The sequence below is a fragment of the Bos javanicus genome, chromosome 28 (assembly GCF_032452875.1).
Source record: "Bos javanicus breed banteng chromosome 28, ARS-OSU_banteng_1.0, whole genome shotgun sequence".
Lineage (NCBI taxonomy): Eukaryota > Metazoa > Chordata > Mammalia > Artiodactyla > Bovidae > Bos > Bos javanicus.
The window spans coordinates 1264764-1336852 of record NC_083895.1 but is presented as its reverse complement, the minus strand read 5'-3'; the positions used below and the strand labels follow the sequence as shown (position 1 = coordinate 1336852).

The window sequence follows — 72089 nt, the reverse complement described above, 5'->3', positions numbered from 1 at the left end:
ATTCAGGTTATTATCCACCTTTCATTAACTTTGGCTAAAATATTTTGCAAGTCAAAATAGAGAAGTTGATTCACACAAAATAATATCAATGCTAACAATGTCTGGCCATAGAAATTTAAATTGTGTCAGGAAAAATGCAATTAATGATAGCCCTTTGTATATTTGACTAGTTTTGCATCAACTTATAAATTCATTTTAGCACCATTTAATGACTATAAATATGTGGGGGAACTCTTGTCTGAACCAATGGTAACATCTTAGTGGTTTCTACATTAAATATTAATTATAAGTTCAATAGAATCTTTGACATGTTCATTCAACATTTGTATAAAAACACAAATATGTTCTGTCTTAAAATGCATCATTTGACAAATGATAAGCTTTAAAGAAACTATAGAAATAGATCTATTCATAGATACCCACTGACTGTTTAAAAAAATTTAGTGGTACATGAAAAGATCTTAGAAGCTTTAGATAGACAATAAAGACAAAGTAAATTTTTTAAAAGACGAATTCAGTTGTATGATTTCAGCTTTTGAACATACATAAATACCACATTTTCAGGTACCAAATGGATGAGAAAATACAATTGTCTTATGGAATTACATAAAGTAAAATTCAAGAAACAACTAAATAATAAATATCTGTATAACATTAAAAAGTCAAAGATTTACAACTGAGTAAAACTTCTATAAATTAAAATGAAAAGACGCACAGCTTCCTATTCATTTATTTAAAATATACTATTTGTAATTATACATTTGCTTGTTTATTTACTTCATTATCTGACTCCTTCTTTAGTCTCCAGCATCACTGAAGGTTTTGTTCACCACAGAGCATTTCCTAGGGCTTCCCTGGTGGCTTTGTTGTAAAGAACCCATCTGCCAATGCAGGAGATGTGAGTTTGATCCCTGGCTCAATAAATTCCCTTGGAGAAGGAAATGCAACCCACTCCAGTATTCTTGCCTGCAAAATCGCATGGACGGAGGAGTCTGGTGGGCTACATTCCATGGGACTCCAAAGATTTGCACATGACTTAGCAGCTAAACAACAGCAAATGCATTCTCCATAGTAAGGTTTATCCAATCAGACCTTTTAGAAGTAGGAAATAGTAAATATTTTATATGAATGAATTTATGAGACCATTTTATGTTTCTGTTATAGTTCTTTTAAAAATAAATTTTATACAAAATACATACACCAGAAAAAGCATATCTTTTTAGTAAAGAGTTAGCCATACAAAGATAAATTGGGAAATTATCTGTGCATCTGACAAGAGAACCCATGGGGTCATGTGAGCTTCCACCCCACAAAAAAACCAACCAACCAACCAAACAATAACCACTCTAAAGCATAGGAGACTTTTCTGGGCATCACTTAGAAACTGTAATGCCCTAAAAAAAAAAATTATCCCCCCTAGGGAAAATTCAATCTTAAATCCTGGGTCTACACTCTGAACTTTTAATTCTGGCCATAGGGTTCTCAGTATTTCCCATGGCAGCTCACTTCAGTCTCCCTCAGCTAACTGACTCTGCCCTGTCCTGACAAATGGGCATTATATACAACATTCCTTACATTCTTCACATCCCATGTCTAATTGTAGTGCCTTGGATGTTGATGCAATAGGGAAATGCAATTAAGGACTTCAGTGTATTTATTTATTAGGTAGAAATTGAGAAACTGAAGCTATTGTTTACATCTTTGGCAAAGTGTACTGATGGGAAATGTCTAAATCTTCAGAGATATTGAGACCTATTCTATAGTAAACATTTTTCAGAATTCTCCTTAAATGCCAATTCAACATCCAAAAGAATATATCATACATATGTACATATATATATATATATATATATATATATATATATACACACACACACATATACATATGCGAATTTTGTATAGAGGCAAAGGCAAAATATCAAAGAGACACATTTATTTTTTAGAAATGGAAAAACTGCTTGCTAAAAGTATCTCAAAGTTAGTTCAATTTGCCAAATATATCCCTATCAGTGGAACTCAAAAGCTCTCTTATAAGATGTTATGCAGTTAGAGATGGAATGCTGCATGGAAATGGTAATTTTCAAAATTCTGACTTTATTTTAGGTGTGAAGCCTCATCTTATAAGAAATCTGTCTGATAAGTTAAGTAGCTGGTAAGTTAAATCCAGTTCCTAATTATACTAGTGACTTTCCTTAAAATGAATATTTGAATCATTCTGATTGTATTTATGATCTAAGCATTCTAACAAAACTTTGAAAAATGCCAGAATCTTTAAAATGCTACTTTTACTATTAGTGAAAACGTTCTGGCTTCAACTATCATGAACTGTGATTTGCACATGAGCTGTTAAAGTTATCAGTGCTATATCTCTCAGCAGCTATAAAAATATTACCAGATTTACTTATCTTTTTAATATTTCATAAATTTGATCATACAGTTAGTCCTTTGGATTCCATGATGGGAAAAAGTTGAATATGAAGAAGAATGGAGTGGCCCAAAAGATAAGTGGACAGTACTGCCGTGAAGGAACTGAATATTACAAAGAAAAATCTAATCAAATCAAAACACCAGTATGCTTCTAAAATTATGCAGAAGCAAACATGAATGATGAAATTTTCAAACAACTTACTTGAATGGATAGTATTTAAGTGGTAGACTTATTTTTCCTATGTTTAGATAATGTGTTTTTTGAAATGAATAAAAATTATCAAAGGGAAATACAAACATTTGTCTAATTTGGTTAGGGTTAATTAGTTGAAAATAAAGAAAACAAAAGTATTAGCTGACTGAAATAAGCAGAACATTTATCTTCAGAAATGTGGGGAAGTCAGCTCAATCCAGACCAGAGAGAAAGATTTGCTTAATGATAGAATGTTTCTCTGTAAACTACAGCCTTCAGGTAAGAAAGAACAGATTGTTTACAGCAGGAAAAGTATGCTATGTCTTATCTATCTATCTTTATCCCATGTTACAATATTACATATTTTAAGTAAGCTCAAAATGTATAGTAAGAATAATACAATATACCCATTGATATGACAAATATAATGTCAATGACAATGAATGTTTACTAAATGTTTTTTCTTAACATATACCAGTGTCTGTCCGAAGGGCTTCCCCAGTGGCAGGGCTGGTAAAGAATGCACCAGAAATGCAGGAGACCTGGGTTCAATTCCTGGGTTGGGAAAATGCCCTGGAGAAGGGAACGGCTATCCACTCCAGTATTCTGGCCTGGAGAATTCCATGGGCTGTATAGTCCATGAGGTCACAAAGTGTGGGACACAACTGAGCCACTTTCACTTTCACTTTCTGTCCTAGTGAAAATTGCTCAGTCATGTCCAACTCTTTGTGTTCTAAGCTGTTACATGAGTGAACTCATCACATCTTTATAGCAGATCTCGGAGTTAATTACAGTATTGCTCATTTTATAGATGAAGAAGTTGAGGTTACATATTTTGTCTGTGATTATGCTCCAAGAGGATTTTGGAGCTGATATCTCATTCTATGTAGGTCCAGAATTTATAACCTTAATTGCTAGAATCTAGTCCTACTTGAATAGTTAAAGGACTGCTTAAATTTATAACACTATGGGGGTTTCAAGAGGAAGGAGGTGAAACTAGCATGTTTTTGAGCATCAAGTTCTGTATATGTAAGCTTATTTACATTCCACAATAGTCCTGTAAATTAAGCACTGCATGCTTATTTTAAGGAAGAAGGACAAAGTGTTAAAGGAGGTGAAGACTCCTGCATTTGAGTATCAGAGCTGTGTGCTGAACTCGGGTCTATCTCCAAATTTCTGATATTAATATTAATAATATTTCTTATATTGTTCAGAGAAGAATAGTATAATACACAATTTCTGAGCTGGTATACTTGCATTTTCTCTGGGGCCTTGATCTTGTATTTAGTAACTATGTGTTATTACCTCAGTTGTGTCTGACTCTTTGTCACTCCATGGACTATAGCCCACCAGGCTTCTCTGTCCATGGAATTCTCCAGGCAAACTTATTTATTGAAGTGGGTAGCCATTCCCTTCTCCAGGAGATCTTCCCAACCCAGGGACTGAACCCTAGTCTCCCTCATTGCAAGCAGATTTTTACCATCAGAGCCACCAGGGAAGCCCTTAGTAACTTAGAGGATGGCCAAAAATTATTCAATGTATAGTACTTTCCATATATGCTTTAAGAAATTTCATATTCAGTAATTTTTATTTAATAAAATAGCATATAAAGAGATATTATCTTTACCTCAGTTTTACAGTAAACTGAGGCACAGGAACTGTAATGAAATAACCACTTGCTGATACTGTATTTTTTATTTTTTATAGTCTCCATGTATCAAGCAGAGAAAGGCAAGCAGGAGAGAGGGAGACAGATATCTTCCCCAGATTAATGGAGAATCAGAAGTCACACAGTATTGGAATCTTGGGAGATCTTCAGACACTATCTTATCTCTTATTTTATGAGTGGGAGCCTGGGATCGTAGAGAATGAAGAACTAAACAACAGAATGAGAGAGGAAAAACTAGGTAGTTTGTCTATTCGTATAGTGTATTTACCAGATGATTAGCTGAATGTAGGTATAAGTGTTTCTATTTTAGAGAATTGAAAACATTCTTTTATATAGTCTTGCAGATTGTGTGGGTGAATTCTCTAAGAAATTAAGGGAAGAAGTGCTACATTTTGTTTATTGTATTGTGTTTGGGGGAAATTATTTTTGAATTAAAGGAGCCCATTTCTCTATATTTCCAACTTAGGCAACTATAAGATGTAAGTCAAATAGCTTCTGAAAGTAAATTTACCTTGAAAGAGGAAATAATCTTGCAAGAGAAATGCAGGCAAATAGAAAAAGCAGAGTTGTAGATACATTAACCTATAGATGTTACAAATAAAGTTTAAGAAATATAAAAGTTTCATTGAGTATTTCACATGATGGAATTATTTCCTCTTATAAATCAAAAAGGATTATGAGTCCACTTATAGAAATTATTTGTTCCTCAGTTTTATCATGAACTACCTGACTAATGGGTGATTGCTTATTTCTTTTATTATTCCTTCAAAACTATAGCACATTGTTTGCTTTCAATTTTGCTTTTTAAATTTAGTTTATATTTATTTAGCATTGACTATGTGCCAAGCACTGTAAAACCCACCCACACATCCTACACCAATTTTGTGATTTCATTTGAAACCATTTAATCAAGCAAATTCTGTAGTTACCTCTATTTTACATCCTAAATTGGCACATTGTATGTCACCCTACTTAACACTATTAAGATTGTCTCTTCTTTCATTCTTGACAAATGTAATTTCTTGTTTCCTCACAAAATAATTTAAATTATATAAAAATTGGAACTTTCTCTAATTTGCCATTGTATTCTTAGCTCTTAGAAGAATATTAGTACAGATATTCAAAAAAGTTCCATTAAATGAAAGTGATTTGAGTGGGTCTCAACATGTCCTTAAAAGGCATTGGTACCATTTTAAGTAAATATTAGGTTTCCATTTTCTCATCATTGATTCATTTCATTACCTTTGTCATTTCAGATAATTTTCTTGAACATCATCAAATCAGGGAAGATTGAAGTAATGTTACTAAATTTATTCTCTTGGGACTTTGTATGGACAAGAAATTCCAGATTCTCTGCTTTTTATTTTTTTTACTCTGTTACCTGGCTATTTGGTTGGGGACTTTGATCATGATTTCTATTACATGCAGTCAGCTAATCACCCATCCCATGTACTTCTTCCTTAACTATCTTCTTAACCCTCAGATCTCTTCTACACCTCCACTGTGACACCCAAACTCACGACTGACTTACTGATGGAGAAAAAGGTTGTTTCTTATAAAAACTACATGACACAGCTTTTCACCACACACTTCTTTGGGGGGACTGAGGTCTTCATCCTCACAGGGATGGCGTATGACCACTATGTGGCCATCTGCAAACCTCTCCACTAAGCCATCATCATGAACAGGCAAAGACATCACTCAATTCTCATAACATCATGTACAGGGGACTTCTTCATTCTCTTGGTCTCTTTCTTCTTGCAATTGTTTTACCTTTCTGTGGCCCCAGTGAAATATATCACTATTTCTGTGATGCATATCCTTTGATGAAACTAGCCTGCCCTGATACACACAAAATTGGCTTTTTTGTCATTGCCAATTCTGACTTGATGGGACTGGTGCTCTTTGTGGTTTTGATGGCCTCCTACATTTTGATTTTGTATAATGTGCACACATATTCTGCAGAAAGCTGCCATAAAGCACTTTCCACCTATAGTTTCCACATCACAGTCATGATCCTCTTTTCCCCACCTGTCTTCTTTGTTTACATTAGACCTGTCTCAACACTACCAGAAGATAAGGTGTTCGCACTCTTCTACACAATTATTGTCCCCATGTTCAACCTGCTTATCTACACACTTAAAAACATGGAGATGAAAAATTCCATAAGAAGAGTTTGGTGCAATAAAAGATTCTGGGAAGGAAGGTTAATGACTTGAAGGTCATTCGTCTTTGATGCCAGTAACTGTCTTCTCATCACTCCTTCTGTTGCTAATTCTCTCATGCTAATGGGAAAAACAGTCAGAATGTGTAAAAGCCAAGCCTTCAACAACAGCTTGCCTTCAGTGTTTCCTTTTTTATTTTCCTCTCAAAGTGTTTTCCTTGATTTCACTTTTCACTAATAATCCCCTCTGTTAAAAGAAAAAAAAGAAAAAAGAAAACATTTTACAGAGTAAAAACACATTGAAAAGTCTGGAGAAAGAGTGATACTGCTAGTATTGAAGGCTAAACCTGGGGGAGACATAGCCCTCAAAATACTCGGCCTCAAGGTGTAAAAGGTAATAATATGTTAAAAGGCCAAAGACAGTTAAAGAATTGGCCTGCTAATGCATGAGACACAGGTTCCATCCTTGGGCTAGGAAGATCCCCTGGAGAAGGAAATTGCTACCCACTCCAGTTTTTTTTTTTTTGGGAAATCCTGTGGAGAGAGGAGTCTGGTTGGCTATAGCCCATGGGGATGCAAAACAGCTGGACATGACTCAGTGACTAAACAACAACAAAAAGACAGTTATAGGAAATTAGGAACAATCACATACTGCAAACTCCTTTCAGAACTATATACCTAGCCTCATGTCCTACAACTCTAGATTTTTTTTTAAATCAAATATCTACAGATTTTTTTGTGTGTATCTGTACACCACTATTATTTTACTTAAGTGAAAAGAATATATAGATCTAAGTAGAACATAGTGTAAAGTCCAGTCTTATAGTCTACATGGCATGTCCCTCTGAAAAGCAAGTCATTGTGTGATCTGCTTCCAACGTGACATTGTAAGTACTGGGGAAAATATATGTTTTTTATATGTGTATGTATATACACACACATGAACTCCTGCTATTTTAACTGGGTTTGACATTAAGTATATATGATCAAAGAATAAATAAACCACAAGTGACTTTGCTACAAAAAAGAAAATATAAATCCCTTAGTTCCTCAAAATAGATGATTTTTCTCAAAGTAAAAGACTTTCACTTACTATTTAAATTCAAGTGTAGAATAATCCTAAAAAAATATTTGACAAAATATAGATCAGAGTCAGTGATGGGAATGTATATTCTGCTGCTGTGCTTAGGTGTATCAGAGGAAGACAACATAAAGGTGAAGATCAAAGATTTAATCCTCAATAATGACATGTATGACAATAATGAACATAATGACAGTTCAGTTCAGTTGCTCAGTCATGTCTGACTCTTTGGAACCCCATGGACTGCAGCAAGCCCACATTTCCTCCCTTTCCTGAATTGGCAGGTGGGGTCTTTACCACTAGCTCCACCTCGGAAGCCGCTATACATGTGCAATATAATACATTATTCCTCCCCTTCAAGTTATTTTCATGATGTCGAATGAATCTTATTTATTAAAGAATTAAGTAAAAAAAAATAAAATTCAATTATTTGAAAAGAGATACTTATTTGTATATATATCTAGGGATATCAAAGTGTATAGAAATTATACGGAAATTGAAAATGTGTACCCTTTGCTTTGGGCTTGCCAGATGGCTCTAATAAAGAATGTGCCTGCAATGAAGGAGTTGCAGGAGGCCTGGGTTGGATCCCTGGGTGGGGAAGATCCCCTGGAGGAGGACATGGCAATGCAATGGCAATGGAAAAACAAAAGCATACACTAGATTGAATAGATTCAGTACCAGCATTTACATTTATTTTTACAATCCTATTGACTTCATCTAAGATTACATGCAGATTCTGCAATGTTCCTGCCAATAACTTTTTCAGAAGTCTAGAGTATCCATACTTCTCAGACATTGAAAAGTGGGCAGACATCCTACTTGTTTGATACAATCCCATTTTATTTCAACATAATTATTAGCAGAACTCCTCTTTTTACACTCAAATTATCTCAATTTTAGCAATAAATCATATAGTTCCCCTTTTTATTTCCAAACTAATTTTTCAGTATATATGAAGATATTGTCATGGTAAAAGGTTATATAATTATTAATTTTGTCATTTTTAAGATGATTTCATTAAAATCACTTTAAAAACAAGTTCCAATTTTTATATAGTGATTTTCACATAAATCATATTTTTGGTGTTCAGTTCCTACCTAATTTTTGCTTTTCAAATAGTTGCAATGAATATGGGAAGTCCTCAGCTGAGTAGAAAATAAGACTTTAAATTTCTGATACTCCTTTTTTTATGAGAATGCAAGGAGTACAGCAAGGTTCTATGGACTTTCTCTCTGGGATGATCAACATGACTGTAGCTTATGTACATTTAGAGATTCTTTCCATGGAATTAAAGTATGGGGAGATTAGAATGGTAACCTCCATTTAGTGACTTATGGAAAGAGAAAAAAAAATCAAAGCAAAATGTAACTTCAACAAGGAATTGATGACTCTTGTTACTAGGGGAAGATGTTAATAAGAAACATAGATTGATAGAAGAAAGGATTTCAACTGATGCTAGTGTTTATGCTTAATTTTTCTAGAGCAAAGTCCATTGTTTATTAAACTAAAGTAAGCAAATATTACTTGAATAAGATGTGTAATGAGAAAGCAAAGTGATTTCATTTGATTTGCCTTGCAGTCAAAAATAGTTTCTAGCACCACACCTTCCTTAAGGCATTCTTCATCTCTGCATTTCTGAGAGTGTAAATCAGAGGGTTGAACATGGGAGGAATGATGATGTAGAAGAGAGCAAACACCTTTTCTTCTGGAAACGTTGTGGCCGGTCTAATGTAAATAAAGAAAGTAGGTGCAAAGCCCATGGTGGATGCATGTTGATGTATGGCAAAACCAATACAATATTGTAAAGTAAAAAATAAATAAATAAATTAAAAATTAAAAAAAAACCACAACTGTGATGTGGGAACTACAGGTGGAAAGAGCTTTGTACCAGCTTTCTGTAGGGTAAGGCTTGATGGTATATAATATCAAAATGTAGGAAAGCATCACTACCACAAAGATCACCAACCCCATCATGCCTGCATTGGCCACCACTAGGATCCCAACTCCATAGGTGTCCTTGTTGACCAGTTTCAGCAAAGGATACACGTCACAGAAATAGTGATCTATTTCATCGGGGCCACAGAAAGGTAAGTTAATGGTGAGGAGACCCTTGGGAAAGGAGTGCAGAAATGCCCCAGCACAACAAGCACTGACCATGGCACAGCGTCTGTGCCTGCTCATGATGACGGTGCAGTGCAGGGGCCTGCAGATGGCCACAAAGCAGTCAGAGGCTGTCATGGTGAGGATACAGACTTCAATCCCCCCAAAGAAATGCGTGGCAGAAAGTTGTGCCATGCAGTCTACGTATGAAATTGTGCTACTTTCTGCCAGCAAGTCAGTGACTAACTTGGGTGTCACTGTTGAGGTATAACACAGGTCTGATAGAGCAAGGTAATTAAGGAAGAAATACATGGGTTGATTATTTAGTTGACTGCATGTGATAGAAATCATTATGAGCAAGTTTCCCATCCAAATAGCTATGTAACAAAATAAGAATACTAGGAAGCACACATGTTTGATTTTCATGTTCTGGGAAAGTCCCAAGGGAATAAATTCAGTGATGTTACTGGTATATTTTATGGTCTAATGCAGTGAAGACTCAGTGAGTTTGCCTTAAAATATATATATATATATATATATATATATATATATATATATATATATATATATAACAGGTTAGCATGAGAAATATTGACTAAGCATGGTGTCAATCAGAGTGAGTGTTGGAGAAATACATTCATTTGGTAAATCAGCTTCCAACACTATACTTTTAAATAGTTAATTCTAAACCCCATATGATTAGCTTGCCATATAATACACCAGATCCAATTATTTTCTAGAGTGAAAGAGAATAGTATTAATAAGTACATTTGCTCAAGTATAAACAAACATGCACAGTCATCTTATGTATGGGATGAAAAGTGAGCTTAGGAAAGATACATTTGTTTTCCTGAAGCAGCTTGTTTGCTTAGGAGATTCACACAACCAGACTTAAAGTGAAGGGAGTAAGGTAAGTTGTGCAATTTCAAGATAGAACCCTGTCTTTATTTAAAATATTTGTAATTTTCTTGTGGAACATTATTTTTTTAAAAATATTGCACTAAATTATTATTATATTTATCAATGTGTTGCTGGCACACAGGGCAAGTGACTCATTTGACTCACTGAATAAAAGCTATAGCAAACCTAGACAGCATAAGAGATATCACTTTGCCAACATAGGTCCACATAGTCAAAGCTTCAGTTTTTCCAGTAGTCATGTATGGATGTGAGAGTTGGAGCATAGAGAAGGCTGAGTGAGGAAGAATGGAGGCTTTCAAACTGTGATGTTGGAGAAGACTCTTGAGAGTCCAAACAGCAAGGATGACAAACAAGTCAATCAATCCTAAAGGAAATCAATCCTGAACATTCATTGGAATGACTGATGCTGAAGCTGAAGTTCCAATATTTTGGCCAACTGATGTGAAGACCTGACTCTCTGAAAAAGACCCTGATGCTGGGGAAGATTGAGGGCAGAGGGAAATGGTAATGACAGAGGATGAGATGGTTGGATGGCATCATCGACTCAATGGACATGAATCTGAGCAAACTCCAGGAGACAATGAAGGACAGGGAAGCCTGGCATGCTACATGTAGTCCATGTAGCAACAAAAAGTTGGACACACTTAAGACTGAACAAGAAAAAGTCTTGATTCTGGGAAATAGACTGATATATTTACAAACATTGTGGAGAATAATAAAGAAAATACTGTATCAGGTGAACCAAAAGTGGCTGTGGCATTTCTTTTTAATTTAAATTATTAAAAGTAATAGTAATTATATGTAAAATTAAGAAACAAAGGTTGCCTAAAAGACTAATAACAGTAATAAGGAAATGAATCAAACACTCCCTTGATACAGATCAGGTTTCAATAATTTCTATAATAGAATATTTTGCAATTAGACTAATTATAATCTTTCTGCTTTGTTACCTTTTAGGTTACAATGATTTCTTCACAAATAATATATCCCCCAAAATATTTTTCAAAGTATCACATATATTATTAGTATTTCTATAATCAGAAAAATATGTAAAAGTACTTCCTTAAATAGCTTTAGTTTAGGTTGTAGATGCTTTCATTTCCAATTAATTTTCCATTATGCTTCTATAATTTATAAGCATATTTTTAGTCCAAAGTATCAAAGTAACAAAATGGGAAAATAATTAGAAAACTTAACTGGTTCCCTTTTTTCCCTCTTAAATGTTTCTCCTTGACAGCCTCCAACTTAATATCAGGGACTTCATACTCATGTTATTTAAATTATAACTTACATTTCCAAAACTCCCATGTTATTTCCAGTTTCCTTTGTTAATATTTGAGTTACTCATTTTATATATACAAGATCTTCATTTTCATATCTAAGTGATTTAAAGAGAACATTTCCTATCATAAACTACAAGGGCTAACATTGCTGCTAACACAAATTCATTATATATGACAACAAATTTTTCCTTTTTAATATGAGCATTTCTAGTGTAAATATAAATATTTCATGGTAGTGCAGGTAGAATTAGCAGGTACATACTATGAAATGGGCACTGATTATTTTCTCTTTCACTTTGTTTCTCTTCATATCATTATGTATAGATTGAGTATCCCATACACCATGATAAAAAAATAAACAAAAGTGTGCTGAAAGATTAACAGCTAAAAATGAAGCTATTACAACTCATATCAAATTGATTGTTATTGCAGGTCCTTCACAGACATAAAAGATAAGTAACGATAATAATACCTAATATTTCCTGGAAGCAGTTTTAAATATTTCACATTTATTGAACCATTAATCCTGATAAATGATCATTTTTTATCTCTCTTGCAAATAATGGAAGCCAAACAGTTAACAATTTGCATAAATACTGATAAATATTAAAGACTGTTTTTAGGTTCATTTTAATTTTTTTTCACTATCCGGATGTTGCTAATTTGGTTGTCAGGTACAAATTATGATTCTAGGGACATTTTTTTGTTGTTGTTCTTATTTCTTTCATAACCAAGTTGTCTCACATGACAAAAAGTCATGAATAAGTTAAATTTTTCCTGACAGCTTCAAAGTTTTCTCTTAACACCTGTACCAATTATTGGCTAAACTAATTCTATTTGCTCTCTGTTCATCCTGTTCTAATTCTTCCTTATTGAATTTGCTCTACCTTTACATTCCAGATCCTCTGCTGATATTAAGTTTTTCTATACTATAGCCTTCTGCTATTTCAATTAGTCAGTATATACATATTGTGCAGAGTAGCAAAGTAGGCAGAAGAGTGATGAATCTCTATACTAGTACATTCCCTTAACTTATTTTAACTGTAACCCTTTTTTTCTTTATTTTTTTTTTCTCTTCTGTCTGAAGCATAACGTCTTTTTTTTTTTTTTTTTTTTTTTTACTTTTCTCTTATATAGCCCCTATGTGACACAAATGCTATCATTTTCTCATGAATTTCTCAAACTCATACCAAAAGAAGTCTGCTTAACTTTGGCATCTTCTGAGGCATATGACAAGGGGAATGAACATATGGAATCAGGATTTTTATAGATAAAATTTAATTTAAATGATATATGCAAAATTTATTTTTTTGTATTTGAAAGATATTATTATTTACTATAGCTTGATTGAAATTTTACCAGATGATTATATCACTAGATAAATTCTTTTATCTCTGAGTAAATGGTGGCAATGTTCTGAATGCAGTCAGAATCTTAACTGCATTGCTAAGATTAATGAATTTTAACATATAATCAGCTCACATGAATCCTGGTTCTAGGACTTTCCTGCTGTCCTTATAGAAATAGGAAATGCTCTTCTGATTTTTGAAAATAAAATAAAGTGAAATCATCTCTAGCATTTATATTGAATAGTTGTTTTTTTTTTTTTCCTACACAAATGTTGTATCTCCTCTGTGGTTCTTGGAATGGAATGTACATATAAGCCTTCTGTTTGATTTCCAAAGGTGTTTAAATTAGGTGACCTGGGAGATTACATGAGTTGAGTGAACTCTGGGAGTTGGTGATGGACAGGGAGGCCTGGCATGCTGTGATTCATGGGGTCACAAAGAGTCGGACATGACTGAGAGACTGAACTAAACTGAACTGGGAGATAATAACCCCCAACCTCCCTGTCATCTTTTTTAAGGTTGAGACAGTTCCCCAAAGAAGATCTGGCCAAGTCTTGCCAGCTAATATGCCGCAGCTAATAATTGCTTATACTCTGAGGAGTTTGAGTACTAACTGAAAGCCCAATTTTGTTCAATACTGAGACTGTAAATCATGTTCTTTATGTTGAAACAAAATTTGAGGAAGCCAAAGGCCCAGATAATCAGAAATAAATTTTTATTTATTTATTTATTGATATGGACCATTTTTTAAGTCTTTATTGAATTTGTTACAATATTGCTTCTGTTTTATGTTTGGGTATTGGTCATGTGGGATCTTAACTCCCTAATCCAGGGATTGAACCCACACTTTCTGCACTGGAAGGCAAAGTCTACTGAACTGTCAGGGAAGCCCCAGAACCAAGTTTTGAAGTTTGGTTTATTATAGAATAAACGGTTTGAAAAGAGAATGAAAAACATCTTGTGTGTTGCTTGAAATCTAAAGGACCCTCCGAACGTTACTAGTTGCTGTATTGTATAATTTTAAATTTCAATTTGTTTAAAATATGTGCTTATTGCAGTAGACACTTAACTGAATTGTCATCAGACGAGGCGGTCAAAGTAATGAGGATTTGAAGAAAATTAATTTATAATACAACATATACTATTTTAAAAAGTAATAACTGTGTGCTTAAATTGAATTTAACAGAGACTCTGGTTCAAGTGAGCTGTAGCTGTCCATGAGATCTCATTATATTTATAAACCTCTATTTCCACAGAATATACAAACTTCTATTTCCATAGAATTTTTATAGTTTCCTAGTGCAAAGAAATGTCATTGACATAATTTTTTCTGTTAATTTTTTCTTCTGACATTAATACAAACACTATCTTTCTTTTCATTAGTACTTACCCACTCAATATTCTTCCTTTACTTTTAACCATTTGGCATCTTTACTGTTGAGGTTAATCTCAGCTACATTTAAAAGTCTAGTCTGGGGGCTGGCGGGCAAAGCGGGAGGCACTGCAACTCGGCCAGAGGTGGCTGCTGCAGCTGCTGCCCTCTTTCCTGCCACTGCTTCTCCAGTCCCATCAGTGGATACCCCACCAGCTACTGGGAATGGACAAGAGAGAGGAGGAGGAGGAGAAACTCCCACCGACCCACAGAGTGTGTCCCCCTGAATGGCAAGGTGTCGAGTGCTGGGAAGGAGAAGGAGCATGACTTCAGCAACTTCACCCATCATTTTAAGTTGGGACCCCAAAAGTTTGGAAATCCTGACCCTAACAGTGGAGAGACTTTTGGAACCACTTGTTACAGAGATGGAGAAGTCTTGAGGCTATTGTAAGAATAAGACTGAAAACCAGAGGAAGGGGGCTTAAGTCCAAATCCTGAGACCACCAGAGAACTCCTGACTCCAGGGAACATTAATCAATAGGAGCTCATCAAATGCCTCCATACCTACACTCAAACCAAGCACCACACAAGGGCCAAAAGTTCCAGAGAAAGACACCAGTTCAGTTCAGTTCAGTTCAGTAGCTCAGTCATATCCAACTCTTTGTGACCAGATGAATCGCAGCATGCCAGGCCTCCCTGTCCATCACCAACTCCTGGAGTTCATTCAGACTCACGTCCATTGAGTCAGTGATGCCATCCAGCCATCTCATCCTCTGTCGTCACCTTCTCCTCCTGCCCCCAATCCCTCCCAGCATCAGAGTCTTTTCCAATAAGTCAACACTTAGCATGAGGTGGCCAAGTACTGGAGTTTTAGCTTTAGCATCATTTCTTCCAAAGAAATCCCAGGGCTGATCTCCTTCAGAATGGACTGGTTGGATCTCCTTGTGGTCCAAGGGACTCTCAAGAGTCCTTTCCAACACCACAGTTCAAAAGCATCAATTCTTCGGCACTCAGCCTTCTTCACAGTCCAACTCTCACATCCATACATGACCACAGGAAAAACCATAGCCTTGACTAGACCGACCTTTGTTGGCAACATAATGTCTCTGCTTTTGAATATGCTATCTAGGTTGGTCATAACTTTCCTTCCAAGGAGTAAGTGTCTTTTCATTTCATGGCTGTAGTCACCATATGCAGTGATTTTGGAGGCCCCAAAAATAAAGCTTGACACTGTTTCCACTGTTTCCCCATCTATTTCCCATGAAGCTATGGGACCGGATGCCATGATCTTCATTTTCTGAATGTTGAGCTTTAAGCCAACTTTTTCACTCTCCACTTTCACTTTCATCAAGAGGCTTTTGAGTTCCTCTTCACTTTCTGCCATAAGGGTGTTGTCATCTGCATATCTGAGGTTATTGAGATTTCTCCCGGCAATCTTGATTCCAGCTTGTGCTTCTTCCAGTCCAGCGTTTCTCATGATGTACTCTGCATATAAGTTAAATAAGCAGGGTGACAGTATACAGCCTTGACGTACTCCTTTTCCTATTTGGAACCAGTCTGCTGTTCCATGTCCAGTTCTAACTGTTGTTTCCTGACCTGCATACAGATCTCAAGAGGCAGGTCAGGTGGTCTGGTATTCCCATCTCTTTCAGAATTTTCCACAGTTTATTGTGATCCACACAGTCAAAGGCTTTGGCAGAGTCAATAAAGCAGAAATAGATGTTTTTCTGGAACTCTCTTGCTTTTTTGATGATCCAGTGGATGTTGGAAATTTGGTCTCTGGTTCCTCTGCCTTTTCTAAAACCAGTTTGAACATCTAGAAGTTCACGTTTCACGTATTGGTGAAGCCTGGCTTGGAGAATTTTGAGCATTATTGTACTAGCATGTGAGATGACTGCAATTGTGTGGTAGTTTGAGCATTCTTTGGCATTGCGTTTCTTTGGGATTTCACTGAACACTGACCTTTTCCAGTCCTGTGGCCACTGCTGAGTTTTCCAAATTTGCTGGCATACTGAGTGCAGCACTTTCACAGCATCATCTTTCAGGATTTGAAATAGCTCATCTGGAATTCCATCACCTCCACTAGCTTTGTTTATAGCGATGGTTCCTAAGGCCAAATTGACTTCACATTCGAGGATTTCTTGCTCTAGGTGAGTGATCACACCATCGTGATTATCTGCTATCTTTTTTGTACAGTTCTTCTATGTATTCTTGCCACCTCTTCTTAATATCTTCTGCTTCTGTTAGATCCATTCCATTTCTGTCCTTTATCGAGCCCATCTTTGCATGAAATGTTCCCTTGGTATCTCTAATTTTCTTGAAGAGGTCTCTAGTCTTTCCCATTCTGTTGTTTTCCTCTATTTCTTTGCATTGGACGCTGAGGAAGGCTGTCTTATCTCTTCTTGCTATTCTTTGAAACTCTGCATTCAGATGCTTATATCTTTCCTTTTCTCCTTTGCTTTTCACTTCTCTTCTTTTCACAGCTATTTGTAAGGCCTCCCCAAACACCCATTTCCCTTTTTTGCATTTCTTTCCCATGGGGATGGTCTTGATCCCTGTCTCCTGTACAATGTCACAAACCTCAGTCCATAGTTCATCAGGCACTCCATCTATCAGATCTAGGCCCTTAAATCTATTTCTCACCTCCACTGTATAATCATAAGGGACTTGATTTAGGTCATACCTGTATGGTCTAGTGGTTTTCCCTACTTTCTTCAACTTAAGTTTGAATTTGGCAATAAGGAGTTCATGATCTGAGCCACAGTCAGCTCCCGGTCTTGTTTTTGTTGACTGTATAGAGCTTCTACATCTTTGGCTGCAAAGAATATAATCAATCTGATTTTGGTGTTGACCATCTGGTGATGTCCATGTGTAGAGTCTTCTCTTGTGTTGTTGGAAGAGGGTGTTTGCTAATACCAGTGCATTTTCTTGGCAAAACTCTATTAGTCTTTGCCCTGCTTCATTGCTTTTTCCAAGGCGAAGTTTGACTATTACTCCAGGTGTTTCTTGACTTCCTACTTTTGCATTCCAGTCCCCTATAATGAAAAGGACATCTTTTTGGGTGTTAGTTCTAAAAGGTCTTGTAGGTCTTCATAGAACCGTTCAACTTCAGCTTCTTCAGTGTTACTGGTTGGGGCATAGACTTGGATTACCTTGATATTGAATGGTTTGCCTTGGAAATGAGCAGAAATCATTCTGTAGTTTTTGAGATTGCATCCAAGTACTGCATTTTGGACTTTTTTGTTGACTATGATGGCTACTCCATTTCTTCTGAGGGATTCCTGCCCGCAGTAGTAGATATAATGGTCATCTGAGTTAAATTCACCCTTTCCAGTCCATTTTAGTTCGCTGAGTCCTAGAATGTCGACATCCAGTCTTGCCATCTCTTGTTGGACCACTTTCAATTTGCCTTGATTCATGAACCTCACATTCCAGTTTCCTATGCAATATTGCTATTTACAGCATTGGACCTTGCTTCTCTCACCAGTCACATCCACAGCTGGGTATTCTTTTTGCTTTGGCTCCATCCCTTCATTCTTTCTGGAGTTATTTCTCCACTGATCTCCTGTAGCATATTGGGCACCTACTGACCGGGGGAGTTCCTCTTTCAGTATCCTATCATTTTGCCTTTTCATACTGTTTATGGGGTTCTCAAGGCAACAGTACTGAAGAGGTTTGCCATTCCCTTCTCCAGTGGACCACATTCTGTCAGATCTCTCCACCATTCCCCGCCCATCTTGGTTTGGCCCATGTGAATGGCTTAGTTTCATTGAGAAACTAAGAGAAAGCATACCATGCAAATTCTCCAGCAACACAGGAACATAGCCCTGAGATTCAAGATACAAATTGGTATTTGTTATCAATTTTGTACCTATAGTTTTTTTTTTTTAATAATTTCTGTGACACTTTTTTCTTTTTTCTTTTTCTTTTCCTCTGTTTCTTTCTCTTCTTCTTTTAAATAACATTGTATATCTGAAATTCCAAACTCTACTCTAGATTTTTAATTTATGCTTTTTGGTATTTGTTATCAATTTTGTACCTGTATTTTCTTTATAATTTTTGCGACCTTGTTTGTTTTTGTCTGTTCGTTTTTTCTCTCTTTCTTTTCCTTCTTCTTTTCTTTATTTATTTTTAATTTTTTTAATTTTATTTTATTTTTAAACATTACATAATTGTATTAGTTTTGCCAAATATCAAAATGAATCTGCCACAGGTATACATGTGCTTCCCATCCTGAAGCCTCCTCCCTCCTCCCTCCCCATACCATCCCTCTGGATCGTCCCCGTGCACTAGCCCCAAGCATCCAGTATCGTGCATTGAACCTGGACTGGTTTCTCATTTCATACATGATATTCTACATGTTTCAATGCCATTCTCCCAAATCTTCCCACCCTCTCCCTCTCCCACAGAGTCCATAAGATTGTTCCATACATCAGTGTCTCTTTTGCTATCTCGTACACAGGGTTATTGTTACCATCTTTCTAAATTCCATATATATGCGTTAGTATACTGTATTGGTGTTTTTTCTTCTGGCTTACTTCACTCTGTATAATAGGCTCCAGTTTCATCCACTTCATTAGAACTGATTCAAATGAATTCTTTTTAATGGCTGAGTAATACTCCATTGTGTATATGTACCACAGCTTTCTTAGCCATTCATCTGCTGATGGACATCAATGTTGCTTCCATGTCCTGGCTATTATAAACAGTGCTGCAATGAACATTGGGGTACACGTGTCTCTTTCTCTTCTGGTTTCCTCAGTGTGTATGCCCAGCAGTGGGATTGCTGGATCATAAGGCAGTTCTATTTCCAGTTTTTTAAGGAATCTCCACACTCTTCTCCATAGTGGCTGTACTAGTTTGCATTCCCACCAACAGTGTAAGAGGGTTCCCTTTTCTCCACACCCTCTCCAACATTTATTTGTAGACTTTTGGATCACAGCCATTCTGACTGGTGTGAAATGGTACCTCATATTGGTTTTGATTTGCATTTCTCTGATAATGAGTGATGTTGAGCATCTTTTCATGTGTTTGTTAGCCATCTGTATGTCTTCTTTGGAGAAATGTCTATTTAGTTCTTTGGCCCATTTTTTGATTGGGTCATTTATTTTTCTGGAGTTGAGCTGTACGAGTTGCTTGTATATTTTTGAGATTAGTTGTTTGTCAGTTGCTTCATTTGCTATTATTTTCTCCCATTCTGAAAGCTGTCTTTTCACCTTGCTGATAGTTTCCTTTGATGTGCAGAAGCTTTTAAGTTTAATTAGGTCCCATTTGTTTATTTTTGCTTTTATTTCCGCTATTCTGGGAGGTGGGTCATAGAGGATCCTGCTGTGATGTATGTCAGAGAGTGTTTTGCCTATGTTCTCCTCTAGGAGTTTTATAGTTTCTGGTCTTATGTTTAGATCTTTAATCCATTTTGAGTTTATTTTTGTGTATGGTGTTAGAAAGTGTTCTAGTTTCATTCTTTTACAAGTGGTTGACCAGTTTTCCCAGCACCACTTGTTAAAGAGATTGTTTTTAATCCATTGTATATTCTTGCCTCCTTTGTCGAGGATAAGGTGTCCATATGTGCGTGGACTTATCTCTGGGCTTTCTATTTTGTTCCATTGATCTATATTTCTGTCTTTGTGCCAGTACCATACTGTCTTGATGACTGTGGCTTTGTAGTAGAGCCTGAAGTCAGGTAGGTTGATTCCTCCAGTTCCATTCTTCTTTCTCAAGATAGCTTTGGCTCTTCGAGTTTTTTTGTATTTCCATACAAATTGTGAAATTATTTGTTCTAGCTCTGTGAAGAATTCTGTTGGTAGCTTGATAGGGATTGCATTGAATCTATAAATTGCTTTGGGTAGTATACTCATTTTCACTATATTGATTCTTCCAATCCATGAACATGGTATATTTCTCCATCTATTAGTGTCCTCTTTGATTTCTTTCACCAGTGTTTTGTAGTTTTCTATATATAGGTCTTTAGTTTCTTTAGGTAGATATATTCCTAACTATTTTATTCTTTCTGTTGCAATGGTGAATGGAATTGTTTCCTTAATTTCTCTTTCTGTTTTCTCATTAGTAGTGTATAGGAATGCAAGGGATTTCTGTGTGTTGATTTTATATCCTGCAACTTTACTATAGTCATTGATTAGTTCTAGTAATTTTCTGGTGGAGTCTTTAGGGTTTTCTATGTAGAGGATCATGTCATCTGCAAATAGTGAGAGTTTTACTTCTTCTTTTCCAATTTGGATTCCTTTTATTTCTTTTTCTGCTCTGATTGCTGTGGCCAAAACTTCCAAAACTATGTTGAATAGTAATGGTGAAAGTGGGCACCCTTGTCTTGTGCCTGACTTTAGAGGAAATGATTTCAATTTTTCACCATTGAGGATAATGTTGCTGTGGGTTTGTCATATATAGCTTTTATTATGTTGAGGTATGTTCCTTCTATTCCTGCTTTCTGGAGAGTTTTTATCATAAATGGGTGTTGAATTTTGTCAAAGGCTTTCTCTGCATCTATTGAGATAATCATATGGTTTTTATTTTTCAATTTGTTAAAGTGGTGTATTACATTGATTGACTTGCGGATATTGAAGAATCCTTGCATCCCTGGGATAAAGCCCACTTGGTCATGGTGTATGATCTTTTTAATGTGTTGTTGGATTCTGATTGCTAGAATTTTGTTAAGGATTTTTGCATCTATGTTCATCAGTGATATTGGCCTGTAGTTTTCTTTTTTTGTGGGATCTTTGTCAGGTTTTGGTATTAGGGTGATGGTGGCCTCATAGAATGAGTTTGGAAGTTTACCTTCCTCTGCAATTTTCTGGAAGAGTTTGAGCAGGATAGGTGTTAGCTCTTCTCTAAATTTTTGGTAGAATTCAACTGTGAAGCCATCTGGACCCGGGCTTTTGTTTGCTGGAAGATTTTTGATTACAGTTTCAATTTCCGTGCTTGTGATGGGTCTGTTAAGATTTTCTATTTCTTCCTGGTTGAGTTTTGCAAAGTTGTACTTTTCTAAGAATTTGTCCATTTCTTCCACGTTGTCCATTTTTTGGCATATAATTGTTGATAGTAGTCTCTTATGATCCTTTGTATTTCTGTGTTGTCTGTTGTGATCTCTCCATTTTTATTTCTAATTTTATTGATTTGATTTTTCTCCCTTTGTTTCTTGATGAGTCTGGCTAATGGTTTGTCAATTTTATATATCCTTTCAAAGAACCAGCTTTTGGTTTTGATGATTTTTGCTATGGTCTCTTTTTTTTCTTTTGCATTTATTTCTGCTCTAATTTTTATGATTTCTTTCCTTCTACTAACCCTGGGGTTCTTCATTTCTTCCTTTTCTAGTTGCTTTAGGTGTAGAGTTAGGTTATTTATTTGACTTTTTTCTTGTTTCTTGAGGTGTGCCTGTATTGCTATGAACTTTCCCCTTAGGACTGCTTTTACCGTGTCCCATAGGTTTTGGGTTGTTGTGTTTTCATTTTCATTCGTTTCTATGCAAATTTTGATTTCTTTTTTGATTTCTTCTGTGATTTGTGGGTTATTCAACAGCGTGTTGTTCAGCCTCCATATGTTGGAGTTTTTAATCGTTTTTCTCCTGTAATTGACATCTAATCTTACTGCATTGCGGTCAGAAAAGATGCTTGGAATGATTTCTATTTTTTTGAATTTACCAAGGCTAGCTTTATGGCCCAGGATGTGATCTATCCTGGAGAAGGTTCCATGTGCGCTTGAGAAAAAGGTGAAATTCATTGTTTTGGGATGAAATGTCCTATAGATATCAATTAGGTCTAACTGGTCTATTGTATCATTTAAAGTTTGTGTTTCCTTGTTAATTTTCTGTTTAGTTGATCTATCCATAGGTGTGAGTGGGGTATTAAAGTCTCCCACTATTATTGTGTTATTGTTAATTTCTCCTTTCATACTTGTTAGCATTTGTCTTACATACTGCGGCGCTCCCGTGTTGGGTGCATATATATTTATAACTGTTATATCTTCTTCTTGGATTGATCCTTTGATCATTATGTAGTGACCTTCTTTGTCTCTTTTCACAGCCTTTGTTTTAAAGTCTATTTTATCTGATATGAGTATTGCTACTCCTGCTTTCTTTTGGTCCCTATTTGCATGGAAAATCTTTTTCCAGCCCTTCACTTTCGGTCTGTATGTATCCCCTGTTTTGAGGTGGGTCTCTTGTAGACAACATATGTAGGGGTCTTGTTTTTGTATCCATTCAGCCAGTCTTTTTTTTTTTGGTTGGGGCATTCAACCCATTTACGTTTAAGGTAATTACTGATAAGTATGATCCCGTTGCCATTTACTTTATTGTTTTGGGTTCGAACTTATACTGTTTTTGTGTTTCCTGTCTAGAGAATATCCTTTAGTATTTGTTGGAGAGCTGGTTTGGTGGTGCTGAATTCTCTCAGCTTTTGTTTGTCTGAAAAGTTTTTGATTTCTCCTTCATACTTGAATGAAACCCTTGCTGGGTACAATAATCTGGGCTGTAGGTTATTTTCTTTCATCATTTTAAGTATGTCTTGCCATTCCCTCCTGGCTTGAAGAGTTTCTATTGAAAGATCAGCTGTTATCCTTATGGGAATTCCCTTGTGTGTTATTTGTTGTTTTTCCCTTGCTGCTTTTAATATTTGTTCTTTGTGTTTCATCTTTGCTAATTTGATTAATATGTGTCTTGGGGTGTTTTGCCTTGGGTTTATCCTGTTTGGGACTCTCTGGGTTTCTTGGATTTGGGTGATTATTTCCTTCCCCATTTTAGGGAAGTTTGCAACTATTATCTCTTCAAGTATTTTCTCATGGTCTTTCTTTTTGTCTTCTTCTTCTGGAACCCCTATGATTCAAATGTTGTAGCATTTAATATTGTCCTGGAGGTCTCTGAGATTGTCCTCATTTCTTTTAATTTGTTTTTCTTTTATCCTCTCTGATTCATTTATTTCTACCATTCTATCTTCTAATTCCCTAATCCTATCTTCTGCCTCTGTTATTCTACTATTTGTTGCCTCCAGAGTGTTTTTAATTTCATTTATTGCATTATTCGTTATATATTGACTCTCTTTTATTTCTTCTAGGTCCTTGTTAAACCTTTCTTGCATCTTCTCAATCCTTGTCTCCAGGCTATTTATCTGTGAGTCCATTTTAAATTCAAGATTTTGGATCAATTTCACTATCATTATTCGGAATTCTTTATCCGAATGGTTTGGTGGGTTTGGTGGGCATTTATCCTGTTCCTTTATCTGCTGGGTATTCCTCTGTCTCTTCATCTTGTTTAAATTGCTGAGTTTGGGGTGTCCTTTCTGTATTCTGGCAGTTTGTGGAGTTCTCTTTATACAGCACCATTGATAAAACATCTAGGTTAAAGATGAAAAGTTTCTCTACTGTGAGGGTCACTCAGAGAGGTTCACAGCGTTTCATGGAGAAGATAAGAGGGAGGAGGGAGTTAGAGGTGACCCAAATGAGATGAGGTGGAATCAATAGTGGAGAGAGTGGGGTAGCCAGTAGTCACTTCCTTATGTGCACTCCACAACTGGACCACTCAGAGATGTTCACGGAGTTATACAGAGAAGAGAAGAAGGAGGAAGGAGACAGAGGTGGCCAGAGGGATAAAAGGGGGTAATGAAAAGGAGGGAGACAGATCCAGCCAGTAATCAGTTCCCTAAGTGTTCTCCACCATCTGGAACACACATAAACTCACAGAGTTGGGTAGAGTAGAGAGGGGTTAGGGAGGAGACACAGGCAACCTGGTGGAGAAAAAGGAGAGTCCAAAGGGAGAGAGAGCAGTCAAGCCAGTAATCTCGCTCCCTAGTGAAAAATGGGTCCTGAAGATTGGGTTCTTAAAGGTAAAAAATTGGTAACAAATACATAAAAGCAAAAATTAAAAATCTAGAGTAGAGTTTGGATATCAAAAATACGATGTTAAAGAAAATAAGAAGGAAAAGAAAGAGAGAAAAAACGAACAAAGAAAAACAAACAAGGTCGCAAAAATTATAAAGAAAATACAGGTACAAAATTGATAACTAATACCAAAAAGCAAAATTAAAAATCTAGAGTAGAGTTTGGAATTTCAAAAATACAATGTTAAAAAAAAGGAAGAAGAAACATAAAGAGAGAAAACAAACAAAAACAATGTCGCAAAAATTATAAAGAAAACACAGGTACAAATTTGATATCAAATACAAAAAAGCATAAATTAAAAATCTAGAGTAGAGTTTGGAATTTCAGATATACAATGTTATATGAAAGAAGAAGAGAATGAAACAGAAAAAAAAAAGTCACAGAAATTATAAAAAAAAAAACCTGTAGGTACAAAATTGATAACATATACCAAAAAGCTAAAATTAAAAAACTAGAGTAGAGTTTGGAATTTCAAAAATACAATGTTAAAGAAAAGAAGAAAAAAAAAGGTCAAAAATTATAAAATATATATATATGAAGTTTGCTGAAGAAGAAAAAAATAGGATCTTTTTTTTTTTTTTTTTTTTTTCAAAGTAATAGGTTATAAAAGTGAAAATTAAAGGACCAATAGAGGACTTAAAAAATTTTTTTTTAATTAAAAAAAGAAAGAAAGAATGATCGTAAAAATAGTAAAAATATATCTAGGACTTTCTCTGGTTTTGTATTGTGGGTTCAGTTCATTTTTGGCTAGTTCCTTGGTCTGACTTATATTTCTCAAGATCTATAGGCCCCTTCCTATGTAGTCCGTAGTAACCACGGGGTTTTAATCTATTCCCCGTAGCTTCCAGGGCGTTTCCCTCTGTTACAACTTCTTCTGTTTGCTGGTCTCTTCAGTGTCTGGCTTCCGCCCTGACACAAAGGGGACGGTGGGGGAAACTTTTTTTTTTTTTTTTTTAGGCTCACTTGTTCAGTCGCGCTGTGGGGAGGGAGGGAGGGATGCTGCAAACAAATAACACTGGCGTGCGCTCGCAGTGCCTCAGCCACACTGGGTCTGCCCCCGCTCACAGTGCGTGTAGCTTCCCTGCCCACACTGCTCGGGCTCTAGGTTGTTCCGCCGAGAACAATCCGAGGCCGGCCCTGGGCTGCATGTACCTCCCAGGTCCAAGCCGCTCAGGTTCAGGCACTCGGGTAGTCCTCAGAGGCGCAGACTCAGTTGGGCCTGCATTTTGTGCTCTTCCCAGGTCTGAGCAGCTCAGGTGATGAGGTGTTTGGCGAACGCCAATGCTGCGACTTATAGCCTCCCCACCACTCGGTTATCTGGGTGTAAAACCGGCACACCTTCTCAGGTGGATGTTGACTGTCCAGACCCCCAAGAAGTTTTAGTTAGCAAAGAAGCCTGCTTACAGTTTTATAGATAATGTCTCTCTGGGGCTGCGATTGCCCCCTTCCGGCTCTGGCTGCCTGTCACCGGAGGGGGAAGGTCTGCAGCCTACTATCTATGTTCAGTCCTTTGTTCCGTGCGCGGGACTGGCGGTGTCTTAGGTTGGGGCTGGCTTTTCGCGTGGTAGATATCCCACAGTCTGGTTTGCTAGCCCAAATTATTTCGCTCAGATAGTGCTCAGGGTATTCAGGCCAGATTCTTACTCTAAGCGATGCATCCCGCGCCGCACCTCCCTGCCCAGCCCCCGCTTGCTAATGGCATGTGCAGGCATCTGCGCTGCTTCTCCACTGGGGGAGTTACCATAGGGCTCGCAATCTGCGAGTTTTAATTGTTTATTTTTTCTCCCTGTTATGTTGCCCTCTGTGCTTCCAAAGCTCGGCACAGATTCGGGAGTGAGAAGGTTTCCTGGTGTTTGGAAACTTCTCTCTTTTAAGACTCCCTTCCTGGGACGGAACTCCGTCCCTCCCTCTTTTGTCTCTTTGTTTGTCTTTTATATTTTTTCCTACCTCCTTTCAAAGAGTTGGGTTGCTTTTCTGGGTGCCTGATGTCCTCTGCCGGCATTCAGAAGTTGTTTTGTGGAATTTACTCGACATTTAAATGCTCTTTTGATGAATTCGTGGGGGAGAAAGTGTTCTACCCGTCCTACTCCTCTGCCATCTTGGCTCCTCCCCCTCTTCTTTTCTTTAACATCGTATTTTTGAAATTCCAAACTCTACACTAGATTTTTAATTTTTTCTTTTATGTATTTGTTACCAATTTTGTACCTTTAAGAACCCAATCTTCAGTACCCATTTTTCACTAGAGAGCGGGATTACTGGCTTAACTGCTCTCTCTCCCTTTGGACTCTCCTTTTTCTCCACCAGGTCGCCTGTGTCTCCTCCCTAACCCCTCTCTACTCTACCCAACTCTGTGAATTTCTGTGTGTTCCAGATGGTGGAGAACACTTAGGGAACTGATTACTGGCTGGATCTGTCTCTCTCCTTTTCATTCCCCCCCTTTATCCTCCTGGCCACCTCTGTCTCCTTCCTCCCTCTTCTCTTCTCCACGTAACGCTGTGAACCTCTCTGGGTGTCGCTCACTGTGGAGAAACTTTTCATCTTTAACCTAGATGTTTTATCAATGGTGCTGTATAGAAGGAGAAACTCTGAAACTACGGTAAAAATAAGACTGATAACTGGAAGCAGGAGACTTAAGTCCAAACCCTGACTGCAGGGAGCTCCTGACTCCAAGGAACATTAATTGACAGGAGCTCATCAAATGCCTCTATACCAGCACTGAAACCAAGTACCACACAAGGGCCAACAAGTTCCAGGGCAAGACATGCCAAGCAAATTCTCCAGCAACAGGGAACACAGCCCTGAGCTCCAAGATACATTACTAGACATTTCGCTGCACTCCGGAAAGAAGAAACACAGCTCCACCCACCAGAACACCGCCACAAGCTTCCCTAACCAAGAAACCTTGACAAGCCACCTGTACAAACTCACACAGAGTGAGGAAACGCCACAATAAAGAGAACTCCACAAACTGCCAGAATACAGAAAGGACACCCCAAACTCAGCAATTTAAACAAGATGAAGAGACAGAGGAATACCCAGCAGATAAAGGAACAGGATAAATGCCCACCAAACCAAACAAAAGAGGAAGAGATAGGGAATCTACCTGATAAAGAATTCCAAATAATGATAGTGAAATTGATCCAAAATCTTGAAATCAAAATGGAATCACAGATAAATAGCCTGGAGACAACGTTGAGAAGATGCAAGAAAGGTTTAACAAGGACCTAGAAGAAATAAAAGAGAGTCAATATATAATGAATAATGCAATAAATGAAATTAAAAACACTCTGGAGGCAACAAATAGTAGAATAACAGAGGCAGAAGATAGGATTAGTGAATTAGAAGATAGAATGGTAGAAATAAATGAATCAGAGAGGATAAAAGAAAAATGAATTAAAAGAAATGAGGACAATCTCAGAGACCTCCAGGACAATATTAAACGCTACAATATTCAAATCATAGGGGTTCCAGAAGAAGAAGACAAAAAGAAAGACCATGAGAAAATACTTGAAGAGATAATAGTTGAAAACTTCCCTAAAATGGGGAAGGAAATAACCACCCAAGTCCAAGAAACCCAGAGAGTCCCAAACAGGATAAACCCAAGGCAAAACACCCCAAGACACATATTAATCAAATTAGCAAAGATGAAACACAAAGAACAAATATTAAAAGCAGCAAGGGAAAAACAACAAAAAACACACAAGGGAATTCCCATAAGGATAACAGCTGATCTTTCAATAGAAACTCTTCAAGCCAGGAGGGAATGGCAAGACATACTTAAAGTGATGAAAGAAAATAACCTGCGGCCCAGATTATTGTACCCAGCAAGGATCTCATTCAAATATGAAGGAGAAATCAAAAGCTTTTCAGACAAGCAAAAGATGAGAGAATTCAGCACCATCAAACCAGCTCTCCAACAAATACTAAAGGATATTCTCTAGACAGGAAACACAAAAATGGTGTATAAATCGAACCCAAAACAATAAAGTAAATGGCAACGGGATCATACTTATCAGTAATTACCTTAAACGTAAATGGGTTGAATGCCCCAACCAAAAAACAAAGACTGGCTGAATGGATACAAAAACAAGACCCCTACATATGTTGTCTACAAGAGACCCACCTCAAAACAGGGGATACATACAGACCGAAAGTGAAGGGCTGGAAAAAGATTTTCCATGCAAATAGGGACCAAAAGAAAGCAGGAGTAGCAATACTCATATCAGATAAAATAGACTTTAAAACAAAGGCTGTGAAAAGAGACAAAGAAGGTCACTACATAATGATCAAAGGATCAATCCAAGAAGAAGATATAACAATTATAAATATATATGCACCCAACATGGGAGTGCTGCAATTTGTAAGACAAATGCTAACAAGTGTGAAAGGAGAAATTAGAATAACACAATAATAGTGGGAGACTTTAATACCCCACTCACATCTATGGATAGATCAACTAAACAGAAAATTGACAAGGAAACACAAACTTTAAACGATACAATAGACCAGTTAGACCTAATTGATATCTATAGGACATTTCATCCCAAAACAATGAATTTCACCTTTTTCTCAAGCACACATGGAACCTTCTCCAGGACAGATCACATCCTGGGCCATAAATCTAGCCTTGGTAAATTCAAAAAAATAGAAATCATTCCAAGCATCTTTTCTGACCACAATGCAGTAAGATTAGATCTCAATTACAGGAGAAAAACTATTAAAAATTCCAACATATGGAGGCTGAACAACACGCTGTTGAATAACCAACAAATCACAGAAGAAATCAAAAAAGAAATCAAAATTTGCATAGAGATGAATGAAAATGAAAACACAACAACCCAAAACCTATGGGACACTTTAAAAGCAGTCCTAAGGGGAAAGTTCATAGCAATACAGGCATACCTCAAGAAACAAGAAAAAAGTCAAATAAATAACCTAACCCTACACCTAACACAACTAGAAAAGGAAGAAATGAAGAACTCCAAGGGTAGTAGAAGGAAAGAAATCTTAAAAATTAGGAAATAAATAAATGCAAAAGAAACAAAAGAGACCATAGCAAAAATCAACAAAATCAAAAGCTGTTTCTTTGAAAGGGTAAATAAAATTGACAAACAATTAGCCAGACTCATCAAGAAACAAAGGGAGAAAAATCAAATCAATAAAATTAGAAATGAAACTGGAGAGATCACAACAGACAACACAGAAATACAAAGGATCATAAGAGACTACTATCAACAATTATATGCCAATAAAATGGACAATGTGGAAGAAATAGACAAATTCTTAGAAAAGTGCAACTTTGCAAAACTCGACCAGGAAGAAATAGAAAATCTTAACAGACCCATCACAAGCACGGAAATTGAAACTGTAATCAAAAATCTTCCAGCAAACAAAAGCCCAGGTCCAGACAGCTTCACAGCTGAATTCTACCAAAAATTTAGAGAAGAGCTAACACCTATCCTGCTCAAACTCTTCCAGAAAATTGCAGAGGAAGGTAAACTTCCAAACTCATTCTATGAGGCCACCATCACCCTAATACCAAAACCTGACAAAGATCCCCCGAAAAATGAAAACTACAGGCCAATATCACTGATGAACATAGATGCAAAAATCCTTAACAAAATTCTAGCAATCAGAATCCAACAACACATTAAAAAGATCATACACCATGACCAAGTGGGCTTTATCCCAGGGATGCAAGGATTCTTCAATATCCGCAAGTCAATCAATGTAATACACCACTTTAACAAATTGAAAAATACAAACCATATGATTGTCTCAATTAGATGCAGAGAAAGCCTTTGACAAAATTCAACATCCATTTATGATAAAAACTCTCCAGAAAGCAGGAATAGAAGGAACATACCTCAACATAATAAAAGCTATATATGACAAACCCACAGCAACATTATCCTCAATGGTGAAAAAATGAAAGCATTTCCTCTAAAGTCAGGAACAAGACAAGGGTGCCCACTTTCACCATTACTATTCAACATAGTTTTGGAAGTTTTGGCCACAGCAATCAGAGCAGAAAAAGAAATAAAAGGAATCCAAATTGGAAAAGAAGAAGTAAAACTCTCACTATTTGCAGATGACATGATCCTCTACATAGAAAACCCTAAAGACTCCACCAGAAAATTACTAGAACTAATCAATGATTATAATAAAGTTGCAGGATATAAAATCAACACACAGAAATCCCTTGCATTCCTATACACTAATAATGAGAAAACAGAAAGAGAAATTAAGGAAACAACTCCATTCACCATTGCAACAGAAAGAATAAAATACTTAGGAATATATCTACCTAAAGAAACTGAAGACCTGTATATAGAAAACTATAAAACACTGGTGAAAGAAATCAAAGAGGACACTAATAGATGGAGAAATATACCATGTTCATGGATTGGAAGAATCAATATAGTGAAAATGAGTATACTACCCAAAGCAATTTATAAATTCAATGCAATCCCTATCAAGCTACCAACAGTATTCTCCACAGAGCTAGAACAAATAATTTCACAATTTGTATGGAAATACAAAAAACATCGAATAGCCAAAGCTATCTTGAGAAAGAATGGAACTGGAGGAAACAACCAACCAACCTGACTTCAGGCTCTATTACAAAGCCACAGTTATCAAGACAGAATCAAGGCACAAAGACAGAAATATTGATCATTGGAACAAAATAGAAAGCCCAGAGATAAATCCGTACACATATGGACACCTTATCTTTGACAAAGGAGACAAGAATATACAATGGATTAAAGACAATCTCATTAACAAGTGGTGCTGGGTAAACTGGTCAACCACTTGTAAAAGAATGAAACTAGAACACTTTCTTACACCATACACAAAAATAAACTCAAAATGGATTAAAGATCTCAACGTAAGACCAGAAACTGTAAAGCTCCTAGAGGAGAACATAGGCAAAACATTCTCCGACATATATCACAGCAGGATCCTCTATGACCCACCTCCCAGAATATTGGAAATAAAAGCAAAAATAAACAAATGGGACCTAATTAAACTTAAAAGCTTCTGCACAACAAAGGAAACTATTAGCAAGGTGAAAAGGCAGCCTTCAGAATGGGAGAAAATAATAGCAAATGAAGCAATGGACAAACAACTAATCTCAAAAATATACAAGCAACTCCTACAGCTCAACTCCAGAAAAATAAATGACCCAATCAAAAAATGGGCCAAAGAACTAAATAGACATTTCTCCAAAGAAGACATACAGATGGCTAACGAACACGTGAAAAGATGCTCAACATCACTCATTATCAGAGAAATGCAAATCAAAACCACCATGAGGTACCATTTCACACCAGTCAGAATGGCTGCGATCCATAAGTCTACAAGCAATAAATGTTGGAGAGGGTGTGGAGAAAAGGGAACCCTCTTACACTGCTGGTGGGAATGCAAACTAGTGCAGCCACTATGGAGAACAGTGTGGAGATTCCTTAAAAAACTGGAAATAGAACTGCCTTATGATCCAGAAATCCCACTGCTGGGCATACACACTGAGGAAACCAGAAGGGAAAGAGACATGTGTACCCCAATGTTCATCGCAGCACTCTTTATAATAGCCAGGACATGGAAGCAACCTAGATGCCCATCAGCAGATGAATGGATAAGAAAGCTGTGGTACATATACACAATGGAGTATTACTCAGCCATTAAAAAGAATACATTTGAATCAGTTCTAATGAGGTGGATGAAACTGGAACCTATTATACAGAGTGAAGTAAGCCAGAAAGAAAAACACCAATACAGTATACTAACACATATATATGGAATTTAGAAAGATGGTAACAATAATCCTGTGTATGAGACAGCAAAAGAGACACTGATATATACATCAGTCTTATGGACTTTGTGGGAGAGGGAGAGGGTGGGGAGATTTGGGAGAATGGCATTGAAACATGTATAATATCATGTATGAAACGAGTCGCCAGTCCAGATTCAATGCACGATACTGGATGTTTGGGACTGGTGCACTGGGACGACCCAGAGGGAGGGTATGGGGACGGAGGAGGGAGGAAGGTTCAGGATGGGGAACACGGGTATACCTGTGGCAGATTCATTTCGATGTTTGGCAAAACTAATACAATATTGTAAAGTTTAAAAATAAAATAAAATTAAAAATTAAAAAAAATGTTCATGAAACTCTTGCCAAATCATTTATTTTCCCTCAGTCCACAACTGTGATCTTATGGGGAGTTGGCAGAGGACAAAACGTGATTGCATCTGTTTGCATTTAGTTCTACAAGAAAATTTGGCACTGACTGAACATGGACTATTATAGCATTGCAGCCTCAAACATGAATATTTCTAAAAGGAAAACCTCGGCCAATGCATTTGATTGTCTAGTTTGTATAGACCACAAGATATCTAGATGTGTAGGTCTATTCCAGTTAGTGACATTTGGTTTCACTGAATGTTTAACTTTAGAAACCGTAGAATAGAAGGCGTGAAAGAATTTTTTTTTCAGGTTCCATACTGTACAGAAACCAAACCAGTCCACTGAAAACCCACACATACAAGACAGATACAGATTTTTATGGCCAACATCTCAGCTGAGGTCCTAGTTCACAACCAGCATCAACTTTCAGGCATGTAATTTAAGGTGATAAGCAATTTCAGCTGCCAGTTAATGAACTTCTGAATTTTATAAGCTGCAACCCCAGACATCACAGAGCAAAGATAAGCCATCTTCACTATGTCTAAATTCTTGATCCCAATCACAGAAACAAGGGCTAATTCAGTATTGCATAATTTTCATACATTTAATTACATACTTCTATTTTATTTTTTAAGTTTGGATTATTAATTTTACAATCTATTCTTAGTGTTACAGATTATTCAAGAAAGATTTCAACCTGAACTAGAAGAGAAACTAGCATTGTCCAGAATGTTCAGGATTTGCATTTCCTTTTTGGGAGAGAAAGAGGGAGACTATCTTTGTAGAAGCATCTTGTTTGGTAAAAGCATAGAGATACTATTGGTTTTTGTAAGGAGGTCCAAATTTAACGTAGAGGAGTGTTTATAAACAGTAGGAAAAGGAGTTAAATGTTGTACTCATGTACTTATTAGCCTCAGCTCAATAATTGACCTTTAAATGTTCTCTGAGATGCTGGGAGTAAAATTTCACAATATTTTTCCTTTAGCAGATGACTTCCTATTAGTTTATGTCATTAAGAGCACACTAGAATAAGATTGGAAGTCCAAAAGAGAGAAAATTAGCTATAAGATACTAGAGAATTTACGTTTCAGTAATTAAGGATGCTTATTTAATATTAGTCTGATATTTTAAGAGAGCTTCTTTGGTAGCTCAGATGGTAAAGAATCTGCCTGGAATACTGGAGACCTAGTTCCAATCCCTGGGTCAAGAAGATCCCCTGGAGAAGGGAATGGCTACCCACTTCAGTATTCTGGTCTGGAGAATTCCATGGGCAGAGGAGCATGGTGGGCTACAGTCTATGGGGTTGCAAAGAGTCAGACACAACTGAATGACTAACACTTTCACTTTCATTTTAAGAATTGACAAAATCATTTTACTCAAATTTAGTAAACATCCACTTCCCACTACCCACCACCTACCATTTCCTATAAATTAAGCATTTCAAAGAAAGAAAGAAAAAAATATATATATATAGCACAGTCAAAATATAATGTCAAATTAAGGAATCTTGAGACATGTATGAGAAGGGCAAAGGGGGAAAATAAACATGAAAAAATCAAATTTCCCAAGAAAGAGAGATCTGAGAAAATGCTGAAGATTCTGTAGCCAGCTTTTGCAATCACTGTAAATCTATCCAAACATTTTTCTCATCAATTTTATTAAATATTTTTCCCTATATAGCATATATTCTTAATATGGACCTCAGTCAGTAAATAGAATTAATTTTCTCCACTTCCCTATGATTTGTGAACATTGCTCACCTCTTAAAAACACATTGTCTATATGTATAGATTTAATATGCTACTACAAAAACTCAGAATACAATGAATAAGGTAAGAAATAATTTGAAATACCCCAGTGTCATACATGGGTATGATGTGCTAGTTTATTTTTCCTTACTGTATTTTTTGAGTGAGCAGTTTCTGAAATTGCCATATATGCATTTCATTAAAAAATACAATAAAGTTCTTTGGCCCATTTTTTGATTGGGTCATTTATTTTTCTGGAGTTGAGCTGTAGGAGTTGCTTGTATATTTTTGAGATTAGTTGTTTGTCCATTGCTTCATTTGCTATTATTTTCTCCCATTCTGAAGGCTGCCTTTTCACCTTGCTAATAGTTTCCTTTGTTGTGCAGAAGCTTTTAAGTTTAATTAGGTCCCATTTGTTTATTTTTTCTTTTATTTCCAATATTCTGGGAGGTGGGTCATAGAGGATCCTGCTGTGATGTATGCCAGAGAGTGTTTTACCTATGTTCTCCTCTAGGAGTTTTATAGTTTCTGGTCTTACATTTAGATCTTTAATCCATTTTGAGTTTATTTTTGTGTATGGTGTTAGAAAGTGTTCTAGTTTCATTCTTTTACAAGTGGTTGACCAAATGCAAATCAAAACCACTATGAGGTACCATTTCACACCAGTCAGAATGGCTGCCATCCAAAAGTCTACAAGCAATAAATGCTGGAGAGGGTGTGGAGAAAAGGGAACCCTCTTACACTGCTGGTGGGAATGCAAACTAGTACAGCCACTATGGAGAACAGTGTGGAGATTCCTTAAAAAACTGGAAATAGAACTGCCTTATGATCCAGCAATCCCACTGCTGGGCATACACACTGAGGAAACCAGAAGGGAAAGAGACACGTGTACCCCAATGTTCATCGCAGCACTGTTTATAATAGCCAGGACAAGGAAGCAACCTAGATGCCCATCAGCAGGTGAATGGATAAGAAAGCTGTGGTACATATACACAATGGAGTATTACTCAGCCATTAAAAAGAATACGTTTGAATCAGTTCTAATGAGATGGATAAAACTGGAACCTATTATACAGAGTGAAGTAAGCCAGAAAGAAAAACACCAATACAGTATACTAACGCATATATATGGAATTTAGAAAGATGGTAACAATAACCCTGTGTACGAGACTTCAAAAGAGACACCAATGTATAGATCAGTCTTATGAACTCTGTGGGAAAGGGAGAGGGTGGGGAGATTTGGGAGAATAGCATTGAAACATGTATAGTATCATGTATGAAACGAGTCGCCAGTCCAGGTTCGATGCACGGTACTGGATGCTTGGGGCTGGTGCACTGGGACGACCCAGAGGGAGGGTAGGGGAGGGAGGAGGGAGGAGGGTTCAGGATGGGGAACGCGGGTATACCTGTGGCAGATTCATTTTGATATTTGGCAAAACTAATACAATTTTGTAAAGTTTAAAAATAAAATAAAAGTTAAAAAAATACAATAAAGATGAAAGAAATATCACAGCACAAATTTATGAAGTAGTTTTAATTTTGATAGTCTGTTAATAAAAATGAAATTACTGTAAGATATTGGTTATCTTAGGGTACTTCTTAACACTAAGTCACAATTTTCTCTGCACTACAAAAATATAGTTAAATAATTATTTTTATTTCTTTAGTATCATTTCACAAAAATTCAGCATTCTTTTTTCATTTTGCTGCTTAAATTATAAGAATAGTTATTATTATAGTTAAAGTAAATTTTATGCCATAAGTTCAAATTTTCTCCTAGTTGTATCAGAATATGGTTTCCTATAAAATTACCTTAATTGAATTGAATGACTCTATCCCATTTCAGGATGGCAAGGATTTTGAAGCTAGGAAATTATTAGTCAGTGGAGATATACAAGCATAAACTGGGCTATTCTTTGATAAGAATACGGAGGAAAGAGGAAAATATAAGAGAATCAAAATAGGACTCAATGCAATTCACTATGGATAGAATATTTTATAACTCTAACTCAACTGGGATTCTACTTGTGAATAATGTGCTACTAACACTAAAGTTAGCCAAATAATTTTATGGTAATCAAAATTTAAACTAAAGAGAATAGATTTAAATGATGTATAATGCACATTTGTTCAAATATTCTTTTTAAAAAGTGAAATGGTTATTTCATTAATTCATTGATCATTCCATCTAAGTGGCTGTACAATGAATTTTTAGGTTGAATCAGGAATAGTTTCTTCTTGAGACACTCACTTTGCAGAGTCTTAGAAAATTGTATATATTTGCCCAGGGAGTAGAATGTGAGTCAGTGATGGAACCAATGGATCTTCAGATTAAAACATAAATAAAACAAGTATTCTGCAATTCTCACACAAGCAAACAAACATTTTCAATCATGGGAGTCATAGAGTCATTTATTTTGTGTCTATGCCTAAAGGAAATTTGGTTGAGAAGAACAGAATGTGACTTATATGACAATGTAAGAATTAATTAGCCTTTGAATATTCTAAGAAATCGTGTTCCCAGAGGCATTTCTAAACAGAGCTTCACAAAAAGCTTCCCACCTTGCTGTCCAAGGTCACGTCCCTGGAGCTGTGGACATTGCCTGTCTTAGCAGAGCTTCTATTCTGCTGTTTGTTTTGTTTTTCTCTTATGCCACTTCATTTCCACAGATCATATACGCTCAGCCCCAAAAGTACTTCAGGTATTTAATCTCTTACTTCATACTGAAATCCATGTGTTAATGGTTTCTTTCAAGTATATAAGACTTCAGAAAATCAATTTTTATAATATCTTAAGTATTAGAAAGTAGTAATAACAATAGTTTACTGAGAGATTATTTCATGCTTCAAATTTATAATTCCATCTCACAATAATGACATAAATGGCATTACCTCTATTGTGTTAATCTGGACTTCCCTGGTGGCTCAGAAGGTAAAGCATCTGTCTACAACGCGGGAGACCCTGGTTTGATCCCTGGGTTGGGAAGATCCCCTGAAGAAGGAAATGGCAATCCACTCCAGGACTATTGCCTGGAAAATCCCATGGACAAAGGAGCCTGGTAGGCTACAGTCCATGGGGTCACAAAGAGTCAGACACTACTGAGCGACTTTACTTTACTTACTTTACTGTTATGTTAAGAAGAACATAAAGTAATTACCAAACTAATCAGAATCCGTTTTATTATTCACTCTCAGAAAGCACTCAATTATTTTTCTCCTATTTACTAGCTGTTTGAACTAGCCACTTAACTTCTAGAGACTCATTTTTTTTTTTTTATCTTTTACCTAACAATATTCATTTATGTGTCCACCATATCTTCTCATGGCTTGGTAGCTCATTTCTTTTTAATACTGAGGTGTATTACATTGTCTAAATGTGCCACAGTTTTGGGCTTCCCTGGTGCCTCAGCCAATGAAGAATCTGCCTGTAATTTGGGAGACCTGTGTTCAGAAGATTCCCTGGAGAAGGGAATTGAAACCCACTCTACTACTCTTGCCTGGAAAATCCCATGGATAGAGGAGCCTGGCAGGCTATAGTCCATGGGATTGCAAAGAATGGGACATAACTCTTTCACTTTATTTACTGAAGGGCATCTTAGATGCTTCAAGGTTTGGCAGTCATAAATGAAGTTGGTATAAGCATCCATGTGCAAACAAATGTATTTTGCAGTCAGTTTGCTTGTTCTTTTCTAGATCACATTTGTCTTTTGCTGATTTTATTTACTTTTTTCCTAAGTGTATAAGGTAAGGTCTTTGGTTTTGACTTCCATTCACTTATCAGTTTTAGATAAGTAGGAGTGGGTGAATATTTATACACATTTTAATTTAGTTCCTTAAGTTTTATGCAGAATGTTTTTAAAATCTGGTCAGTAGGTATAATATACGTTAGTCTGAGTTTTTGCTTCTTCCTCTGTCTACACTAATTACTATTATTATTTTTTCCCCCAAAGGGAAGTCAGGACAGTTGACCCAGAAACTACTTTAAAACATAACCTACATACTTGTATTTTTTGTTGCTGTTGTTGCACAATTCATTTCTCAATGACTCTAGGGAATGTATATATGAAAGTTCTATCAGAAATTGCAAATGTTACTTTAATTTTAGATTTCAATTTCTCCAGTACCACAGAATCAATATCAGTACATGATTTGACTCCTAAGTGCAATGTTTTTAATAAAATTATAATTAAAATATATTTGCTTATAATTCACTGATCCATTACGTCTCATTACATAATGAAAGTCATTTATGACAAACCCATAGGAAACATCATGCTCAATGGTGAAAACGGAGAGTCTTTTTGCTAAATCAGAAATGAAACAAGCCTTCCCACACTCACCACTTCTATTTAACATAGTGTTTGAAGTCCCACACAACAATCAGACTAGAAGAAGAAATAAAAGCAATCCACACTTAAAGTGAAGAAGTAAAAGTCACTCTTTGCAGATGACATAACTTTATATAGAAAACTCCAAAGTCTCTACCTTTAAAATATTAGAAAAATGAACTTAGCAAAAGTTACCAGATTTAAGATTTGTATATACCTGTTGCATGTCTATACACTAATAATGAATTAACAGAGAGGGACAATATATATATTTTTAATTCCTGGTTAAAATCACATCAAAAAGAATAAACTATCTAGTAATAAACTTAATGAAAGTAAAAAGCCTACACTCTGAAAAAGAAAAAAAAGAGAAAATGGTGGGAGAAATTGTAGAAAATGCAAATAAATGAAAACACATCCGTTGCTTCATTTGCTATTATTTTCTCCCATTCTGAAGGCTGCCTTTTCACCTTGCTAATAGTTTCCTTTGATGTGCAGAAGCTTTTAAGTTTAATTAGGTCCCATTTGTTTATTTTTGCTTTTATTTCCAATATTCTGGGAGGTGGGTCATAGAGGATCCTGCTGTGATGTATGTCAGAGAGTGTTTTGCCTATGTTCTCCTCTAGGAGTTTTATAGTTTCTGGTCTTACATTTAGATCTTTAATCCATTTTGAGTTTATTTTTGTGTATGGTGTTAGAAAGTGTTCTAGTTTCATTCTCTTACAAGTGGTTGACCAGTTTTCCCAGCACCACTTGTTAAAGAGATTGTCTTTAATCCATTGTATATTCTTGCCTCCTTTGTCAAAGATAAGGTGTCCATAGGTGCATGGATTTATCTCCGGGCTTTCTATTTTGTTCCATTGATCAATATTTCTGTCTTTGTGCCAGTACCATACTGTCTTGATAACTGTGGCTTTGTAATAGAGCCTGAAGTCAGGTAGGTTGATTCCTCCAGTTCCATTCTTCTTTCTCAAGATAGCTTTGGCTATTCGAGGTTTTTTGTATTTCCATACAAATTGTGAAATTATTTATTCTAGCTCTGTGAAGAATACTGTTGGTAGCTTGATAGGGATTGCATTGAATCTATAAATTGCTTTGGGTAGTATACTCATTTTCACTATATTGATTCTTCCAATCCATGAACATGGTATATTTCTCCATCTATTAGTGTCCTCTTTGATTTCTTTCACCAGTGTTTTGTAGTTTTCTATATATAGGTCTTTAGTTTCTTTAGGTAGATATATTCCTAAGTATTTTATTCTTTCTGTTGCAATGGTGAATGGAATTGTTTCCTTAATTTCTCTTTCAGTTTTCTCATTATTAGTGTATAGGAATGCAAGGGATTTTTGTGTGTTGATTTTATATCCTGCAACTTTATTATAATCATTGATTAGTTCTAGTAGTTTTCTGGTGGAGTCTTTAGGGTTTTCTATGTAAAGGATCATGTCATCTGCAAATAGTGAGAGTTTTACTTCTTCTTTTCCAATTTGGATTCCTTTTATTTCTTTTTCTGCTCTGATTGCTGTGGCCAAAACTTCCAAAACTATGTTGAATAGTAATGGTGAAAGTGGGCACCCTTGTCTTGTTCCTGACTTTAGAGGAAATGCTTTCAATTTTTCACCATTGAGGATAATGTTTGCTGTGGGTTTGTCATATATAGCTTTTATTATGTTGAGGTATGTTCCTTTTATTCCTGCTTTCTGGAGAGTTCTTATCATAAATGGATGTTGAATTTTGTCAAAGGCTTCTCTGCATCTATTGAGATAATCATATGGTTTTTATTTTTCAATTTGTTAAAGTGGTGTATAACATTGATTGACTTGCGGATATTGAAGAATCCTTGCATCCCTGGGATAAAGCCCACTTGGTCATGGTGTATAATCTTTTAAATGTGTTGTTGGATTCTGATTGCTAGAATTTTGTTAAGGATTTTTGCATCTATGTTCATCAGTGATATTGGCCTGTAGTTTTTTTTTTTTCTGGGATCTTTGTCAGGTTTTGGTATTAGGGTGATGGTGGCCTCATAGAATGAGTTTGGAAGTTTACCTTCCTCTGCAATTTTCTGGAAGAGTTTGAGCAGGATAGGTGTTAGCTCTTCTCTAAATTTTTGGTAGAATTCAGCTGTGAAGCCGTCTGGACCTGGGCTTTTGTTTGCTGGAAGATTTTTTATTACAGTTTCAATTTCTGTGCTTGTGATGGGTCTTTTAAGATTTTCAGCCTTCAGAATGGGAGAAAATAATAGCAAATGAAGCAACGGACAAACAACTGATCTCAAAAATATACAAGCAACTCCTACAGCTCAACTCCAGAAAAATAAATGACCCAATCAAAAAAATGGGCCAAAGAACTAAATAGACATTTCTCCAAAGAAGACATACAGATGGCTACCAAACACATGAAAAGATGCTCAACATCACTCATTATCAGAGAAATGCAAATCAAAACCACTATGAGGTACCATTTCACACCAGTCAGAATGGCTGCCATCCAAAAGTCTACAAGCAATAAATGCTGGAGAGGGTGTGGAGAAAAGGGAACTCTCTTACACTGTTGGTGGGAATGCAAACTAGTACAGCCACTATGGAGAACAGTGTGGAGATTCCTTAAGAAACTGGAAATAGAACTGCCTTATGATCCAGTAATCCCACTGCTGGGCATACACACTGAGGAAACCAGAAAGGAAAGAGACACGTGTACCCCAATGTTCATCACAGCACTGTTTATAATAGCCAGGACATGGAAGCAACCTAGATGCCCATCAGCAGATGAATGGATAAGAAAGCTGTGGTACATATACACAATGGAGTATTACTCAGCCATTAAAAAGAATACATTTGAATCAGTTCTAATGAGATGGATGAAACTGGAACCTATTATACAGAGTGAAGTAAGCCAGAAAGAAAAACACCAATACAGTATACTAACGCATATATATGGAATTTAGAAAGATGGTAACAATAATCCTGTGTACGAGACTTCAAAAGAGACACTGATGTATAGATCAGTCTTATGGACTCTGTGGGAGAGGGAGAGGGTGGGGAGATTTGGGAGAATAGCATTGAAACATGTATAGTATCATGTATGAAACGAGTCGCCAGTCCAGGTTCGATACACGGTACTGGATGCTTGGGACTGGTACACTGGGAGGACCCAGAGGGAAGGTAGGGGAGGGAGGTGGGAGGAGGGTTCAGGATGGGGAACGCGGGTATACCTGTGGTGGATTCATTTCTATATTTGGCAAAACTAATACAATATTGTAAAGTTTAAAAATAAAATAAAAATTAAAAAAAAAAGAAAACACATCACAGGCTCTTGGATTAGAATAATTAATATTCTTAAAATGTCTATACTATTCAATACAATCTAGAAATATAATACAATTCCTATCAAAATACCAATGAAATTTTTACAGAAGTGGAACAAATAATTCTAAAATTCGTATGAAACCAAAAGACCCCAAATTAACAAAGCAAACTTGAACAAAAACAAAAGCAAAAAAACCCTGAAGGTATCACAATTCCACTCTTCATACAATATTCAAAGCAACAGTACACGAAATGCATGGTATTGATACAAAAACAGACATATGGATCAATGGAACATAACAGACAGCACAGAAATGAACCTATGGACACCTATGGGCAATTATCTTTCACGTAAATGCCAAAAACAAATAATGGGGGGAAATATAGTTTCTTCTGCATTCCATATCTGATATATCATGGGATTTATGCTAATATTTAGTCTTTCTGATATATTATTAATAAATAAGGGGAATTTTATATACAAGAGAACAATATATACATTCATATTAAAAGGCAAATACAGAGTCTTTGAATTTAATTTCATAAATGTTTAATCACAGCTTAATTTGCCTTGGGTTTATTATGAAAAACTTCAGGGGTACAAATAAATAGAAAGATATATAATTTTTGCCTCAGTCAAACAGGGAAAATGCAATTCACACACACACACACACACACACATACACACACACACACAAAGTAGTATGGGGTTTGGATTATTTCATATACAGTAAAAGTACAGCTAAAAACCAATAAAAGGAAAAGAAAAGCAAAAGGGAAATACTTCTGGTCTATTTCAGTTCAATTCAGTCACTCAGTCATGTCCGTCTCTTTGTGACTCCATGGACTGCAGCACGCCAGGCCTCTCTGTCCATCACCTACTCCCAGAGGCCACCCAAAACCATGTCCATTGAGTCAGTGATGCCTTCCAACCATCTCATCCTCTGTTGTCCGCTTCTCCTGCCCTCAATCTTTCCCAGTATCCCAGTCTTTTCCAATGAGTCAACTCTTCACATCAGGTGGCCAAAGTATTGGAGTTTCAGCTTCAACATCAGTCCTTCCAATGAACACTCAGGACTGATATCCTTTAGGATGTACTGGTGGGATCTCCTTGCAGTCCAAGGGACTCTCAAGAGCCTTCTCCAACACCACAGCTCAAAAGCATCAATTCTTTGGCACTCAGCTTCCTTCACAGTCCAACTCTAACATGCATACATGACCACTGGAAAAAAACATAGCCTTAACTAGACAGGCCTTTGTTGACAAAGTGATGTCTCTGATTTTTAATATGCTGTCTAGCTTGGTGATAACTTTCCTTCCAAGGAGTAAGTGTCTTTTAATTTCATGGCTGCAGTCACCATCTGCAGTATTTTGGAGCCCCCAAAAATAAAGTCTGACACTGTTTCCACTGTTTCCTTGTCTATTCCCCATGAAGTGATGGAACCAGATGCCATGATCTTAGTTTTCTGAACGTTGAGCTTTAAGCCAACTTTTTCACTCTCCTCTCCTTTTTCACTTTCATCAAGAGGCCCTTTAGTTCTTCTTCACTTTCTGCCATAAGGGTGGTTTCATATGCATATCTGAGATTATTGATATTTCTCCCAGCAATCTTGATTCCAGCTTCTGCTTTCTCTAGCCCAGCATTTCTCATGATGTACTCTGCATAGAAGTTAAATAAACAGGGTAACAATATACAGCCTTGACATACTCCTTTTCCTATTTGGAACTAGTCTGTTGTTCTATGTCCAGTTCTGACTGTTGCTTCCTGACCTGTATACAGGTTTCTCAAGAGGCAGGTCAGGTGGTCTGCTATTCCTATCTCCTTCAGAATTTTCCACAGTTTATTGTGATCCACACAGTCAAAGGCTTTGGCATAGTCAATAAAGCAGAAATAGATGTTTTTCTGGAACTCTCTTGCTTTTTTGATAATCCAACAGATGTTGGCAATTTGATCTCTTGTTCCTCTGACTGTTCTAAAACCAGCTTGAACATTTGGAAGTTCACTGTTCATGTATTGCTGAAGCCTGCTTGGAGAATTTTGAGCATTATTTTACTAGCGTGTGAGATGAGTGCAATTGTGCAGTAGTTTGAGCATTCTTTGGCATTGCCTTTCTTTGGGATTGGAATGAAAACTGACCTTTTCCAGTCCTGTGGCCATTGCTGAGTGTTCCAAATTTGCTGGCATATTGAGTGCAGCACTTTCACAGCATCATCTTTCAGGATTTGGAATAGCTCAACTGGAATTCCATCACCTCCACTAGCTTTGTTCATAGTGATGCTTCCTAAGGCCCACTTGACTTCACATTCCAGGATGTCGGGATCTAGGTGAATGATCCCGCCATCATGATTATCTGGGTCATGAAGAACTTTTTTGTACTGTTCTTCTGTATGTTCTTGCCACCTTTTCTTAGTATCTTCTGTTTCTGTTAGATTCCTACCATTTCTGTCCATTATTGGTTTATTTATAGATCTGCAAAATATTCCTGAATAAGATAATATCTGAAATGTGAATAATATTTATGACATGGACCCTAAAACATAAGAGTGGAGGGATCCTAGTCAGAGAAAATAGAAGAAAAACAGTCATAGATTTCCAGATTTTAGGGTCAGTTTAGAGAATGTAGAGGGGCCCAGTGTAGCTGGATAAAAGCTTCTAATGAGAGGGAACTGAGGGGTAAAAGATGAAGAAACAAGAAAGAATCTACTATGAGTTTATTATTGCCAAATCTGGTGCAAAGCACCTAGTATGAGTTTCTTGTAGCCATACCCCAAGCAAAATTTAACAGATGGTGGCCCAATTAATATTTCATTTTATGAAGCATAATATTATCTCATTTCATAGGTATTCATTTTCAAAAACAATATAATTAGAACAAATTTCCAAGACAAAGGCATAAAACCAAAAAAATTGAGAAGTCACCCAGGTTTCCTTGACCACCTAGTCTCTTTGTAACTCCATAATTTCTTTCAATGTGATGACTTATGAAATTAGATAGTTATACCTAATTTTCTAATGCATGAGTGAGAAGGTTGGATTGTATTCCAAGGAAAATAGGTTCCTCAGGAATTATTGGGCAGGTCGGTCATACAATAAGAGATGAGTTTTAGAAGGACAATTCTTGCATTCCTTCAGTGCTCACACACGAAACTAGCTGGGTTCTTTAAAGTGCATATTGTAGTCTGAATCACAGTAGCATGCTTCATTGGCTAACCTAATGTCAGGCATGAGAGATGGACTATAAAGAAATCTGAGTGCCAAAAATTCATGCTTTCAAACTATGGTGTTGGAGAAGACTCTTGAGAGTCTCTTGGACATCAAGGAGCTCCAACCAGTCCATCCTAAAGAAAACAAGTCCTGAATATTCATTGGAAGGATTGATGATGAATCTGAAACTCCAAAACTTTGGCCACCTGATGAGAATAACTGACTCATTGGAAAAGACCCTCATGCTGGGAAAGATTGAAGGCAGGAGGAGAAGCGGACGGCAGAGGATGAGATGGTTGGATGGCATCATCGACTCAATGAACATGAGTTTGACTAAACTCCGGGAGCTGGTGATGGACAGGGAAGCCTGGTGTGCTGCAGTCCATGGGGTTGCAAAGAGTTGGACATGACTGAGCGACTGAACTGAATGCCTGAAGACATTTATTTCAATTCCTCAAAGAAATGGTATACGTTTTCTGCTAATACCTCAAAGGACACAGGTCCTAGAGACGAGACATGAATTCTAAATCATAATGAGTATCACCCTATTTACTTTAAACCTGAATGTGCCACTTTAGCCCATACCTTCCTCATGGCGATTTTCATCTCCATGTTTCTCAGGGTGTAGATGAGAGGGTTCAGCATGGGGGCAATCACAGCGTAAAACACAGAGATGTCTTTGTCCTTGTTCTTGCTCCCTGCAGGTAGAATGTAAGTATAGATACAGGGCACAAAGAATAAAACTACAACTGTTATGTGAGAACTACATGTTGAGAGAGATTTTTTTCGCCCTGCAGAAGAATGTATTCTAAGGTTATATAATATGACTATGTAAGAAGCTACTAGAACAAGAAATATGACAACCACCACCATTCCTGAATTTGCAATCACTAAGATACTCACAACATGAATATCTTTGCACACCAGTTTTAAAAGAGGCTTCACATCACATAGGTAGTGATCTATCTGATTAGGACCACAGAAAGGTAACTTGAGTACCATGAGAAGTAAAGCAATAGAATGCCAAAAACCTACAGCCCAGGCCAGGACCATCAACATGTCACAACTCTGTCTGTTCAGGGGCTTGACGATGGCGATATAGTGATCAAAAGCCATGAACACCAAGATGAATATTTCCACACCTGCCAGCAAGTGGGCAGTGAAGATCTGGGTCATACAATTGTTATAGGAAATGTTTCTTCGTGCTGCAGCTAAGTCCGTGATTAGCCTGGGGATCACAGTGGAGGTGTAGCTGAAATCCATGAAGGAGAGGTGACAAAGGAAGTAGTACATCGGTTGTTGCATTAGATGGCTGCAGGTGATGGTGAGAAAGATGATGAAATTCCCCATTAAGACAGCCAGATAACAGAGCAGGAACAAGAAGAAGAACAGTAACTATATTTTCTTATTTCCCCACAACCCTATGAAAACAAATTCTGTGACATTGTTTTGGGTTTCCATGAAGTTGTGTAGAGTTTGGAGGACACAACAGAAATTCAGTTCATCTAAAACAATAAAGAACATAATACATCTTTAATTGCATATTTAAAGTTTTGGATTATTGTACATTGGGCAAAGATGTAGGGCACAGAAAATTTACTATAAGCAATCTATTATTTGATATTAAGAGCAGCATATTTTGAACAATATTTAATAAAATAATAATTATGTCTGGAACATAACAACCCAACCAAGAGGTGGTATTCTGATACTCATTTTATACTTGTAAAATAAAAGCAAGAGTTTTCAGAATTTGCACCAAGTCATTAAGAGATTAAGTTGCAATCAAACTAAGATGAACCTGACCCTGATACCGGAGTTCATGTTCTTGGGAACTATGCAACAACATTCACTGATCACAGAAATTTCAGCTTTTGTCCATCTCTATAAAAAATATAAAGTCATTCTCCATCCCAGCTTTTAGTCATCTATGTAATGGCTATTTACATATTTAAGAAAATCTCTCGACTTCTCCATGTGCATGTAAATCATGTACAAAGTCCCAATTTCAGATGAATATTCAATGGAACTAAATATTACTTTTGAAAATTTTGAAAAATGCTTTTAGTCATAGCAGAGCATACCTGTATTAGTTTAAAATATTTTCAGTGACTCTCCTTGTACTCATGTGTGATAAAGATTCAGAACATGGAGAGACCGGAAACAGAGAAGTTAACCACAATGTAAACCATCTGAATATAGGAAGAAATATTATTGTTACATAAAAATCCACTTTAACCTTAATTTCAATAAATGTATGTTTCAGAGGTTTCTGTTGATACTCCTTAGAGCTAGTAATTTTTTTTTTTTTTTTTTTTTTGACATTGGGCGAACTCAACACAAGGAATGACTTATTTAGTTAAACACTAAATGCCACCTTTTGGATGTTGTAAACCAAGGAGAACAGAGTGAGTATGTTGAAAAAATCAACTTTTACCCAAAACCAAATGTTTTCCACAGTAAAATCATTGTTTTAATCAAATGCTGTTAATTGTAATGAGTTGTAGAAAATGCAGCTCTTAGTTTAGCATCTTTTTTAAACAGCAGTACAAGCCTCAGCATCCCTTAATATTTGAATTAGTCATGCACTACTTACAGTGGTTCATCAGAACTTTGGAAAATACAGACTCATGGAAAAAGATCCCTCAGTGAAGGCTTTATTCTTCTTCTGGTCTTCCTTTAAACCAAAAATAAATAAATAAATAAATAAATAGACTGCCTTGTCCCTTTCTTTGTCCCTCCCTGTTTTCTCTCACACTCTCTTTCCCTGCATCCAGCCCACACACATACCACCATCACCCAAATACATATTTAGATACCAAGGATTTTGGGAGTGAAGGAAGAACATTGAGTCCAACTTTTCACATATTTTTCAGTTAAGGTGTTTCTTCCCAAAATCCCTCCTTCAAACTTTAAATTCTTAAAAAAAAAAAATCATTGAGGGATAGTTTCAAAAGATATATCAAGCTACAGTTTGAAAGAGAAAAAAGCACTTAAATAAGCATATTAAGAAAGGGGATTTATAATTAAGGTCATGATTGTACATGGACAGTATAAAAACCCATCAAGGGCAATTTGATAAAATTGTTATCAACATTTTAAGTGTTTATCATATTAGTAATAAATAAACGTATCATGAAATTAACATGTATGGTTTTCATTATTTTCTGTGTTTAGAGTAAAGTGTTAAGATGAAAACAGAAAGTGCAAGTGTAGTTTTCTCAGTCATGTCTGACTCTTTGAAAGCCCATGGGCTGTAGCCCTCCAGTCTCTGTCCATGGAATTCTCCAAGAAAGAATATTGGAGTGCATTGCCATGCCCTTCTCTAGAAGATCTTCCCAATCCAGGAATCAAAACCAGGTCTCCTGTATTGCAGGCAAATTCTTTACCATCTGAGCTGCTAGGGAAGCCCAAATGTTGAGATACTATATACTAACTAATTAAATGATCTGAGTATAAAACTTAAAAAAAAAATCATTTACTGACCATTTCACCTTTACCAACACGTACTAAGGCATATAAAATTTCAATTACTATAATAAAAAATTACATAAAATTTTTCTAAATCCCAATTATTTTTATAGAAATTTAATGTGCATCTGTGCAACTAATCATAACACTGATTTCTGCAAAACTTTGCAGTCATTTGAAATTTCAAGTGATGCTTCAGACTGTTTCTTTTTTTTTTTTTCTCTGAGACTGGGCTTTGAAACAGCAAATAGATAGATAATATATCTGACCCTCTCAGGAACTGTCCATCCAAAAGACTCTTTGAGGAAGGCATTGTTGTATATAACTTGAATTGAAAGCACACCAAAGGAAATTAGGGGAAAAAAAATTCCCATAGGCATTTTACAGCAGCCAGTGTGTATAACGTTATAATTATAAGAATAAAACTACTAATATTAATGGGGTATATAAGACGGGTTTGAGGCTTCTTTCTTTAACTAAATATCTTGAGGGTTATCATAGGAATGATTCAATAACTTTATAATGTTATAGAAACTAATGAAATATTATGGATATTTATTTTTCTATATCTCACTTCTCCTAAAATAATTTCCTCAAAAACTGAGTTTGCTGATGTTTACCAAGGTATATATAAAACACATTTAATATATTTGAAATCTTTATTATTTAATTGTGTAAATGTGGTAAGAGATAATCAGAACATGTATACTTAAAATCACTATCAAAATTTGGAAATTATTTCTCAATGCTTATTTACTCCCACTTGAAATTTAAAAGCCTTGAACAGAAATTTGTGTCAACAGCTGTCATCTAGTATTAGATTATTATTAGTTTAGTTTTTTTTTTTTTTTTTGCTTTCCTTGGTCCCTTTTAATCCCTTTGGCAAGCAGGGTGTCAGTAGAAACTAAGGGACCAGGTGTAGTAAACTGTAGTCCTTAGTTCCTATTTCTTATCAAGCGATTTTTATGGGTCATGAAGGATCCTTCTAAGGTTTTGTTTATTTTACAATATATTTTTCCTTTTTAAATTGCTCATTTCCACTCTAGATACTCACTGTACCCTAATGTATTTAACTCTTACTAGCTTCAGGGTATTTCATATTTGTTGTACTCTCCCCACACTGTCAATATCTAGAAATAATCTTTTAATAAAATCACCTTAAATTGTGGTGTTTGACTCTGTCTTCTCCTTGCTGCTTGATACTGGGAAGCAATAAAAGTCCTTAAATGCAAATTTGATTAAATAAGAAACAGTATTTGAAAGATCAAATAAAACTGGTAATATCTCAAAATAAGGAAAAGGGGGAGAGAAGTAAAGAAGAGAATGAGAAAAAAATAGAGAAAAAAACACTTGAACCAAGAATGAAATAATGTACAGCATTGCAGAATCTATGGATTTTAACAGGGTGGTAGAAAATATTAAAAATAATTGTAATAAAAATATTGTCAAATCTAACAGAAGATACAGAAAAGCAGAATTGTTGTATATCAGCTAAAGAAATTAAATTAATTGCTAAACTTCTTGACAAATAAAACTTCTGGTCCAATGAATTTAATAATAATTTATCATGATCATGTGGAAATTATCCCAGGAATAAAAGACTCAAAATGCAGCAGTTCAATTCACTGTATTAGCACAATAAAGAGAATCACAAGGTTATTTCAATAAATGCATGAAGTTAATTATAATTTTAAAATTCAATTATATATATATATAATATTTTTCAAACATTTCAGCAAATGAAATTGCCTAACCTAATATAGCAACTGTATAAGACTTACAACTACCATCACTTATAATAATGAATACTTGGTAAGTTAAGACAAATAAAAGACTGTCCACTCTTATTTCTGAATTAAATCCTAAGTTCTAGACACTGCAGTGAGGTAAAATAAAGAAACATAAGACATAGAGCTTCAAAAGGTAGGAGTAAATTTTTAATAAATATACACATATACAGAAAGAATGGTTATATGATAGAAAATTCTAAGTGTTCTGTAAAGAATCTAAGGTGGACCTAGTGGTGGTAAAGAAACCATCTGCCAATGCAAGAAACACAAGAGACAGGGGCTTGATCCCTGGGTCAGGAAGATCCTCTAGAGGAAAGCATGGCAATCCACTCCAATATTCTTGCCTGGGGAATCCCCATGGAGAGAGGAGACTGGTGGGCTACAGCCCAAGGGGTCTCAAGGAGTCTGACACAACTGAAGCGAGTTAGCATGCATGCAATCAGTTAGTTTAGCAAGTTCACAAGATAAAATTTTAATACAAAAATTAAGTGCATTTCTATAATAGCAACAATTAAAAATTGAAATTAGGATCAACATCTATATTAATGAATTAAAATTCATTAATTAAAAATATGAAACTTGAGAGATAAAGTTGAGTATATAATAATACTTGTAGAACATTTAACCTGTATATCAAAAGCAGAAAGTATTTCTTAGAAAAATTCAATACATAAGTAAGTAGATATGCCATATAGGTGAATTATAAGACATTATATTCTACCATTTTGCTTTTTAAATTTCAATGTAATTCCAATAAAATAAAACAGAATAATCAGAATAGATCAATAATCCCATTCTAGAATATACAAGCTTAAAGAAACCTGGAATACTTTCAAAAATCTTTTGTGACCACAATAAAATAAACCACAGAGACAAGAAGAAAAAAAATTATGGAGACTAAAAAACACGTTACTGAAAAACCAACGGGCTACTGATGAAATCAAAGAGGAAACTAAAAAATACCTTGAGATAAATGACAATGAAAACACAACTATACAACCTATGGGATGCAGCAAAAGTGATTCTTAAAGGGACATTCATAGCAATACAGGTCTTCAAAAAACAATAAATAACTCAAATAAACAGTCTAATATACCACTTGAAAGGATTAGAAAAAGAAGAACATACAAAACCTAGAATATGCAGAAGGAAGGAATAAAGATCACATAGAAATAAATAAAATAGAGATGTAAAATAATAGAAAAGTAATAAAACCAAGAGCAGGTTCATTGAAAAAATAAACAAAGTAGACAAACCTCTGGCCAAGCTCATGAAGAAGAAAACAGACAGGATCCAAATAAACAAAATAAGAAATGAAAGGTGAGAAATAACAAACAATACCACTGTAATACAAAAGTATGTAAGTGAATACTAAGAATAATTATATGCCAATAAATTGGACAAAGTAGAAGAAATGAACACATTTCTGGAAACATATGATACACAAAAACAGAATCAAGGAAAAATAAATAAATTGAACACACTAATCACTAGAAGTGAAACAGAATCTGTTAATAAAAAAAAAAAAAGTAAGAAAAGAAAAACCTCCCAGCAAAAAAAAAAAAAAAAATCCAGACCCAGAAGGCTTCACTGGGAAACTCTACCAGACAAAAAAGAACTTACACTAATCCTTCTCAAACTCTTCCAAACGATTGAAGAGGAGGGAACCCACCCAAAATCATTGTATTAAGCCATCATCACTCTGAAATCAAAATCAGACAAAGACAGTACCAAAAAGATATTATAGCCCAATATCTTTTTTTTCCTCATTTTTAAATTTTTATTTTTTTCTTTACAATATTGTATCGGTTTTGCCATACATCAACATGCATCTGCCACAGGTGTACACGTGTTCCCCATCCTGAACCCCCCCTACCACCTCACTCCCCATACCATCCCTCTCGGTCATCCCAGTGCACCAGCCCCAAGCTTCCTGTATCCTGCATCGAATCTGGACTGGTGGTTCATTTCTTATATGATAATATACATGTTTTAATGCCATTCTCTCAAATCATCCCCCCCCCCGCCCCGTCCCTCTCCCACAGAGTCCAAAAGACTGTTCTATACATCTGTGTCGCTTTTGCTGTCTCGCATCTTTTATGAATACAGATGAAAAATTTCTAAACAAAATATTAACAAGCCAAATTCAACAATATGCATAAAGGTCATAATTAAGTAAAGAGATATGCCATATAGGTGAATTATAAGACTTATTCTATTTTACCATTTTGCTTTTTAATTTCAATGTGATTCCAATAAAATAAAACAGAATAATCAGAGTAAATCAATAATCCCATTCTGAAATTTATGTAGAAACATACAAGTTTAAAGAAACCTGGAAGAGGAACTAAAAAGCTGCTTGATGAAAGTGAAAGAGGAGAGTGAAAGAAAGCTTAAAGCTCAACATTCAGAAAACGAAGATCATGGCATATGGTCCCATCACTTCATGGGAAATAGATGGGGAAACAGTGGACACAGTGTCAGACTCTCTTTTGGGGGGATCCAAAATCACTGCAGATGGTAATTGCAGCCATGAAATTAAAAGACACTCCTTGGAAGGAAAGTTATGATCGACCTAGATAGCATATTCAAAAGCACATTACTTTCCCAACAAAGGTCTGTCTAGTCAAGGCTATGGTTTTTCCAGTAGTCATGTATGGATGTGAGAGTTGAACTGTGAAGAAAGCTGAGTGCCAAAGAATTGATGCTTTTGAACTGTGGTATTGGAGAAGACTCTTGAGAGTCCCTTGGACTGCAAGGAGATCCAACCAATTCATTCTGAAGGAGATCAGCCCTGGGATTTCTTTGGAAGAAATGATGCTAAAGCTGAAACTCCACTACTTTGGCCACCTTGTGCGAAGAGTTGACTCATTGGAAAAGACTCTGATGCTGGGAGGGATTGGGGGCAGGAGGAGAAGGGGACGACAGAGGATGAGATGGCTGGATGGCATCACCGACTCGATGGACGTGAGTCTGAGTGAACTCCGGCAGTTGGTGATGGACAGGGAGGCCTGGCATGCTGCAATTCATGGGATTACAAAGAGTAGGACACGACTGAGCGACTGAACTGAACTGAACTGGAATACATTCAAAAATCTTTTATGACCACAATAAAATCAACCACAGAAACAAGAAAAAAAAATATGGAGACTTAACAACTTGTTACTGAAAAACCAAGGGTCATGCAAGGGTCATACAAGCATCACAAAGATGATGCAACATGCACAAATCAATTCATGTGACACACCACATCAAAAAAAGAAAAAAATAGAAAGTATTCAATTATCTCAGTAGATGAAAAGGTAATTGATAAAATTAAATATCCATGCATTATAAAAACTCAAAGTTGGTATGTAGAAAACATATCTTAAGATAATAAAAGCTATTTATGACAACCCACAGGCAACATAGCACTCAATGTTGAAAAGCTGAAAATCTTCTTGCTAAAATCTGAAACAAGATAAAGATGCCCACTCTCATCACTTCTACTCAACATAGTTTGGGATATCCTAGTCATAAGAAATCAGATAAGAAAGGGAAATAAAACATGTCCAAATTGGGAAAGAAAAGGTAAAATTATTATTACATGCCAGCAATATAATAAATATATAGAAAACCCTAAAGACTCACAAAACTATTAGAACTGATAAATTCAGCAAAACCAGTAGGATACAAGATTAAAATACAGATATTGGTTGAATTTCTTTATTATTAACTATATATATATATATATATATATATATATATATGGAGAAGGCAATGGCACCCCACTCCAGTACTCTTGCCTGGAAAATCCCATGGGCAGAGGAGCCTGGTGGGCTACAATCCATGGGGTTGTGAAAAGTCAGACACAACTGAGTGACTTCACTTTCACTTTTTACTTTCATGCATTGGAGAAGGAAGTGGCAACCCACTCCAGTGTTCTTGCCTGGAGAATTCCAGGGACGGGGGAGCCTGGTGGGCTGCCTCCTATGGTGTCGCACAGAGTTGGACACGACTGAAGTGATTTAGCAGCATATATATCAGAAAATGAAAGTAAAAGCAAAACAAATTTTTTTTCCTAAAACTGAATTAAAAAAAAAAAAAACTTACAAATACACCAGACCATGGAGGTGAAACACTTATATGCTAAAAACTATAGCACACTAAGAAAAGACCTTGAAAATGATTGAAAGAAATGGAAAGATAGTCCATGCTCTGGGATTGGAAGAATTAATATTGTTAAAATGGCCATTTTACTCAAAGCAATCTACTGATTTAATGTGAATTCCTATCAAATTACTCATGATATATATTTTTTCACATTCACCTGTTTATTTGTGTGTTTTTTTGGTTAATTTTTTTTCCTCTTTTTTATTTTATTTTTTAACTTTACAATATTGTATTGGTTTTGCAATATATCAACATGAATCTGCCACAGGTATACACGTGTTCCCCATCCTGAACCCTCCTCCCTCCTCCCTCCCCGTACCAAATGTGGAAATAGACTTTTAACAAATTATGCTATTTATTATAAATAGCAAACCAATTGGTCATGCATAAGAAAAAAAAATGAACCTTAAACATTACCACACACTACAGAAATACTAACTCAAAATGAATCAGAGACCTAGAGACACATATGTTATAGCTAACTTTGTAGAAAACCTACAAGATTTTTTTGAGTTGGAGTTAGATCAATTATATATATATATATATGACACAATAAAAACTTTAGGAAAAATTCAGTTCAGTTCAGTTCAGTCACTCAGTCGTGTCCGATTCTTTGCGACCCCATGAATTGCAGCAGGCCAGGCCTCCCTGTCCATCACCATCTCCTGGAGTTCACTCAAATTCACGTCCATCGAGTCGGTGATGCCATCCAGCCATCTCATCCTCTGTCGTCCCCTTCTCCTCCTGCCCCCAATCCCTCCCAGCATCAGAGTCTTTTCCAATGAGTCAACTCTTCGAAATGGGGGTAAATTCTTCATGTATATATACAAGTTTATGTATACACAATGGTACATATTTTTAAGTTTAAATTTTACAAAAATGAAATTTTATATATAATTCTATATAATTATATGTAAATTAATTATTGATTCATATATCTATATATACACAAAAAGCATAAATATTACAAAACAGTTGTATGTAAGCTGTGTAAAGAAGAGATTAGTAATAAGAAACCCCTAATCCTTAATTTTGCATTATGTGAATAATTTGATCATAAGCTCTACAAAGTAAGATAAACAATGTTCAATAATAACATAAAAATTTTAAAAATACCCTCACCATCATTAATCGTCAGAGCATGCATGTTAAAATCACAATAATTTGCCACCACATAGCACCTAAAAAGACTAAAAGGAAAATAACTCATTAAACCAAGTGGCAAGCACATATATGCTAAGTAACTTCAGTCGTGTCTGACTCTGTGTGACCCCATAGACGGCAGCCCATCAGGCTCCCCCGTCCCTGGGATTCTCCAGGCAAGAACACTGGAGTGGGTTGCCATTTCCTTCTCCAATGCATGAAAGCAAAAGGTGAAAGTGAAGTTGCTCAGTCATGTTCGACTTAGCGACCCCATGGACTGCAGCCTACCAGGCTCCTCCATCCATGGGATTTTCCAGGCAAGAGAACTGGAGTGGGGTGCCATTGCCTTAGAACAACTGGAAATCTCTTCCTGTGTTTTTTATATTTCTCCACCTTTATAATATTGCCTAGCATTCCATACAAACCAAGCTTTGAGTCCCAGAGATAACTAATTGGGAGCTTCCTAGAATTTCTGTCTACTTCTATAACCCACTGATGATTAGTTTTAGAGTCAGATACTTTAAAATGGCTGCCGTTAATTTTATGCCCTTACTGATCTGACTCTCAAGCAATCAATAGTAGTTTTCCCATAAAATATTTGATATTGAAAAGAAAAACAAAGTTCTTTCTCTGACATAATTGAATAACAAAACTACATCACTCATTCCCACACTGGAATTGTGTGTGTGTATGGGCTCAGTCATGTCTGACTCTTTTCAACCCCATGGACTATATTCAGCCAGGCTTTTTTCTCCATGAAAATTTCCAGGTAAGAATACAGGAGTGGATGTTATTCCCTACTGCAGGCGATCTTCTGACCCAGGGATCAAATCCATGTCTCGTGTCTCTTGCATTTGCAGGTGGATTTTTGAGAAGCCTCACAATGTAATTATGCCACCTTGTTATTAGGTTGGTACAAATGTAATTGAGGTTTCAGATTGTGAATTTCTAATCATGATAACTAGGTTCAAACATATCTTCATTAATCAAAATAAGAATCATTAAAATCAACACATTTTTGCCAATGAGAAATAAGTCTCTAACCCTTTAGAGTAAAAATTTGTACTTGAGCCTTCAAGAAACTCTTGGAAAACATTTTCTGTCTCCGTCTTGTGGAAGCATTTGTCCTGAAAAATGTTGTTGAGATACTTGAAGAAGTGGTAGTAGGGTGACAAGAGGTCAGGGTAATATGGCAGATGGGACAAAACTTCATAGCCCAATTTATTCAACTTTAGAAGCATTGATTGTCTTTGAGAAAGTCTGGACCCATTCTGTTGAAAAGTGCTGCTGGAGAGTTGCAATTTTCTGTGTATCTCATAGATTTGCTGAACATATCTTTCAGATGCAATGGTTTTGCCAGGATTCAGAAAGCTGTAATGGATCAGACTGGCATCAGACCAAGAAACAGTGGCCATGACCTTTTTTCTGGTGCAAGTTTGGTTCTAGGAAGTACTTTGGAACTTCTTGTGGGTCCAACCACTGAGCTGGTGGTTGCTGGTTGTCATAAAATCCATTTTTCCTTGCACATCACAATCTAACAGAAATGATTTATTGTTTCATAGAATAAATGACAACACTTCAAAATGATGGTTTGTTTTTGATCTGTGGTTAGCTCATGAGGCTCCCACATATAGAGCTTTTTCACCTTTCCAATTTGGTTCAAATGCCCAATGAAGATAGAATGGTTGATGCTGAGTTATTTGGCAGCTTCTTGTGTGGTTAGCTGTAAGAGATCAGCTTTAATGATCCTCTCAGTTGGTCATTGTCAACTTCCAATAGCCAGCCACGGTGCTTCTCGTCTTCAAGGGCCTTCTCTCCTTTCTGAACCTTCTTGATCCACTACTGCACTGTCTGTTTCTTAGCAGTTCCTGGGCCAATTGTGTTGTTCATGTTGCGAGTTGCCTCAGCTGCTTTATGACCCATTTTAAACTCAAATAAGAAAATCACTCTAATTTGCTTTTTGTCAAACATAATTTCCCTAGTCTAAAATAAACATAAAATAAACAGCAAATAATGTCATTAACAACAAAAAATTAAAGTGAAAAATGTGTTTTAAAATGATGTAAAACATAACTGTATTTATTTAAGAATTCATTCCAATATCAAAAGGCAAATAAAAACTGCAATTAGTTTTGTGCTAATCTAATATTCATATGAATTTAGCTTTCTTAGAAACACATAAACACATGTTCAAATAGAATCTTACATGTTCAGGCATGAACAATCTTACAAATACAATCTTACATTGTACACAATGTAAGAATACATTAATGAGACAACTCCTTAATACAAATCCCCACTCAAATTTAAGAGTTTTTCAAAGGTGTTTCTTCAGAATACCTGTTTTTAAGACAAAACTTTTCTATCAAAGAAAATAATTAATCCCTGAGAAAGAAAGTTGCAGCTACGAGACAAAGTCCTTTAGCCTTGTAGCAATTTCTTTAAATATTCATGTAATGCAAGGTGAAAATTGTGTGTGTGTGTGTGTGAATCTCCAGAACAAGAGTCACCATAGGTAGAATGATCCATTTAAATGTGTTTCCACCACATCTTTTGCCTCTTGATTACAGAACCAGAGCTGTCTAAAGAAGACCATGCCTCTAAGTGGTTCAGCTGAATCCATTCCAAGCTCAAATTCTAAATTTTGAATAGAAACATTTTGAGGCTTTGGGCTACAAAGAAATAATCAGACTTTTAGAAACAAAACAAAACTTGCTTGCTGACTACTGCCTTGATACTGAATTATCTGAATCGTCTCTTTCCAAGTGTGGCATATCTTTCATATTCAAAGAAGAGGTCATATTCAAGAAGAGGTCAGTTTGAAGATGGCATTGTTTCTGAATACTCTCAACTCTTATTAAGATCAAACCAGGGCTGTGTGACAACCTAGATGAGTGGGATGGGGTAGGAGATGGGAGGGAGGTTCATGAGGGAGGGGATATATATATATACCTATGCCTGACCCATGTTGATATAGGGCGGAAAGCAACACAATATTGTAATTTTTATTCAATTAAAAATGAATAAATTAAGGAAAATGTTAATTTAATATTGAAGCAAGCTTTTCTATAATCTAAATCTAAAGCTTATTAACAATTGTTAACTTTCTATATAATCATTGTTCCAATATTTTTCAAAGAGAGCAGTTAATCCTTACCCCAAATCTTTTTAGAGCTTCCCTGGTGGCTCAGATAGTAAAGGGTCTGCTGCAATGCGAGAGACCCGGGTTTGATTCCTGGGTCAGAAGATGCCCTGAAGAAGGAAATGGCAATCCACTCCAGCACTCTTCCTTGGAAAATCCCATGGACGGAGGAGCCTGATAGGCTACAGTCCATGGGGTCGCAAACAGTCGGACACGACTGAGCGACTTCACTTCCACTTTCCAAATCTTTTTTGATAAATACCATTAACATTCTTTGAAATAAATTTTAGGCTCATTGAAGTTAAGAAAATGAAAGGGCCCAGTTTTCCTATTCCAAAACCAGGCTTTTACAGTGAGACAACTCCTTTAGTAATCAATCACAACTAATAATAAGAATGAAGACAAAATTCAAATATACAGTAGGTGCATCAATATAATTATTAAATAAATAGATCAACAACTGTTTAGTTCAGGCATGAATGTGAAGCACTTTGCTATGATCAACCACTAAGGATGACATGACTCTGTTTGTCCTCACTAAAAGTAAAATTAGACATGAACTTAATGTACAGTTAAATGTTTCTCTGCCTTACTAATCAAATATTAATTCACTTTCTAAATGTATACACAGCCACAAAAATAGATAAAATATATATACATATATATACTTACATTACAGTGATGGTTATGTTCATATGTTTCCTCATTCAATTATTATAAAAACTGCTAAGTATATAATATTATTTTCTCTTTATAGATGAAAAAGCAAAACTTTAAAGTGCCAAGAAATATATCCTAGGTAAAATAAATTTAAACTGAAAAAACCAGGATTCTAGTTTGATCTTTCTGACTCTTAAACAAATATACTTACTCACAAGTTGCTTTTAACAACTTTCAGAATTGGAGAAGGAAAAGCTATGTCTGAGAGAAAGGTCAAGGTCAAAACACTTTCAAAGATGCAATACCACATTCTATTTGAAATTTGGAAGTACAAACATGGTATTGTTTGAGCTTGGTTTAAGATTGGTAAAGGATTATGACAAGGTTGTATATTGTCACCTTGCTTGTTTAAATGCCAGGATGGATGAATCACAAACTGGAATCAAAAATGGCAAGAGAAATATCAATAACCTCAGATACATAGATGATAGCACTCTAATGGCAGAAAGTGGAGAGAAATTAAAGAGCCTCTTGATGAGGGCGAAAGAGGAGAGTAAAATAACTAACTTGAAAAATCAACATTTTAAAACCTAAGACCATAACATCTGGTTCCAACACTTTATGGCAAATAGAAGGGGGGCAGGGAATTTGAAGCAGTGACAGATTTCATTCTCTTGGGCTCCATAATCACTTCAGATGATGACTGTAGCCATGAATTTAAAAGACAGTTACTCCTTGAAAGGAAAGCTCTGGCAAACCAAAAAAAGCATATTAAAAAACAGAGACATCATTTTGCCAACAACGATCCGATAGTTAAAACTATTGTTCTTCCAGTAGTCATGTACAGATGTAAGAGCTGGACCATAAACAAGGCAAGCAGCAAAGAACTGATGTCTTCAAATTGTGGTGCTGGAGAAGACTCTTGAGAATCCCTAGGACTGCAAAGAAGATCAAACTGGTCAATTCTAAATTAAATCAACACCAAATATTCATTGGAAGGATTAATGCTGAAGATCCAATACTTTGGCCATCTGATGCAAAGAGCCAACTCATTGGAAAAGACCCTGATGCTGGGAAAGATCAAAAGTAAAAGGAAAAGAAAGCAGGCAGCAAAGGATGAGATGGCTAAATGGCATCACCGACTCAGTGGACATGACTTAGAACAAACTCTGGTAGACAGAGAAGGATAGGGGAGCCTGACATGCTGAATTCTATGAGCTAGCAAAGATCTGGACATGACTTAGCAACTGAGCAATAAAAACAGCAAGAATAAGGAAGTTTAATAAATTCAAGGTTGCCTTAATAATTTTTCAAGTAATATAAATAATCATAACATGAAATACATGGAGAATAAGAACAGCATGACACCATTTCTTCTCCTAGGACTCACACAGATTCCAAAGATTCAGAAAACCATCTTTGTGTGTTAGGTCATCTACATCATCTCTGTGGTCAGAAATGTGCTCATGGTGGTCACCATCACTGGCAGATCATTACAAGAGTTCCCCATGTACTTTTCCCTGGCCCATTTCTCTCTCTTTATCTCTCTCTTTCTTTTTTTTAATGTTTGCTATTCCTCTGTGAATACCCCTATATTGATTATAGTTTCAATCAATTAAAAAAAAAAAAAGACCATCTTATTCAAAGGATTCATGCCCCAAATCTTTTCAGAACATTTATTCAGAGATGTTGAGATCATCCTGCTTAGTGTGATAGCCTATGTCTGATATGTGGCCATCTGTAAGCTCTTGTACTAATCAACCATCATGGACTGGTGGGCATGTGGACTGCTACTGACAGTGGTGTGCATGGGAGGTTTTCTTCATGCAACCTCTTACTTTTCTGATTACTCTTCTGTGGTCCTAATGTCATAGATCAGTTTTTGTGTGATCGGAGTCCTTGCTTAATTTTGCCTGCACAGATACACTCTAGGATTACTTGTCTCTGCCAAAAGTGGATTCATCTGTCTGCTAAACTTCCTTCTCCTCATGGTCTCTAATGAGGTCATCCTGTCCACCCTATGACCCGCCACCTAGAGTCAAGGCACAAGGCACTCTCCATTGTTTCTCTCATATCACAGTGGTTGTTTTCTTCTTTGTGCATTGTATATTCATGTACGTGAGACCTGACACTACTTTATAAATTCATAAAAATATACATTTATATATAAAATTTATTACTAAGTTCTAATAATTTTGCATAAATAGCTGCTCATTTTTATATATCACAATGGTAATGGTAGTATACTGGTATTTCAATACTTAACTAGGTTACAAAAGAAATTAGTCACTGAACCTCCAAAGGGTAAATAAAAAAGAGATTGTTTCAAGTTTTCAAATTCTTGCAGCCTTCAGAACTTATTGGCATTGCTCATACCACCACCTTAGGACGCTAACCTAACAGAATGAGTGATGACTCAAACAAAAGGGCACTTTAATGTCAGGCAGGATCTTCAACTTATTAAAAAAAAAAAAACAAAACAAAACAGTTCTACTCCATAAAGCACTTGCCTGCTTGCTATCATTGGATATGAGGTCAGTGTGATTGTTGACTGTGAAAGGATGAAGACTGAGCTCTTGTGGTGCCATGGAACATGCAGGATGCAGTGCACGAAGCTGCACCCATCAGGATGAAGACTGAACTCTTGTGGTGTCATGGAGCATGCAGAACGTAGCACACAAAGCTGCATCCATCAGAGCCCCTTCACTGACTCAGTGTCCCCATGCTCCAGCTGCTGTAGCTCTGGGCTTCTAACAGCTCACAGCCCCACCCTGCTCTGGACAAACTAATCTGAGAAAATGAAAGCTGTCTCATCTGTGTCATTATGCTCACCATCCCAGGGCCCATCAGGGAGCAATGGCTGACTTAATGGAGCAAAAAGAGCTGATCTTCTTATCTTAGGTTGGAGCCAGTTCTGTTGTACTCTGAATACTTCAGAGCTCCTGTGGCTCCAGGCTGAAGTCATACCTTAGTAAGGACAACATCCTTCTTCCCTCTACTATTGTCAGGTGCTCTCAACTATTTTTCTACATTTCATCAGAACTATAAAGGAAAGTTATGACCAACCTAGATAGCATATTCAAAAGCAGAGACATTACTTTGCTGACAAAGTTTCATCTAGTCAAGGCTATGGTTTTTCCTGTGGTCATGTATGGATGTGAGAGTTGGACTGTGAAGAAGGCTGAGCACCAATGAATTGATGCTTTTGAACTGTGGTCTTGGAGAAGACTCTTGGGAATCCCTTGGACTGCAAGGAGATCCAACCAGTCCATTCTGAAGGAGATCAGCCCTGGGATTTCTTTGGAAGGAATGAGGCTTAAGCTGAAACTCCAGTACTTTGGCTACCTCATGTGAAGAGTTGACTCATTGGAAAAGACTCTGATGCTGGGAGGGATTGGGGGCAAGAGGAGAAGGGGACGACAGAGGATGTGATGGCTGGATGGCATCACAGACTCGATGGACGTGAGTCTCGGTGAACTCCAGGAGTTGGTGATGGACAGAGAGGCCTGGCATGCTGCAATTCATGGAGTCAGAAAGAGTCAGACACGACTGAGTGACTGATCTTATCTGATCTGATGAGAAATAAATATTGAAGAGAAATTTTTGTGTAGCTCCATTGTTTTGCCCTTTCTTGGACATCATGTATGTAAAATCACAGAATATGTGGTCTTACCACATTGGCTTATTTGACTTCACAATATGCATTCAGATGCCCTCCATGTCTTCTCATAGCTTGGTAGGTCATTTATTTTTAGCACTGAATAATATTCCATTGTCTTGATGTATAATAGTTTATACATTCACCCATGAAAAGACATGTTAGCTGCATTCAAGATTTGGTAATTATAAGTAAACTTGTTTGGTGGCTCAGACAGTAAAGGATCTGCCTGCAATGCAGGAGACCCGGGTTCAGTCCCTGAGTCAGGAAGATCCCCTGGAGAAGGGAATGGCAATCCATTCCAGTATTCTTTTCTGGGAGAATTCCATGGACAGAGGAATTTGCAGGCTACAGTCTATGGGGTAGCAAAGAGTCAGAAATGACTGAGCGACTAACTCTTCATACACTTGTAATAAACAGTCATGTTTAGCCTAGTTAATATTTGGGTTTTTTTATTTGTTTGCTTGTTTGTTTTTTTTTTTTTTTTTGGTCTTTAGACCATATCTTATTTGTCCTTTGCTAGTCCCCTTCCCCGTATGTAGCAGGAAACTTCTGAATCCAGTAACTACTCATTTACTTATCTATTTTAAGCATTTAGGAGTTTGGCAATACATACAATTTATTATTCAGTTTCTTAAGTTTTATGGGAAATGTTTTATATTCTGATTAATAAGTGCAATAGTAGTCACTGTTTTTTCAGCATTCTGAATGAGTGAATCTTTCTCTGTGCTCAGTTGTTAATATTAATTTTTAAACGTGACCTCAGGAGTACAGATCACCTTGATCTCAAGCTCAGTCACTCATCTGTGTCTGACTCTGCAACCCCATAGACTGTAGCCCACCAGGCTCCTCCGTCCATTGAAATATCCTGGCAAGAATAATGGAGTGGGTTGTCATTTCCTACTCCAGGGTATCTTCCTGACTCAGGGATGGAACCCACATCTCTTTTGTCTCTTGCTTTGGCTGGTGGATTCTGTACCACTGTACTACCTGGGGAGTCCAAGTTATATTTAAGCTATGGGTCCTAAAGCATATGGGTAGGGCTATCCTAGTCAGAGGAAATAGAAGAGCAGAAGAAGAGTTTAAAGATTTAAGGTAAGTTTAGAGATTGTAAGTTGAATAAATGCATGATAATCAGCTGCCTTGAAAGTTACTCTCTGCATATACTTAGGTGTCACAGGCAGTCTTATCTAGAACATATATTTGGAGAAGTAGTACTAGTAAAGAGTATGGAATAAATCCCTTGGGAAAGAACTATGGACAGAGTAGGCAGCTTATCTATTTTTATAGACAAAGATTTCATTAGGATTAATTATCTTTAAAAATCTAAAGTGTTTGGAAATGCCCAGATAATTCTTTCCTGCAGACTCTTCTCCTTTTCCATGGAGAGATGATTTTCTTTAATTTCAGTCACGAAGAGTTGAGCACGACTGAGCGACTTCACTTTCACTTTTCACTTTCATGAATTGGAGAAGGAAATGACTACCCACTCCAGTATTCTTGCCTGGAGAATCCCAGGGACAGGGAGCCTGATGGGCTGCCGTCTATGGGGTCGCACAGAGTTGGACACGACTGAAGCGACTCAGCAGCAGCAACACAAAGAAAAACCATCAACATAAACTTCAACATCAACATAAATTCTCTAGTAAAATGGTCTTGAAAGTTCCACAGAAACAGACAAAATGGAAATTCTGGACTATGAAAGATCACATGATTCTACATACAATGTTTTATTAAATCTATACTGCCTTTGATTTTAAAGATATTAATATGTGTTAAAAAAGTCATCTTAGAATTGATAAGTAGTATTTCATTTAAAAATCATCTTTAATAAAAACAAGGGGTATATTTCAGATTGTTTCATACTTATTCATTGGAATAAAAATTTTATGATTGGCCTCCTATGTGAGAGGTCTTCTTTGGTGGCTCAGAGGTTAAAGCATCTGTCTGCAATGTGGGAGACCCAGATTCGATCCCTGGGTGAGGAAGATCCCCTAGAGAAGGAAATGACAACCCGCTCCAGTATTCTTGTCTGGAGAATCCCATGGATGGAGGAGCCTTGTGGGCTACAGTCCATGAGGTTGCAAAGAGTCGGACACGACTGAGAGACTTCACTTTAACTTTCATTCACTTTAGACAATGTAGAGGGGCCCAGCATAGCTGGATGAAAGCATCCAAACAAAGCAAATTGAGGGAAGAATGATAAAGAAAGCAGAAAAGCACCGAATATCAGTTTCTAGTAGCCACATGCCTTGCAAAATTTCACAAGTATTGAAAGAAAGAAAATGCTAGTTGCTCAGTCATGTCCAACTTTTTGCCACCCCTTGGACTATAGCCCACCAGGCTCCTCTGTCCATGGAATTCTCCAGGCAAGAATACTGAAGTGGGTTGCTATTCCTTTCTCAAGGGGATCTTCCCTACCCGGGGATCAAACCCAGGTCTCCCACAATGCAGGCATATTCTTTACCATCTGAGCCACCAGGGAAGCTCTTAATATTACGTTTTATGAACTATAATATTATCTCATTTTAAAGCAATGGCACCCCACTCCACTCTTGTCAGACACGACTAAGCGACTTCACTTTCACTTTTCACTTTCACACATTGGAGAAGGAAATGGCAACCCAATCCAGTGTTCTTGCCTGGAGAATCCCAGGGAAGGGGGAGCCTGGTGGGCTGCTGTCTATGGGGTTGCATAGAGTCGGACACGACTGAAGTGACTTAGCAGCAGCATAGATATTTTCAAAATGAAAACAATATAATTAAAACAAATTTCTAAGACAAAGGCATAAAAACTTACAGAGTCAGTAGTTACCCATGTCTCCTTGATCCCATAGCCTATTATTATAACACCATATTTTTCTTTCAATGTGGTGTGACCTCTGAGATTAGCTTGTTACAATCAAATAATTTTCTAATGCACGGATCAACAGGTTAGATTTTATTCCAAGGAAAATAAGGTTTAACAGCAATTTTGCAGAGGGCTGTTATATGACAGGAGATGTGCTTTAGGATAGTTCTTATATTAAAATGTCTCAAATCCAAGTGGTCACACCCAGAACTAGCTGGATCCCTAAAAGAGCAGACCGTGATCTGAATCATAGCAACATGCTTATTTGACTCATAAAATGTCAGGGGTCATTGAGTCCAACTCCTCAAAGAAAGCTAATATGTTTCAATAATATTTCAATGGATACATGTCCTCAGGACATCAAGTACATCACCCTATTTACTTTAAATCTAAATGTATCACTTTAGACCATACTTTCCTCATGGCGATTTTCATTTCCATGTTTCTCAGGGTGTCATGAGAAGGTTCAGCATGGGAGCAATCACAGTGTAAAACAGAGATTTCCTTATCCTTGTCCTCTCTCTCTGCAGGTAGAATACAAATGTAGATACAGGGCACTAAGAATAACAGTACAACTGTTATGTGAGAACTACAAGGAGAGAGAGCTTTCCTTCACCCCGGAGAGGAATGTGTTCTAAGATTATATAATATGACTATGTAAGAAGCTACTAGGACAAGAAAAATGGCAACAGCTACCATCCCTGAATTTGCAATCACTAGGATACTCACAACAAGAATGTCTTTGCACACCAGTTTCAAAAGAGGCTTCACATCACACATGTAGTGATCTATCTGATTAGGACCATAAAAAGGTAACTAGAGTACCATGAGAAGTAAAGCAATAGAATGCCAAAAACCCACAGCCCAGGCCAGGATGATCAACATGTCATACCTCTGTTCATGATGACCATGTAGTGCAGGGGCTTGACAATGGCGATGTAGTGGTCAAAAGCCATTGGCACCAAGATGAATATTTCCACACCTGCCAGCAAGTGGGCAGTGAAGAGCTGAGTCATATAGTTGTTATAGGAAATGTTTCAACAGTTGTTATAGGAAACATTTCTTCGTGCTGTAGCTAGGTCCCTGATTAGCCTGGGGACCACCGTGGATGAGGGAGAGGTGACAGAGAAGGTAGTACATCGGTTGTTGCATTAGATGGTTGCAGGTGATGGTGAGCAAGATGATAAAATTCCCCATTAAGACAGCCAGGTAACAGAGCAGGAACAAGAAGAAGAAAAGTAACTCTATTTTCTTATTTCCCCACAGCCCTATAAAAACAGATTCTGTGACATTGTTCTGATTTTCCATGAAGCTGAGCTGAGTTCAGAATACACAACATAAATTCAGTTCATCTGAAATGAAACAGAGCATGATACATATTTAAGAGCATTTTAAAACTTTGTGTTAATTATGCAATGAAAAAAGATGTTGTTCATAGAGGATTTACTACAGACAGTCTATATTTTCTGTTGTTTTTAGATCATGGACATCATATTTCTAATGATATTTTAAAAGAATATGTATATAAATCTGGATCATTTGTAAATATTTTTCAGGGATTTAACTCATAACCAACTAACAGGTAGTTTCTGATAGTCATTTTGCATATTGGAAAACAAAAGTATTGGAGGATTCAGTTAATTACACCAAATAATTACGATATTAAATTAAAGTCAAGCCAAGATGAACCTGACTCTGATACCAGACTTCATGCTCTTGGGAACTATGTAACAACATTCACTGAATGTTGAGGAAATTCCAGCTCTTGTCCATCTCTATAAAAGATAAAGGTCATTCTCCATTTCAACCTTTAGTCATCTACATAACTTTAAGAAAATCTCTCCCATTCTCCATGTGCATATGAATCTTGTATAAAGTTTCAGTCACAGAGGAACATTTCCTACAATCAGTGGAGCTCCATATATATTCTTGAAATTAAAACAAAGCATGTAATACTTATAGTAGAGCCTACCTAAATTAGTCAAAAGTATCAATAGTTTCAAGGGTTCTCTTAGGCAGGTGTGGTCAAGATTCAGAATATGGAGTAGCTGGAAACAAGAGATTCAAGTACAATGTGGGGCATGTGAATATAGGATATTACTATATTAAAACTCCATTTTTCTGATTATTCAAAATATAGAGGTTACTGTTGATAATTTATAAACATTTTCAAGAACTAGAAGTTTTCTTTTGAAATCTGAAGAACTTTGTGTGATTAAAAAATAACCTACTTATTTAAATACACATTTCATTTTATTTTTATTTTTTTATATTTATTTTTTGAGAATTTTATACTTTTATTCAGTGCTTTGCATTTTAGTTTTTTTTTATTTTAAATTTTATTTTATTTTTAAACTTTACAAAATTGTATTAGTTTTGCCAAATATCAAAATGAATCCACCACAGGTATACATGTGTTCCCCCATCCTGAACCCTCCTCCCTCCTCCCTCCCCATACCATCCCTCTGGGTCGTCCCAGTGCACTAGCCCCAAGCATCCAGTATTGTTCATTGAACCTGGACAGTGCCACCTTTTTGATGTAGTATACCTAGAAGCAGAGAAGTCAATATGTTGAAATCATCACCTTCTACCCATAATCAAACGTCCTCCACAGCAAAGTCATGGTTTGCCTCAAGTACTGTTAATTTCAATGACCTGTGTCCTAATAGTACTACTGAGGAACACTATGATGTATTGTACAGATCCATCATCAAATGACCATAAAGATGAGCATCTGGGCTCACATGTTCTTGTTAGTTTTGTTTGTTTGTAGGTGGTGTTGTTGTGAGCTCTGAGTAGTTAATACTCTGTGAGCCTCTTTTTTCAACTGATAAGTGAAAATGATAACAGTAGATCTGTTTGCTTCATATCAAAAAAAAAAATGTGCAAAGAATATCCAGTATAAATAGCCTATTGTTCAGACTTGTCAACTCCACAGGACAATACTCCAACAAGTAATTGGAGAAAAACCACTGTTATCTAAGAAAATAAATACTGCCATGTTCATCAGTTAATTATTTTATCTTTAGATTTTCTATTCTGTAATAGGGAAATTGGTTGACAAATCCATATTAGACTTACATAAACATAAGGAAGAAACATCAGTGTTTCTGTTACACAGACTAACATAAGTTTAGTCTGTGTATGAAAGAGAGCTTATTAAAGAATTATTTATATATAAATGGAGGAAAAAACCTACTTTATGTGGAAGACTGATCACATGACACAAACAAATTTAAGATAACTTTTTATTAAGATTTTAGTAAAAAATTGTAGAAAAACTGTAGGAAGTGTATCTCTTGTTTTAGAATGTTTCTTATATATTGGTTTAAATCTCAGCATTCAACATCTGGAGCAGTGTTGCACTAATTTTCCAAAGTGAACATCACTTTGGAAAATGCATTCTCATGAGAAAATATCCTTTAGAGCAGGTCTCATTTTCCTTCTGATCTTCTCTAACTAAAATTCATGAAAACTGCCTATGGTTTGTTGTTCGTTTCTATCTCCTACCCTGTTTCCTTTCTTTCTCCCTCTCTCTCTCCCTACCCACTCACATATCCACACTGCCCCCCGCCCACATACACCCACAACACACACCACCCATATATATGCTTAGATGCATGTGTTTTTTGAGTGAAGGAAGAATATTGAGTTAACTTTTCCCACATACTTTCTTGTTAAAGAATTTCTTTCAAGAATTCCTTCTTCAGACTTGAAATTCTTCAAGAAAAATCTCTGTGAGGAACTGTTTGGAAAGACATCAGCTACAGTTTAAAAGAAAAAAAAAAAACCACTTAAATAAAGTGTATTACGAAAAAGGATTTATGACTAAAGTTAAAAAGTACATAAACAGTGTAAAAACCCATCAAGGGAAATTTGATAGGATTTTTTTTTTTCTTTCAGTGTTTAACATATCAATAGAAAAGAAAATCATGAAATTAAAATTTGTAGTATTCTTTATTTGCTGTAATTAGAGTAAAAAGCTGAAATAACCATATGCTAACTATGTGTTCTGGCATTTGTGCTCAGTCATGTTTGACTCTTTGCAACCCCATGGACTGGAGAGCTCTTCTGTCCATGGAATTTTCTAACAAGAATACCGGAGCAGGTTGCCATTTCTTACTCTAGGGGATGTTCTGTGAACCAGGAACTGAGCCACTGTCTCCTGGGTCTCCTGCACTGTCATGCAGACTCATTACCACTGTGCCATGTAGGAAAATCTGTATATGTTCTAGACACAATACTAAAAACTTTTCATTTACTAATCATTTTCCCTTTACCACCAATTGTTAGGGAAGGTATAAGTGCCCCTGTTTTGCAGATAAGGGAGCTGGAACACAAGTTTCTACAACAACTAAGGGGAATTCTATATCTAGACAAATTCTGTATGGCTTAGAACCTCATACTATTTTCACTATACTGGAATTTATTTTCCCAGACACAAATAAATAAAGGCTTAAAACTCTCAGTTTGTCCTCAAATTAATGTCTGGATTTTTCTGAATTCCCTCTCTTGAAAATAACCACCAAGAAAATTAATCTAGAAGATTTCAAGTTTTAAGATTCCAATCACTCGGATCAAAAAATTATGTAAAGTTGTTCAAAATCCCAATATTTAATAGAAATTTAAGGTACACACAAGGCTTCCTTGGTGGCTCAGTGGTAAAGAATCCATCTGTCAAGCAGGATACTCGGGTTCTATCTCTGGGTAGGGAAAAAAGACTCTGGAGAAGGAAATGTCAACCCACTTCAGTATTCTTGACTGGGAAATCCAATGGAGAGAGAAGCCTGGCAGGCTACAGTCCATGGGCCTGCAAAGAGTTGGGCATAACTTAGTTGTTTACATGTTAAACAACACCACCAACAAAATATACATGTGTAACTCAGGACAAAGCTCACTTCTGTAAGATTTTCCATTTATTTGAAATGTCAGGCAACCCTTCAGGCTGTTTCCTTTTATTTTTCTGAGGTGTGATCTGACACAGCAAATAGATATGGAATACATCTGACTCCCAGCCACCACCCCTGGCCTCAGGCATGGGGGCGTGGGGTAGCTCCTCCCGGCCGGCATCCCTGGCCCAAGTATATGCCCCAACCAGTAATACTGAAGAAGCTGAAGTTGAACGGTTCTATGAAGACGTACAAGACCTTTTAGAACTAACACCCAAAAAAGATGTCCTTTTCATTATAGGGGACTGGAATGCAAAAGTAGGAAGTCAAGAAACACCTGGAGTAACAGGCAAATTTGGCCTTGGAATACAGAATGAAGCAGGGCAAAGACTAATAGAGTTTTGCCAAGAAAATGCACTGGTCATAACAAACACCCTCTACCAACAACACAAGAGAAGTCTCTATACATGGACATCACCAGATGGTGAACATGAAAACAGATTGATTATATTCTTTGCAGCCAAAGATGGAGAAGCTCTATACAGTCTGCAAAAACAAGACCAGGAGCTGACTGTGGCTGAGACCATGAACTCCTTATTGCCAAATTTAGACTTATATTGAAGAAAGTAGGGAAAACCACTAGACCATTCAGGTATGAACTAAATCAAATCCCTTATGATTATACAGTGGAAGTGAGAAATAGATTTAAGGGCTAAGATCTGATAGAAAGAGTGCCTGATGAACTATGGACTGAGGTTCGTGACATTGTACAGGAGACAGGGATCAAGACCATCCCCTTGGAAAAGAAATGCAAAAAAGTAAAATGGCTGTCTGGGGAGGCCTTACAAAAGAGAAGCTAAAAGCAAAGGAGAAAAGGAAAGATGTAAACATCTGAATGCAGAGTTCCAAAGAATAGTAAGAAGAGATAAGAAAGCCTTCTTCAGCAATCAATGGAAAGAAATAGAGGAAAACAACAGAATGGGAAAGACTAGAGATCTCTTCAAGAAAATCAGAGATACAAAAGGAACATTTCATGCAAAGATGGGCCCAATAAAGGATAGAAATGGTATGGACCTAACAGAAGCAAAAGATATTAAGAAGAGATGGCAAGA

The 72089-nt window shown here is 36.4% G+C and overlaps 1 protein-coding gene and 3 pseudogenes across 1 annotated transcript; 1 reads left to right on the top strand and 3 right to left on the bottom strand.

Moving 5' to 3' along the window:
- Positions 1-5697: 5697 nt before the first annotated feature.
- LOC133240241 (olfactory receptor 4P4-like) lies at positions 5698-6508 on the top strand (annotated as a pseudogene).
- Positions 6509-9129: 2621 nt separating this feature from the next.
- LOC133240240 (olfactory receptor 4P4-like) lies at positions 9130-14908 on the bottom strand. Its single transcript, XM_061404755.1, has 3 exons — positions 14603-14908; positions 9375-10120; positions 9130-9292 (listed from the first exon to the last, which is right to left on the bottom strand). The coding sequence occupies exons 1-3, from the start codon at positions 14906-14908 to the stop codon at positions 9130-9132; spliced, it is 1215 nt and encodes a 404-aa protein (XP_061260739.1).
- A 30740-nt stretch (positions 14909-45648) lies between these two features.
- On the bottom strand, positions 45649-46682 carry LOC133240667 (olfactory receptor 4P4-like; annotated as a pseudogene).
- Positions 46683-66466: 19784 nt separating this feature from the next.
- Positions 66467-67396, bottom strand: LOC133240666 (olfactory receptor 4P4-like; annotated as a pseudogene).
- Between the last annotated feature and the right edge of the window lie 4693 nt (positions 67397-72089).

Coding starts and splice junctions, on each gene's coding strand:
- LOC133240240 (XM_061404755.1), bottom strand. CDS start 14,908: ATGGGTGAAGTTGCTGAAGTCATGCTCCTTCTCCTTCCCAGCACTCGA. Junction 10,121..14,602: donor AAGATGCCAAATGGTTAAAA/GTAAAGGAAGAA, acceptor TCACTGCATTAG/ACCATAAAATATACCAGTAA. Junction 9,293..9,374: donor ATCACAGTTGTGGTTTTTTT/TTAATTTTTAAT, acceptor ATCCACCATGGG/CTTTGCACCTACTTTCTTTA.